Source organism: Cygnus olor, chromosome 2 (genome assembly GCF_009769625.2).
Source record: "Cygnus olor isolate bCygOlo1 chromosome 2, bCygOlo1.pri.v2, whole genome shotgun sequence".
In the NCBI taxonomy this organism is placed as follows: Eukaryota; Metazoa; Chordata; class Aves; order Anseriformes; family Anatidae; genus Cygnus; species Cygnus olor.
The window spans coordinates 146,144,851-146,216,939 of record NC_049170.1 but is presented as its reverse complement, the minus strand read 5'-3'; the positions used below and the strand labels follow the sequence as shown (position 1 = coordinate 146,216,939).

Genomic DNA, 72,089 nt, shown 5'->3' with positions numbered 1-72,089 from the left:
CACTTCTGTCTGGCTAAAGCATTCTCCTGGCAATGTGACTGAGAAGCCTTTTCCCCTGTTGGACTCCCATTGCTAACATTGACATTGTGGTGTGGATTTTGTCCGCTGGTAGGTCAGAGGAAGACCCCTAATTATTACATATGAGTCACTGAATCTAACCATTTCCAGTTTGTGCATAATTCTTTAGACATAATTTAAACTTGAGAGAAAACAGGAAGATTTCCAATTCCCATCTCAGTTCCATCAGATACACAATTCCCCAAATGTATTAGGCCTCTGAGAAAAAGATTAGCTTAAAACACAGATTAATAGTTTCTGGAGACATAAAGCCTCTTTTTTCAAGATGATTTCATCAGTAGCTCGTTCCAATACTTAAGTCTTTTTCCCAAGCAGACCCAGCTGCACCAATCCATTTCCAAGATAGACCCTACCCACAAACACGTGATGAACTAAAAAATGGAAGTGTTTTTTGCTAGTGATTTGAATTTTCACTTACTATTGCTCATGAAACTTAAAGTGAACTCCAGAGAGTTACTTAAATAAATCTAAAAACACAGAAGTTGTAGACATAAATAAAAGTAAGAGCTAACTACACAGCAATACCAAACACAGCTGTTTATGGACCTGAAATAGCCTGCACTATAGCAAGAAGCACTCCTTGAACTAAGCTTTATTCACATATGCATCCATTTCTGAGATGGTACATGAGGCCAGGAGAAGAGACAGAAGACCTATGGGAGAGGTACTTTGCCCCAGAGTGGCAACTGAAGAGCACGTAGGATACCCAAGTAAACCCTGTTTAGGCAACGTATGGACATCCTTCATCTTTTAGGTGGATGAACATGAGTTATTTTCCATGCTTCCTCACAATCCATGTTTCCACTGCTGAAGACAAATCCCATTAGTTTTTAATCTCTACATCACTTTTCACCCTCTGCCATTAACATAATTGAGAAAAGAAATGATAGAGGAGATATGATGCTTCGCCAAAAATTTCTCATCTTTGAGGTCTACTGTGAATGATTCATTCCTGTATCTCATTTGAGCCCTAGGACTCTGTCAGCATTCAAACATGCACAGCAGTTGAAAAATCAATAGTCTTCTACCCAGGAGTAAGTCTCTTCTCATATCCTGTGCTGATGTGTTCCGTAACCTCTGACAAGACCACTTTCCTCTTTGGCTCCTGCTCTGTCTACCAGCAAAATGTGTGCAATAGCAGCCTAAAGAGTGCAATATCAATTCCCAAAGGCAGGGGAGCTGACACTCCTCTCCACTGAGCACTTTCCTGCACTTCCTCCATCCTCTGGGGCGTCCAGCAGCAGCAGATGAGATGTACTCGCCTCCTTTGGCCATCCTACCCTTGCCCACCTTGGCCAACACTTTCTCTGGAGAGCCCCTTGAGCTCCCCAGGGCAGCACAAAGCAGCTGAGGAGCAGGTTGTGGCAGCTGTCTTCCTGTCTTGATTCCCTTTCCCTACGAAACCCCATCCAAGCCATATGAGCTGAGCAGGCATTAGCCAGCACAAAACCTGCTGTAGAGCCACCAGGGCCTATGCTCATATTATCACTACAATTTAGAGCCCCAATTTGTATATAAGTATATGGGTAACTTACTGGCTTCATAGTCATGGTATTTCTGAGAACTGTGACAATTGCATTAAAAAATGGGAACATTTACATGGATCCCTATGTAAGATCATAAATCAGGCTTCTACCAGACAGTACTGTTTCTTAATCTCTTAACAGTTAGCACCCGTACTGTTTGGGATGCAAGAGATCTAATTTGTCACCCTTATGGTTTCCAGCAGCAGCACGGTAAGAGCAGCCATTTAATTAAAAGTTTATATGCAAACATATCTCAACACCATTTCTGCACGTCAAAATGTTCTCCTCACCCTGTGGATTCCCTGCTGCTGGTCAGAGCAAAATGCTTGCCTTTGCAAAATTGCACATTTTGTCAAAACACCACAGGAAAACAGCAGTGATTTTCACAGTTTCATCCTGGGCTTCTGTGGAAGCAAATTTCCTCATTCCATGGATGATTCTGTCTGGGGTTGAGGCTTCTATATCTTCACATCATTAGTTTGCAATTGCTTAGAAACAAAGACTGTTTTCCTTCTGCATTCAGGCCTAGTACAACAGATATCTCAACATTAAAATACTGAAAAAATTATGAAAAATCTTGGAAATATTTTATTTTTGAACCATTTTACAGTATTATGGCATATAGTGAAAGAAAATATACAAAGCTATTATTGCACAAGCTATGCTAATTATCAAATAATGTGAGAAATAATACAAATAAATAAATGCCTCGTTTATATGCCGTGGGTATGTCCGTTGAGTTTCTTTTATATTTCTTCTTTTTTCTACTATTATTATTTTTTTCCCTCATACTAACTTCCATTTCTAGTTCTTCCCTTCCCCATGCAGCTCTCTAAGATGGACTATTGTCTCTTCTTACTGTGTGGCTACCTAAACCACATTCTCAGCAGGCAGCTGCTATAATTGCTGATGTAAATTCTTTCCATAAACTAAAAGAAGAAAAAAAAAAAAAAAAAAAAAAAAAAAAACAGTTTAGAATGATTTTATTAATAGCAGCGCATTGCAGTAGATGAGACTAATACCATCTATCCCTTGTATCATTCTGTTCAATGCAAATTCATTACTGTGTTGTTTTGCTTTAGCACAGATTAAGCCCATTGAGTATAGTTTTCTGCAAGCATGTTTAAGAAAACCTCAACATCTCCATAAAGCCCTCTGATTTTGTGCTGATGTGGGAACTGATGATACTAGCTCAGTGGGAATCTTTATTGTAAGAAGTACTTTTGAGAAGCTTTTTAGTTGCAGGGTAGGGTATTGTGTTTCACTGAGTTTCAAACATTAAATCATAGAATCACAGAATCATTAAGATTGGAAAAGACCTCCAAGATCATCTGGTCCAACCATCCCCCCACCACCAATGTCACCCACTAAACCATGTCTCTAAGCACCACGTCCAGCCTCTCCTTGAACACCCCCAGGGACGGTGACTCCACCACCTCCCTGGGCAACCCGTCCCAATGCCTGACTGCTCTTTCTGAGAAGAAATGTCTCCTCATTTCCAACCTGAACCTCCCATGGCACAACTTGAGGCCATTCCCTCTAGTCCTATCACTAGTTACCCGTGAGAAGAGGCTGACCCCCAGCTCCCCACACCTTTCTTAAATTGCTAACAACTAAGAGAAGAGGAAAGATACCTGTTTACAAAGCTTGTACACAGTTGAAAGAATGTCTTTGAAAATCAGTGTATATAATTCTAGACTCCATAAGGATGAAGAAGCAGACAACAGGGAGGAGAAAATTTGGGGGAATCCAGCAGGAGCCTTCCTTCCAGTGCTTGAGAGAAAGTAACTGAGAAGGTAGAGCCAGGCTTTACAGAGGTGCCAGGCAGGAATACAAGAGATGATGGTCATAAATTGAAATAGGGGAGGTTTTGACTGGTCATAAGGGAAAACCTTTTCATCGCAAGGACAGTCATCATTGGAAAATGTTACCCAGGAAGTTGTGGTATCTCCATCCTTGGAGGTCTTCAAGTATAAGTAGAGAAAGTCCAGAGCAACCTTGCCTGTATTCATTGCTGACTTTACTTCAAGCAGGAGACTGGGCTAGAGACTTCCTGAGGTCCTTTCCAGCCTCAGTGATTTAATGATTTGGGCTTGACAAAATGATGCCTAAAATAATCATTTATGGTGTGTTTTGACTTGCAGTTTTGCACTATGAAAATATAGGCATGGGATATACAGGCTACAATATCTACTGATGGGGGGGAACAGGGTTAATAAGAAAAAGAAAATTTGTTTATTCACTGCTGAAAAAAAAAAAAAAGTCAATGCCAAGCATTTTCATCAAAAACAGAACACTGAAATTCCAGCCCCTACTCCAGTGACTTTTTATAGAATCTGGAGTAAGCCCAATAGAAGAGAATAAGCAAAGAACTAATTTAAAATATTTTTGTGAAATATGGATGTTTTCCAGCCCCAGACTCCACCCCAAACTGCCTTCCTCTGTCACCAGGTACCTTCTGCCTCAGCAGTGTTGAAAGGTAAATGACAAAGGTGGAGATATTTGCCACTCGCTGGCCTGGCCTTCCGCCTCCATTCTTCTCAAGGCACTCAGCTGGGGTGCAGAGGCTAGAGTTCATGTTCTCCTGGTCTCTCCTGTCCCCTGTGAGCGCTTGTCTATTGAATAAAAGGTCACCACTTCTTTTCTTCTAGTGCTTTCTGCATATTTTGAATCTAGACCAAAGAATTATTTTTCTTTTTACTTTTTCCTGTGGAAATTAAATACATCTCTTCACTTCAGACTTTTTTAACAAATAATGTGTTGAAAGCAATTCCGCTCCTCATAAACACTTATCAGAGAGGATTGGATGGGCAGGTTCCTCAGCCAGCACAAACGTCTGGGCTCTGTTACTTATTATGGAACTGTACCCCAGCTGAAGGCCTCGGCTGAAACACAAATCTAGCAACTGGTCTGATGGTCCTCCTGCTCATGCCAAGACTGCCAACACCTGACCTCTCTGTAGTGATAAAGTTCACAGGCAAAAATCACATGCACAGCCCCCCATCACTGCTTAATGTACCCAGACGTCTGGAGTTGAACAGTGGGACATCTGTTTTCATCAAGCAACCTTTCATAGTGGATGTATTTGGCTGCCTTGTGTTGCATTCAGGTGTGGTGTTCCAAATACAGGCAGACGCTAATGTATTTATTTCAATGCACAATTATTTAACTGCAGGCAGCTGTGACATCCAAAAACTGGCATGCACAATTCCCTGGAGTGCCACATCTGCATTTATTGAAAGATTCCACATCGGTATACACAAGATGGTGTTTGCATATGTTTGGAGCTCTGCACCACCTGTACGTATACTGAGATATCAAAACAAAAAAAAAAAATAAAGGCATTAGATTTGTTGTATTTCTCACTCTTAAATGACTGAAAGGTAAACACATATGGACAAACGCAGTCCTTTTCCATTTCTTTAGAAAGAGAATGAAATAATACATTTACCCTTCTTGGCACATCAAAATCAGCAAAAAAAGAAGATATATGTTCAGGAGAATGTTTGCCTGTTCTTAGTTCCCAGCACACATTCAGAGCTCAGAGCTTCAACAGTTCTTGGTACAGCAAAAAACTCTCTTTAGTCTCTCTTGATAGTTGTTAAGGCCGCCCCATTACTCTTCCAAATTATGCTAAATTTTCCATTATCTTATTTTCCAATTAGTCTGTTGTTCACCTCTAACAACCTTGTTGCATAAGTTGTTTTTGCTTGAATAACAATGATGAACAAGATTGTCATTCTATTGGGAGATATTTCCTAAACAGCTTGTTTTATCATCCCTCTCAGTACTTTTTCCTAAACTGTCTATCTTTTATCATTGCCTTTGTCTTCATTTGCACTTGTTTGTGATCAAATGACTTCAGTATTTAGCAAGCTCCTCATCCTCTTAATTTCTGTATTTTATATTTGAACATAGGAAATCTCAAATGATCCTCTGAACAGCCCATTTGTCTTCCACAAGTGTTATTCTTGTTGCAGTGTGTAACTGCCTGCCGTTCTTGAATGAACAGCAATCCATTAATCCTCACAATGAAGCTCTGCATCTATATCTTTCTCCTCAAAAGTTCATGAAACCATGTTGTTTGCCCAATAGTCAGCGGTGACCTTCGAGCTTGCTACTTGATTGAAAGAAACAATGATTTTTCTGATCTTTCCAATGTTAATTTATTAGTACGGGAAAAAGAAAGAAAGAGAGAGAGAGAGAGAGAGAGAGAGAGAAAGAAAGAAAGAAAGAAAGAAAGAAAGAAAGAAAGAAAGAAAGGAAGAAAGGAAGAAAGGAAGAAAAAGAAAGAAAGAAAGAAAGAAAGAAAGAAAGAAAGAAAGAAAGAAAGAAAAAAGAAAGAAAGAAAGAAAGAAAGAAAGAAAGAAAGAAAGAAAGAAAGAAAGGAAGAAAGAAAGAAAGAAAGAAAGAAAGAAAGAAAGAAAGAAAGGAAGGAAGGAAGAAAAAGAGAAAGAAAGAAAGAAAGAAAGAAGAAGAAAGAAAGAAAGAAAGAAAGAAAGAAAGAAAGAAAGAAAGAAAGGAAGGAAGGAAGGAAGGAAGGAAGGAAGGAAGAAAGGAAGAAAGAAATTAAAATAAAATGAATTTGTTTATTTTAATGGGTTAAAAATACATGTTCACAGTTCATGAAATCTGTGGAGCCCACTAATCAATTTAAGGCTAAGAGCAAAGCAGTTGGACCTGTTATCAGATTAATGATATAAGGAACATCGACACCCAATTGACACCAGTTTGTTTTTAAGGAACGTTGACACCAATTAGCACCGGAACGTTGACACCAATTAATACAAAAACAAAACAAAGTGAAAAGACAGACTCAGACGATGTCCCCGACCGCCAAATGTGAATAGGTCGTTAATCCTAAAATACTCGTGTGGTATTTACAAAATATTTAGACAAAAGGCCAGATATTGTGTTCCCAGTCTGCTTTTATTATTCTTGGGAGGATGCACCATTATGTCAGCAATAAGGAAAAAGACATAGTTTGGGGATTTTGTCCATGGAAAGAGAAAAGCAGAGAGCTGTTACAAAAGGGCCACCACAGGCTGCAGCTGTTTAAGGACCCAGCTCCAGCAACACCAGCCAGGAATAAAAGCCACAAACAAATGTAGCTTTGCCAGTAAGAAAGTCAACGGGTTTTAACTTACACGAGCAAAATGCCCTCGAAAAGATTCTTTCCCTTGCGGTTGGATGTAACCACGATGCTATATGTAGTGATGTGATGTCATAATGTTAGTGTTCGTTTTTTTTTGTTTGTTTGGTTGGTTGGTTGGTGAAAGCGCTTTTTTTAGGAGTGGAATATACATAAAAGTTGATATAAAGATATGGAAGAGGCAGAGCTTTGGTGTGAGGTTTGATAAAGGGCTGCAGCCCAGAGGAGCACACGGCTGGTGCAGAGCCCAGTGCCGATGGAGGCCGTGCGTGCCCTCGAATAGCCTGTCTTAGAAAGTCCAGACAAACAGCTAGGTCATTCCAAGGCACTTGCTGAAATCTATTTAATAACCGAGGGCCTCAAGGTGTTGCCAACACTTGGTTCTTATTTATTCTGGTTTGCAACTTTTCTTCAGTCTTGCTGTAATTCCATTTTTTTCTGCTGGATCCCTATGGATTTGCAGGATGGTGCCAAACAGATAAATGTGAGACGAGAGCTGTAAGTACCGAACACTTTCTGCTGCTCTCTGGACCATGACACACACGGGTGCCTAGTTTCAGGATTGTTGCTGAATTTTCAGTAGTTCCTCTTCACTGTGCCACACTGTCCTTTATACCAATGGCCTGACGACACAGTGATGCTTCTTCTCCACATAACTCAAACCAGAAGATTTGCAGCATTTTGGAACTGCCATATCTCAAGATGCTGTCGCATCCTTCCTTCTAGCAATGAAGATCCTATTAACCAGAAAGTCAGTCAGCTTATCCACTTCTAGAACTAAATGGAAGGGGAAGAGTTCAAAACGGATGTAGCTGAAAGATGGCATTGTGCATTGGATATCATGTAAAAGTGGGTTTGTGTTTGGATTTATTCTTTTTAAACTGAGCACGGAGGGCAAAAAGCCATTATTGACACTATGCATCATACGTCACAGTATGAAAACATGTCTAGCAGACTGGCAGATGGAGCTGGAATTGCATTCTGTACTTCCATATGTTCCTGTTTAATGGAAGAAGCCCAGAGGTCCAGCCCCGTGGCACCAGTGCAGGCACATAAACCCTGTCACAGGCAGATTTGGCTTTGATGGGCTCCATCCCACCCAGAAGCAGCTGAAGTGCTCCACTGCAGAGTCCTCCCCCCAAGGGAGTGCTCCGTGGTTTAACTGCATACAGCTCTGCTCACAGATTGTCAGACTAAATGGGGTCAGTGCTACCTCCACCCCACAAAGACAACACAATGTACAACTCTCACAATGTACATAGAATCAGTGGTTTTATAATATGAAGATTTGACATCTCTGCTCCGATGCAGCAACTTAGATTTTCATGTAATTCAAAACCTCCTTCGAAGAAGAGAGAAAGAACCAAGCATATTCTTTGACTGAAGAACCTAAATATTTAGTTTTGTTCTTGTTCCTCAAGGTGTTGCCATAGCCCAAACTTACAGATATGTGCAATAATGAAGCTTTTAGATAGCTTTCCCTCTTTAGGGTAAGAGCCATTTACCTCAGCATTAGACAAGGACAAACACACTGTTTGGCACGAGGAGGACATCCCACCACCCCTGCCTGGCTGTCCATCACCACTCACCCTCCCAGAGGATACAGCCCCTCAGATCTGCTGGAATAGCTGCTTGCATAATCGATCCTTGCAGATTTAATCAAAACTCCAACTAAAATTCACGACTGCATTTTTCTGATCTAGTTCTGGTTAGAACCTAGAAGTGAGTGGGAGAGTTTTTGCATGCTGAATTTTGTATCAGCAGAACTGGAAGGGCAGTATCTTCCAAGGTAGGATGGTACCAGGCTGCTCTTGACCAGTGCAGGGCTTCAGGCTTAGAGGTCTGTGTTGGCCAGGACCAGAGAGGAACACAGCCCTTCCTCTGGGAGCAGGAACCTCGGCACAGCCAAGCTGCTTGTAGCATCCACCGGAGCATGGGACAGAGATCATCTCATTTCTGCTAGGCAAGCTAGCTGGAGAAGAAGATGTCAAAAAGCTGCATCACTTGGCCTCGGTTACCAAGTGTGGTGCTGAGCTGTGACAAGTAGATGCAGCCTTGGAGATCGCTTTATTGTCTTTTATGTAGAGTTATTCTGCAGATTGTTTCAGAGCCTACACATCTCCTGAAAGCCTTGTCTGTTTGTTACTTACTAGGCCTATAACATATTTACTTCTTGCAGATGATTAGCATGTCTCTTGAAAGTATTTTTCTAAAGCTGTCTCTAGCACATGCCTCAAAGCCTAATAAAGTTCTCTGTTTTTGTTAAGCACATGTTGCTGTCTGCTTAACTGTGAAAAACATGGCAGAAAAACAGAGAGGCTGCTGTGACTTTGCCAAAAGGTTTCATATAAGTATTAAAAAAACAGTGAGCCACCAAGACGTCATCATGTTCCTGGTCAGAAAGGAGAGAGAGTTGCATGTAAGGTGTTATTTAATATAGTGAATAAATTAATCCCCCCCCCCCCCCCCCCCCCCCCCCAGTATATTTCATCAAGTTAAAGAGGTTCAACACACTTATTGTCAATTACCTGTCCCCTCACATTAGGACTTTAAAAACTGAGCAAAACTAGCACTGAAAACATTGGGACGTACCAGCGCGAAGATGCCCATCTTCACTTTCCATGGACAGAAGGTTTTAGCAGCTGATCTTTACAACACAATTGAGATGATGTGAGCCCCACTATTTCTTTGGCCTGCTTTCATCCCAGGCCTGGATTTCTTTTGTGGATATCTTGTACTTGTGTAAGTCAGTTTTCTTTGTGTGGTGCTTGCTTTGTGAAGAAGCCCTGCTGTGTAGCTTTAGAGGATTTCAGCAGAGTGCACCAAACCAAGACGTCTATATGATACTTTTCAAACCTGAATTTAAAAAAAAAAAAAAAAAAAAAAAAAGAGATTTCTCAAGCAATAACCAATTTCTACAAGTTCTGGAAGTGCCAGTGATTTATTAGTGCACCTCCCAGATGATGGGTAAATTTGATATCTTAACGTGTGGTAAGATGTCCTGTTCAAATGAACAAGGGACTGCTAAGAGAAGTATAACTGGAATTTGACTGGGAAAATTGTAGTCAGTCATCCCTACTGAATATTTTCATGCAGAAGTTCTGAAGCTACTGCTGTTCAGCTCATCTCTGCCAAAGGACTTGACCTCACCATATCACACCAGAACTCTTCCAGAAATGCCCATGTGAAGCATAAAAAAACAAACAAACAAACAAAAAAAAAGTATTAACCACAGTACCCATTCTTTTTCATATCTGTCTCTGTTTTCTACTGATGCCAGTCCAACAGCCATGCACATCTCTGCCATGCTCTGATGGCACTGTCAGCCACTCTTTCTCTCTGTAAAAATGGCAACATAACATGAAAACACCAAATGGTGTTAGGAAAATGTCATCCAATGTATTTAAGTACTTTATCACCTTAACACATGGACAAAATTAAGCATTACCTTGGGTAAATAGAAGTCTTATGCTAACATGCCACCAGCTAAGGAAATGCCAATACAAGACCAGGGAGGCATAACTTCAGCACTGGTTCTACATAGAGGGTTTGGAAATGCGATATTTATTGCCAGCAGACCCCGCACTTCATACATGTACAAGTAAGCCCTGTGGAAACAGTCAGCCAGAGCTTTCAACATGTCAGAAGTGTGTGCACAGAATTCGATTTGCCTTTCCAAAAGTACAAGATGGATGTCAGCATCCAGCAGTGAGGACATTTGTGCCGTGGTAATATTTCAAGCAGGGTGTGAAGTGGTGACTAGAGAGATAAGCCAATTCCACAGGAGCAACTTTTTTGGTCACTGAAATAACAAGGTCTGGACTATTAATTGGGAAGAGTATAGCTGCCTTGGCTCCAACAAAGTTAAAAGGCTTACTTTGCCAAGGCTGCGAGTGAGGATTTCAAGGATTCTGGCCAGGTCTCTACTACAAAGTTTTACAAGCATATCTGGCGTGCTACAAGCATGGAAAAATCACACCTATCAATGCCAGGAACAACCCTGATCTGGGCACCACTGAGAATACTTCTGTTTGTTGAACTCGTGTTGTTGGGAGGTTTTGAGCTGGGCTGGAAGCAAGCCCCGCTAGGTGACTCTGCCGAGGGCTGTGGTGGGGACACTGCCAGCAGAGGCCAGGTGGACCTGGGACACCCAACCAGTGCTAAAGCCTCCTGCAGTGGGACGAGGGAGCCTTTGCTGCCAGAGGCTGCTCAAGGGCTTGTTCAGACTGAAACTAGCTTTCCTCCAGGGGCTGGTAAATTCTGGTTTGCCAGCCAGGACAGACTAGGTGGTTTAAAACCTTATCTCAGGCTGCAGAGGACTCCTGCTGTTAGGTATTAATAGTGTTTAGAAACAGGAGGGCATGTCAGCAGCCACAGCCTCTGCAAGGCAGAACTGCCTGCACTGAAAAATCTGCAATTATCTAGTTATTAAACTCTGATGGCTCGAGCACTTGTTAATGACTTCTCTACTACTTTGATACTGCATGTGTAAGACTGATCATCCTGAAACCATGGCATTATCGCTCATGTGGAGGGCAAGACTAGCAATGAAAACAACAACAAAAAAATGAATTCTATGAATTCATATTCATTTTGCAGGCCAGTTAGATTGCTTTCAAAAAATGCATGAGTCCCTTTAAAGTTAATGGTAGCAAAAATCACTGATCATTAAATGCAACTATTTACAGTGTGTACAAAGCTGATGATCAGACTCCCTGCTTGCTTAGAACACACATTTTTTTTATTTTGCAATGGAAAATCTTATTTACATAGCATCCTTTATGCTATGTAAATGTTTATGCTATGTGAATACGCTATTCAGGACTTAGAATTATTAAAGATATGTAAACACTACATTATTTAGCACAGCATGTATACAGCAGTTTCAAAAACATCCAATTAAGTATTTTTCTTATCTACAGAAAATATCATATTTGGGCAGCAAAGGGCAATACCACCTCACCCAAATGCTGTAATGCTGAATGTAACCAGCCACACTGCCATGAAACCATAGTCTACTGTGTTGACATCAACATATTACAAAGCCTATCCAAGGACTGAGACCTAGATGAATACACCATTTGAAACTGCCTAGTGAAATTCAGAAGTCTGCCATATTAAAATTCTTAACCAAGAATGGATCTTGCACTGGTGCCATCCTCCCTGAAGACACTGGATTTCAACCACACAGACTATAATAAGGGGTTTTCTTTATCCTAATAGTTTTGCCATCCAATCATCACCATTTTTAATGCTATGAAATCTGCATTTCTAAACAGCCTGTCGCTCTAAGTGTTCAACCATCTGGATTATAAAAGGTATTGAAAGCATTTTTTTAAAAGTTTCCCCTATATAAAGAAACACATTTTCCCTGCTCTCCTTTTTTTGATGCTGATTTTTGTATGAAGTAAGAATCAACAGTCATTTTATGGAAGAGACTCTTGTATGCCTTCAACCTTATATGAAGACAAAACCTTTTACAAAGACAAAAACTGCATTACACAGTTTAGCAATTACAGAGATCTGTGCAACACTTCTACTACTTTAATTGCAGAATACAGGAGATGCAATATTACTGCCACTGTGTAATAATCATCCAGCTTTCTTTGAAGTCAATGGTAGACTAGTGTTGCCATCAGTCAGAAACAAATTGGGCCTCAAATACTTACCCATTTCAGTAAATTGCTTGTTAGCTTCTCCCATCAAGGCTGCCATTGCCAGGCTGAAATAAAACTCACAGTCACTTAGAAAGAAAATGTAGAAGTGTTGAAGAATATGATTTTTTTTTCTTGTCTGCTTCCTCCAGCCACCCCACAGAGAGGAGAAGGAGAAAAGGCAAAACCAGCAGGCACACAGTTCACATTGGTGGGAGGTAATGAGTAAGAGCCCCAGAGCAGGGTCTGCTGTACCACAAATAGAGCATCGCCAATGCTAGCAATGGGTAACAGCACTTGCAGCCAGTTTGCAGAGCTCGGGACAGAGGCTTGTCAGGCTGCCTCACCATGCCTGGAGCTTTGCTTTTACTTCAGTTTCTTGGTTTTGCTTTGCTTTCTTCTGATAGGATGGCTATGGCTAATTTGTTTTAATTGTATGGCAGTTTTATACAGATAGTTGTAACAAGCCAGGTAGAATGAGATATTTATGGCTAACATAATGATGTAGTTCAGAGAAATACAGGCCTGGTATGACAGCAGAGATCCTGAGAAGTAGGGAAACAGGGTGCTGTGATGTGGAGACAGGTAGGGGATGAGAAGGGTTGGTGCACAGGCTGATGCTGGAGGCTCAGCAGCTATAAACAACTCACCCACAGACAGTTAAGTTAAATAAATGCAGACCTGGATCTGAACAAAAACAGCTTTAGGAGCAATGATAAGAACAAAGAGAATGCATCAAACATACATAAAATACATCACTTTTGGAGTAAATTTGGTTGCATTATGGACTAAGAGAATTTAATTAAACTAAAGAAGAGCAAGATGTAGATGTGTTAGCAAACACCAAAATTACACCTATGCAGATCCTAGAACGAGGAAGAAGAAACCATTAGAGCCATGCTCCTCCCAACAGGGACTTGTGTTGCCATACCTCCTCCCTGCCAGCCTGAAGCCCAAAGGGAAGGGTGGGAATAACAAAAGGAAAAGGGATAGAAATTTGGAAAGATGCTTGTAAAAAAAATAATATGTTTTTGTTAACGTAACTTAGACTTCTTCTGCATAAAAGTATTCATTTCTTTATCTTATTTCTTTTTCTGCAATGAGTAGATGTGATCTTGGATCTGACTGGTAGGATTTCAGTCACACTAACAAGAAATTGTTGGCTTTACATGTGTTTCCCTTTTGCCCATAACAATGCTTTAAGCATACCATCCTCCACCTTCCATCTTACCCCAAAGCCCGAGTAGAAACAGGGTTCACTGAGAGATCAAGGACAGGCTGGGATGAATGTCCTCCAAACACATTCACAGCTTTCTCTAGCCACGGGAAGTGTAGCTGGGTGTCCTGCTCCACACACTGGGAAATGCCCTGTTTCAGGAATGGTTATTCCCAATAAGATGAAGGCACGTTATCAGGGATAACACACAATGGAAGTACTGGATCACGAGGTGCAGTTTTTCTTGTACCTCTACAAAAATCCAGAGATCTGCAAGAGGAGCCCAGGAGTTTGGGAGCACGAAAATATCCCAAGAGTCAAACTGCCTGCCCATCCTTATTGTCCCCTCTGAGAAAATCACTGAGCAGAGAATACAGAGTTTATAATAGATTTTATTCCTGGAGAATGCCATATGGTCTGTCCTTGGCACATTTACCAAAATGATTATAAAATTTGTCTATTCCACAAACCTCTTTAAAAGTCCTGAATGTAATAAGAGGGTTAATAAGTGAGTTTCTCCTCTGCCTGTAGATATTAGTTTTTATGGCTAAAAGTTAAATTTTACAGTTACATACATTTTATATGCACTGATTTTATTACCTACACTTCTCTGTGTTTATGAATCATCCTCAGGTCCTTTAGCTGCTTGAATCTAGGAATGAAAGTTAAAATGCTGCATGCTACTAATTTATTTATTTGTTTATTTAAAAAGGCAACTTACAAAGCATTAAATCCAAGGCACAGTTAAAAATTCTCATTTTTCAGGAAAGAACATTTAAATGAATTAATACCTGAAGGGACAGGTGTTCTGGTGAAATGGGTAGAGAAATTTAAATGCAACATTAAGAACTAAAAATTGTACAAAATTAAATATTTGAAGAATAACTTGAGAATTAAAAAAATACTGTTTCCTATACATACATATTTGGTAGATACTTTCCTTTAAAAAAGGCAACCTCTTCTCACCAAAAGACAAGTTAAACTTTAATACAAACATCATTTTCCCCTACAACCTCTCTAAAACATTTCTGTAATTTTCAAACAGTGCCATGTATTCTGCTACCAAATTGGATCAAGAAGCTTGTGCAGCTTATCCATAATGTTGTTGTCAGAACCACTTCTGGAATATATATTTCATCTTCAGGATCTATGCCTTGAAACACAGTTTATTATTCTGGGCTCATGGCAACGTTCAGTGCTTTGGATTCAAAAGCTGCTGACAGATCATTTTCATTTCTCAGTCTCTGCATTTCTGTGTTTAAATTCAGGAGGGTTCTGGCAAGATGATGACTCTGGGAGTGCACCTCCAGCTAAAGACACAATGAAAAAGATTTTTATTAGCAGAAGACAACCATCAGCCTAAATTACTACATGAGTCTTTTAGGACAGATAGATAAATTTGAGTGGGAACATAAAGGTAATTGCCATAGAACTCATCAGAAAAAAAGGCACTTCTCATACAGTTTTCAAGTGATATAGCCTCCTTATGAGCTACAGGGCAGCCAAAACAATCCTTCACTGAAGAGGAAACTACTGGATATGTATTTATTAGCTACTCAAAGAATTTGAAAAGGCAGCAAAAATAATTAGGATCAAAAAGTGAGCAATACACAAGCTGAAATATATCATCAAATGCAAGTGTATGAATTAATCCAGCCTTAATCTTGTAAAGTGTTGATCTCTCTGAACCAAGCCCACCAAATCACTTCAGCACACTTTCTAACTATGAACACGTCCCACAAGACTGTTGGTGTATGCCTTGAGGCAGCTGTGGGAGTGTGGTGTTGAATAAAGACACAGCACCTAGCATCTTGCTGGACTGCACCCTGTACATTCATTTTATATGCCCTGCAGTGTAAGATTTAATGGCATATGCTTTCCAAATACACAGCATCTACAGGCACAGTGAGAGGCATAAACATGCAGATCCAGAAGACTGCTTCTCTACTTACAAAATGGCGATTCTAATTTAAATGTTTGTATGACCACCATTTAGAAAGAGAATTTAAGTTTAAATGATATTGTTTTTGTTAAAATCACCTCCAGCCATCCCTACAAAACCTAAATCCTTTTAAAATGAATTATTCAACCTCTGTGAAACTTTTTTCCCTAAACACGTATTTCTCATATCATTGTCTATTTTCTTTAATGTTTTCTTATTAGCAATAGCTATTATATTTTGCCTATTATGCAAAGCTGTTAAAAGATAATTAAATGTCACCAAAAATGCTGGACATTTCCTAGGGATTATTACACGCCTTTAATTTCCTAGCAAATTCAGGTTGGTTTAGGTGTAGGCAGGGATTCAGTATCCCACTCCTATATAAAGCTTGGCAAGTATTTATCTTGTGTTCTTTCCCTGTGTGAGACTTTCTCCTATTTCTGTTGCAAAGATGAAAGTTGCTGACTACTGAGAGTCTCAAAGACTTTGGGGATGAGGTAAAAAAGTTAAGAAGCATAACACATGAATAAGTTCCAGCATTCCTAGATGTTTCCTATAAATGCAAAATAAAACCATATTGGTTATAGTCAACACCAACTTGATTATAGTCAATACCAATTTCCATTTTAACCCTATTAAATGAAGAAATGGACCATGATAGGTAATCCTAATAATTTAAGCTGTCTGATGTTTTCACACGAATTCCTTGTTTTCGGTAGCTTACATTTTGCCAAATAAAACCATTTAGACTACATTTTCCTTCTTTACCCTAGATAGTTATGTTTTTGTTTTGATTTTTAGGTTTTCTTACAGCCAGTTCAACTGTTTCTGAGAATTATGGGGGAAAAGGTTATTAGCTTTGCAGGAGCTTGAGATAATATTTTAGATGCTTTTTTTAGCACGCTCCTTCTGTTTACATATAGAAGCGAAGAAATACAACTTTGTACTGTGCCCATTTAAAAAATGCACTTTGGGTAAATGACAAGACTCTAAATTTATATGTATTATCCACAAAATGTATGTGTCTGTTTCATCTTATCTATAAAATATACATGTAATTTGTACACACAGTGGCTTCAGCCTTCCCTACATCCCTAAGTCCCCCCACCCTCCCCGGCTTATCAATATCAAGCATAGCATGCGTACTGTCAGGAAGAGTTAAAGCTCTGAGTGGTTTTTCACTGCAGAAATCACCCTTTGTCCAGGGAAAATAAAAGTTAAACTGGAAGTCAACCTTAGCTCTAAGTGAATCTGCACCTTTGATTCTTGGCTGTTCCAGTGCAAAAATGAACTTACCTGAGCCTCCCAACCGTGATACTCCTCCTTCGGTGTTCACCTGCTGGTTTGGGGCCAGCCCACACTACTACTGTGCAGTCTATAATTTCTGCCAATGCAGAATTGCTGAAGAAAACCCTAACATTCCTCTGTTGGAAAGAGTTTCCCTGAACAGCTCAGTAACAGAAATTATTCCACAATGATAAATTGCTAAATTAACATGCCAAATGCACTACATGCCTATCTATAAAAGTCAGGATAAGATTCATTTCAAGAAGCAAGATGTGAACTCACAGTTCATGACTGACATTACTGCCCTATGGTTAGCACACACTGATCTCAGCACCTGCCAGGACTGAAAACCAATGCAGTGACAGAAACTTGAACAAACTAACACAGACTGAGGGTGAAATTCCATGAGATGGCTGAACCTGTCTGACATCTCCTTGTCATCAAGAGAGAGATCTCTCACTTTCCTGTCCTCCAAGGCTAATACAGTTAAAATACAAAAAACTTGTTGCTATTATTTTACGGAATCATAGAATCACAGAGTGGTTTGGATGAGAAGGGACCTTAAAGATCACCCAGTTCCAACCCCCCTGCCATGGGCAGGGATACCTCCCACCAGACCAGGTTACCCAAAGCCCCATCCAGCCTGGCCTTGAACACCTCCAGGGATGGGGCATCCACAGCTTCTCTGGGCAACCTGGTGCACTGCCTCACCACCCCCAGAGTGAAGAATTTCTTCCAAATATCTAATCTAAACCTTCCCTCTTTTAGTTTAATGTCATTACCCCTTGTCCTATCACTACACTCCCTGACAGAGTCCCTCCCCAGATTTCCTGTAGGCCCCCTTCTGGTACTGGAAGGCCGCTGTAAGGTCTCCCTGGAGCCTTCTCTTCTCCAGGATGAACAACCTCACCTGTCTCAACCTTTCTTCATAGGAGAAGTGCTCCAGCCCCTTGATCATCCTTGTGGTCCTCCTCACAGAATCACTATTCTGCCCACTGTTTCAACAAAAGAGCTTTTTTAAAGTGGTAGGGAAATCCATACATTTGGGAGAAAACAGACACCAATAAGACATACTGTTCAGTAAAGAAGCACCTTCCTGCTCACACAAAAACTCCTAAATTGTGATTAGATTTAGCACATTGTCTTAATTTGAACAGTTATTTCATCCCACTGCATTAAGGTATTCCCTCCCACTTCCCTTATCTCATGCCGTTTATACGACCATAGCTCAGGTTAGGTGCATGGTCTAAGCTTGAGCTAGGCCAGTTCCCAAGATGTTTGGTCTGAATGGTTGAAATCTGTAAAGAAGATCTGTAAATCTGGCTAGCACAGGAGCTCCTTCACCAGTTGCTTCCATTCTAATCCAACCCCTCTTCTGTGCCTAGGTAGTAGCTTTTCACTCTACCTGCTCTCTGCCCAGCTCACAAGTACTAACATAAGCTCACCAATTAGCATAAATGAGTAAGCTGATTGTCAAAATGACTGGATTTAGTGTCGGTGGCTTGCTGTAGTCTCCCATTTTTCTCTCTGTATCTACTGACTAGGGTTGAGATTTCCTTAGTAGCTACCTGGAAATCAAAACATCACCTGACAATTATTTTTGCTAGTAGGAGGCTGTGCATAGACAAAATTTAAATTATAGATTGAACTAACTACACAGTCACTCAGGGTGCCATAGCTCAAGAAATCCAGTGACTCCCTTACATTAAATAAAACAGCCTGCATAGACTTCATGTGGTTTCAGAGCATACTTCAATGCTGCTTGCTGCAGTGACAGACAGACACCTGAAATATTTTTAAATAAAAAACATGGGTAAGAGAAGCCATATAGCTACATTACAGCAGAGCTCCACATGGATTAATTTTACTCAAGATTGCTGATGCAAAATGCAACACTACTGCAGCCATTTTGCTTCCTGCACCCAGCCCTATCCCTTTACAGCTTGCCCTGGACAGCTTTTGTACCACACCAGAATATGGCTCTAGAAACATCTGGAAAAAAGCATTTCCAGAGCAGAGTCCCTCCAGTCCCATCTTGCCTCTGCATAATACACGTGATAGATTCAAGAGAAATATTAATGGATTTGAGCCCTGGGTCTTTGGGGACAAGGATGGGGCTGCTTGGTGATTTGGGACGGACCTTACACAACCCTCCTCCCCCTGCTGAAATCAGCCCCAACATTGTCCAGTCCTTCAAAGAGCAAATTGGGATGGTTCACCAATCCAGAACCAAAAATATGTGCTTCTGAACTTTTGGTGGATTTTTTTTTTGTTTTGTATTTGTTATTTTTGTTGTATCTGTTTGTTTGCATTAATTTTGGTTTTGTTTTTTTAAATCACAGAAAGCTACTGGGATTGCAATGGGTCCTGTCAATCAGCACACCATGCAGCATCTATATTAACCATCCAACTATGTCACATTGAGAGTATGAAACTTCCAAAGAAGCCGAGAAAGTATTCAGTAGGTTTTGTTAAACATTTTGTATGTTAAGGGACTGAAAGGTCAGCAAGTGGAAATTGCATTGCATCTTCTTTGCATCTTCCTTGCTTGATGACTAGGTCAAAAATGTTACAAATTCAGACACAAGTAAGAATATAACTAATGATGGGCAGGGATGGGTAAACAGAGGATTTGCTATATTGTTCATTTTAGTCCCTATACAGTCCACTGTCCCCATGCAATGGATTCAGAGAATATTTAGTGTATTGCTAGAGAATGGAATAACTGCTTTTCAGTTTCTTCTGCATATTTTTTGTTCTTTAGGACTATTTTATCTGCAAAGCTAGCATAAAATTCCTAGTAAAATACCTTTTTGATCAGTTCTTGGCCATCTACAGTGCAAAAATGCATGGAGAAATGCTAGTTTGCCCTTCAATTGGCAATATTAGGCAACTGCACATCAGTTGCATTTCAATCTTATCGACCCCTAAGGGATTTTGTCTTATCTTTGAACAATGTAGGGATGTATAGTAGCTCAGTACACCTGGTAAGATTGGCTGGATAATTAGTGCTGAAAAATCCGTAGTTCACATTTCCTATTTCATGGGGTAGAGGTATGCTTTTGTGGAAAAAGAATTCATCAAAGGGAAGGAGAAAGGCCAAATCCATACCTTCTGTGGAGAGGCTGTGCCTTGCCTCGGCAGAACTGAGCCAGAAGTTTTTAGCAATGAAGCTTCTGTTATGTTGAGTTTAAGAATAGTTGTCATTTCAGCAAAAATAAATGAAAAAGAATAAAGATTTTTTAATGGTTAGGGCAGGCAACTGGTCATGAGGCATTTCTGGGCTTTTTGCCCAGATCTGTCATTGACTTCTTGATTATTTAACTGTCTTGTGGGTCTGTCTGTTTTACTTTTTAAGGAACAAAAAAAGCAATAATCAGAACATTAAGAAAACCAGGAGGTTTGATTCAGTGCAGCATGATCTGCAGGGTCATGTTCCAGGCCGGGTTAGGAGACCTTCAGTGCATGTTGGTCTTTCTCTATATCCATTTTGCTATTTGTCTTTATTATGCACTGGCTACAATTCTGTGGTCCCCAGGGCAGATGCTCTATCTGATTCTGTGTATACCATGTAAGCAAAAGTGCAGGATAGAGGTGTCTGTGCTCGCTATAAATGATACCTCATTAACCATTCATACAGGCCTAGTCACCTGGCTTCTCTGAGAGACACCAGGGTCTGTGCTGACCTCATGAAGATGCTTCTGATGGTTGAGATAGCCCCAGCTGTGGACTACACAGCTAGCCCCATGCTGGACTACACAGCATGGACTTATGCATGAAGACTGAAGTTACTAGAAAATAGCAAGGGGAAAAGCCAGCACTCCCAAAATTGATAAGTTCTGGAGACTTGTGGTCTTGTTGAATCTGGTATAACTGATAAACTCCAAACACCGAGAGTCTGCTGCATGTGGCCAAGACCATCAGCATGCATTAGCATTAACACACAGTTTTACAATTCTAACCATAGCCAAGAAGGTGGTGGCTGCTATATGCCAACCCAGACCACAGACTGAGGGATTTTATATACACCAGGTGAAGGAAGGGTCTTCCAAACACCTTCCTAGAAACCCGTGGTGCATCAGCAAGGCCCTCAACTTCTGAATAATGGCCAGGGCTGGTTTCCCAACTGTGTAAAATGAACCACAGCCTCACTGAGGTCACTCAGGACATCTAGGTACTGCTGGAAATACAAACACAATAGAGATAATAACAGCGCATTAAATTACCAAGATCCTTAGATGGACGGTGCTGTTCCACCCCTTTCATTCTACGAGTAAAACAGATATAAGTGGATAGTCATATAAGATTATGGAGTATTCTTACCCGATGATCAATTTTTGCAGAACGTAACTCACTTTAAATGCGTTTTAATTTCTGGAAACAGAACACCTCAGGAACAGACCTCTGGAAGCAGACCACAGAATATTCTCTCATTAATGGTGTTAATCTACTCGTGAACGGACAATTAAATGTTGGCCTTTCTTTTCTCCAGCCCCGTTGCTAAGAGCTATATACAGTAACAAACTGTCCACATAAATTTTCACATTTTTCGTAGCTAAAACCCCAACAGGAAGGAAAAAGAAATCTGCTGACATTGATAAAGAATTTGAAAAAGCTCCTATGGTTTTTGCCATTCCAGACGGCCAGTTTATAGTCTGGGAACATTATCATGGCTTCATTTCCACAACAAAGAAGCCCCATTCTTCTCTTAAAGGTCCGACTGTTCATCCTGTACTTGGCGTTTTGCATCAGAAATGCACTTATGCTGTCAGCCTTTCTATTAGCACTCACTTATCTCGGGTGCCAAAGAAAAGTCTAAGCTAAGGACAAGTGTCTAACGGGTTACTATAGTTTCCTTTGTGCTCCGAAAATTTGCAGACTTCAGGCGTTTAAAACTGTAATTAACATTTGTGCGTATTATAAATTTAAAAATTGGGTGAACTTTTCACACTTGCATGTTAACAATTTCCATTGTCTGCTCTCCAGTAAATTTCAATCACTATTTTTTTTTTTACTGTAAGTGTTTTTGCTAGGCTGTAATCCTGCTGGGTTGTACTAGGCACAGAACAGGAAACAGCTGTTTAAAGTTTCAGTGTAAATCCAGCAAAATAGAAGGTATTTTCCCAGCAAAGGTGAGAGAAAAGTATTTCATTTATTGCAGGGGTGGGAGGCCTTTTGCTAATATTGCACTACTGAGTTCTGTTTTTCTTTCACTGTGATTGTATATAGTAATTTAGCCAAAAGTCCATTTACGATATGCCATCTTGCTGTGTATATCACAGTCTCGTATGCATATTCAATAAGATTCTGGAAACATCTAAAGGTACAGCAAAATTGCTGCAAACAAGGGTGGACAAAACATGCAACTAGAGATCTCACATACTGGTGTTCTTCCACTTTAGTTCCCCTACTAAATTCCAGAACAGATTAATAGTTATTGGAAATTATCATCTGTTGGTTACTTGATGTCCTACAAGAAGTGAGTCTGATGTCATCTGTGTCATCTGGTTTAATGTGTACTTGTGTCTAGTCCACAAAACTTATCACCACAAATGAGTCTGGTTGGCCAATATCAACAAATCCAGGAACTGTTGCATTATCCTCTGGTGGCAGTATTTGCAATTCAAGAGTGGTAAAACAATACCAGGTAGTCTGCAAGGCGCATATTCTGGGGTAATAACCTGAATGTTATGCTCTGAGGCTGCCAGCAGGATGTTTACCAAAGATGCTCGTTCACAGCCCTTAAAAATGCAGCAGAGACTTTGTCTGCAGGAGGATATTGCACCAACCTGAGCAATTAGAATTAGAAAGTGATAGAATTAAGTCACTACCACGGAATTTTGTTGACGCGTCTCTTTAAAGACTGGTGCCCAAGAGAAACAAAATGCTGCAACAAAGAATTTGAGAGTAAACACCTCAGCATTTTAATAACTGCAAAAGCCATTTTTGTTTGAGTGCCAACATTATTGCTGTAAGATAAAATGAAGGACAGTCCTATAAAACAGTACATAAAAAGACAAAGACAACACTTGCCACACTGCTTATTTCAGGGCTAAAATGCTGGCTATGTGTTCCCGTTGCACTATTTTAATGTTCCCAGCTGGCTTCTGCAGGGGAGTGCTTACTTTTTCTCATAACAGAATGAGACTGTTCCTTCATCTAACTTGATCCATATAGGAAACAGAGAAAAGCTCTGCCCCTTTTACCTTTTTGCTCTCCATCTTATTGGGCTCGTGAAATAAAAGGGTACTACCAATCACAGATTACTAGCACTGATATGAAATTTCTGGAGGACAACGTCAATAAATCAGTATTGAATGAAAGGGCCGTAAGTTCAGTTCAGAAGCCTCACCCCATTGCGTATATCTGTAGTTTCTCCAGTATGCATGTACTGGTGTTAGGTCTGAGCATCACAACAGCAATAAAGTCATCAATCAGCTTGCTAATGTTAGAAATAGGATGAAAAAAACAGAACCAATAATATTTCCTCCTACCAAAATAGCAAGAAGCCTGGAGAGAAAAGAATATAAAGTGAGGACCCTGGGATGAAAAAAATAGGGGGCTGGAGGTAATTCAAAGAGGTTCTCAGAGCGGCAGGTTACCCAAGGCGTTCAAAAGTATTATGTAGTAAGACTCAGGAAGCGGGTGAAATGAGTAAGATTGGAGGGAGACATGGTTAAAAAACAGAGCATGAAGATGAGCTTAGCTAATTTGTTTTAGAAAATAGCAAAAGGATGCTTGGAAATGAGGACAAAGGTGGACAAGTATCGAAGCAATGAAGATAAATTGCCATGGATAGACTTGCTAATGTCATACGGAATAAAATTATTTGATTTAATAAGTGTGTAGATGGAGAAGCAAGGGGAGAATGAGAAATCAGAGTTGACCTTAAGGCTGCAAGACAAGGAGAACAGTACAATTCTGAATAAACAAAAATGGGAGAAAAGACCATACCAGGGACAGCTAAGAAAGTCCCATCTGAAGAGAGTTTGAAATAGCAAGGTAGCATCAAAGAAGGTATTTCAGTGGAAAAAAATCACAATAGGAGGAATAATGTTGTAAGAAACAGAAACTGTTTGGGAGGATGAGTTAGTCAAAATAGATACTATAAAGAGGAAAGGAGGAGGACTGAGGATGAAATCCTGAAGGGTGCCAACAGATAGTGGAGAGGCAGTGGGAGGATCTGCCAGAAGAGGTGCTGAAGAAAGCAGTGTTTGATGTAAAAGTAGAAAGCCAGGAATGCAAGCTCACCAAATGATAAGGTGGAGCAGAAGATGTGAAGTGCCAGTGGTCCTGAAGGCAGCATGTAGGGGGATCTGAATTGAAAGAAGCCCTCTGGCTTGTCTAGGAAAGAACGTTAGTGAAGGGGGCCTCATGGATACCAACAATAGATAATAGGAAAATAAATGCTAGCAGGGAACAAGTGTTCAAATGTTTATCTGGGTGTTGGAAAAGCTCAGGGAGGAATGTATAACCATGTTTTCAGGCTGACTGAAAGAATCCAGACAACTGAGGTGGAGCAGCAGAGAAACAGCTGAGGAATAAGAGAAACAAGGGGCAGCAGGACTGTGTGAGCAGTGAGTACAGAGAGAGGACACCAAAGAAATCTTACCTACAAGGCACAGAAACCAATGAGAGATTGGATTTAACTGGGAGACACACAAAGGAGGTACAAAAATCATAATAACTTTAATTGTCTTTAAGGCAATTTTGCTATTTAATAATAGCAAAGGATTGCACACATTGAAATTGTCCCCTGCAACTGCAAGATTCAGAAGTCTCGATAGATGCAGTGCTATATATTAAACTGATGCTAAACTTGACCTTGTTTCCCGAAGGAGAGACAGGAGATTAACTTATATGGAAGCTTTCCAGCCACTAAAAGTGCAATAGAAGTAGGCAAAATATCATAAAATCTGTCTCGGTTACAGGGCTATCTAGCCATTAGCATTGAAGTGAATATATTTTGGAGAATCATTAGGCTTGATTAATAGATTTACAGTCCCTGTAAACTACAGAATAAAACTCTATGGGGACCCCTATTTTCAGTCTTTCTTCTGAGGAGACTATGATCACTACTGTGGCCACATTAGCCTTGAGGCTGAAGTATCCAGGTAGGATGCTTTTGATTTCTTTCAGTTATTAAAAGATCAACTTAACCTGGCATGATCCAGGAGGAGAACTTGCACCTAGATGATTAGTTTAGGAAGTCAGCAGCTCGTGAAGAAAACACTGATCTTTCATAGTTTTCCAGTCATTAAATAACCATGGTAAAAGAGGCCAACAGTTTCCAAGCTACTTGTGGCTTACCAAAGAGTTTATGTTGCTCAGAAGGGCTGGTAGGAGACAGGCTCTATTTGCACCGTGGCACCAAATGTTTATGCCCTGCTTCCAAGGTGAGGGGCGACAATGATGCAGTATGCTGTGCTGGTACTCTGGGGCTACACTAGTACTGTCATGAAGGTCACGTTCCCTTATAAATTCAATAAACTTGCCTCAGATATCAAAATATCTGCCACTGGTGCCAACACTGTAAGCAGCTGCTGTATGTCACATCCTCTTGGGATGCATGGATGCACAGTAGTGCTAACAATTTTGCATTAGTTGAATATAGAAGAAGTTGTTGACCTATAGCAAACCATTGACAAAGCTTGTCAGAGTGGTTCCTGTCTTAACCTGAAATATAAAAGTGACTTTATGTATCCAACACTGAAAATGCTTGGGCACTCTCCCCATAACCAACAACAACAAAAAAAATCCTTATATATGACATCCAGTTTCCTGCAACTGAACAAGATAAAAAATATGTAAAAAGAGCTTTCTAAATATATTGTTCTCTTCCTTGTGTAGAAAAGTATCAAATAATAAATGATAATGAGAATAAAATGACCACCCACCTTAGCATAATGAAGCTCATTTAGTAGGGCAATGACTTACTTTGTTTACAGAACAACTTGCAGGTTGATCTTCTTAAAGATACTAAACAAGTAACACATTTTCAAAAGGAGTTTCACCATACAAATTACTCAAACCAAAAGACAGAATTTTAACCACTTTAAAAAATACTTTTTTCCTGTTTGTTTTTCAACACAAAATCAGCCACACAGTAGTCAGCATTCTATAAAAAAAATGTCATGGTAGGAGGATGCTTTCAGATTTTTTTCTCGAAGATTATACATTCTTTATGGCTTAAATACAGAGACAGCCTAGCCTCTTTAGGAAGCTGGGTTGATAAAAATTTTAGAGAATCTATGGAAATCTATATATAGATAGATCTGATGACTAATAATGTGATTTCCTCATAACTCAGATCCATTTATATCTTATAAAAGGCAAGAACTTTGCTGAAACTTCAGGCCAGAAAGGGACAGAGAATCCTTTTCCAGAAAATGTTTGTTTTATTTCATTTATACTAGTCTGTCCTAGGGAGAAATACAGCGATGTAATTTCCCAACTTTTGTCTTTCGTTTCGTGTGGATGTTGACAGAAATTCTAACTTGCTTATGAGATCTGCACTCTGAGAAGAGTGAAGTGTAAGAGGATGCTAAAATCCGACTGATGAGTTTTGGCACAAAATACGTGAAAATCAAAAGCATGTACCTCTGTGAAAGATGAAAAGACATGGCATCGTTAGATGCAACAGAAATTTACAGAAAAGACCATGCATCACATACAGCAACTCATGCAACTTCACTTTTTCCCATGACTCAGAAACCAGTCATGTGAGCTGGAAAATATCCCAGGCACCAGAAATCCAGGACATACCCACACTGATGTTAATGACTGGAATGCATTAGTAATGGTTGGGTGTTTGGCAGAAAATCAGTTCTGATCCAATTACAAGTCCTTCTGAATTAATTCTTGCATGGCAAATGCAGCATGTTTGGCCAAGTCAACAGTGTGTGGTGGTGGTTCTTCAGCTGCTCAGAACCAGAAGGCTGAAATATTTCCTTACTCAAAATATTACCAGGACACCTGTGCTGAAGGTACATGGTACTTGCATTTTTGAAACTTTCATTGCATTTGTTCTATGAATCATCATGGTTTTTATTCTTCAACTTTGTTATTCTGACACCTTTAACTAGCAGTGAAATGACAAAACTATGTACACGATCACTTTATAAAAGAGAAGAAATAAACCCAGATCAAACAAATGGAATTCACAGCTTTGGGATTTACATTTCATTTATTTTAAAAGTGCTAGATTTCCATTTATGTCTAAGTGCATACTTTCGAAAAATCTACTAGGATATGCTTATTCTTAACAACGTAACTTTGTGGGGTGTACAAATACAATTCTCTGCCTTCGGGCCCCAGAAATCTACTGATAGGAGAGGGAAAAAGGAAAAGGGAAAGGGAAAAGGGGGAAAAAAAAGGGTAAAGGGAAAGAGGGGAGGAGCTCCCAGCCTTGCAACCCCTCCACTTCCACCACTGCTGCGCAGGTAGCCCAGGAGCCCAGAGCCAGAGGCACTACAACACCCGTAACAGCCCTGGGGACAGGAGGAAGGATAGGCAGAGCAGTGTAAAGCTGGGCAAAAGAGCAAGAGTGTGGATATTGTACAGGTATTGTCATCATATGATTTTGATACCTTTGATTATTGGATAAATTTAGAATCACTTGCCCTGCAGTACATCGTTTTGTTGCCCGTCACCACTGTAAAGCCTGTGTCAGCTTAGATATGCTAACAGAGGCCTCTAGCGGGAGGACAGCAAATGCCAAAAAATTGCTTTCTTCCAGTATAGTTAAAATGACATGGCACAAAGCCGTCTCCATCAGTTGTGCCTACAGTGACAGTTCAGTGTATGAGTGGTGTGGCTTTTCTTTGCCCCATCCCTAGCTGATACTTGATACCACATACGGAAAACCTGTGCAGTAGCCAACCTTGAGACCCTGAGGTTCGTGAATCTGAGGTTCTTCACAGAGGATGGATGCACTTGGCAGTGCAGAGCTACAACCAAGGTCATTCATTCACAGAACCACAGAATGGCTGAGGTTGGAAGGGACCTCTGGAGGCCATCTGGTCCAACCCCTGCTCAAGCAGGGCCACCCACATCCAGGTGGCTTTTAAATATCTCCAAGGAGGAAGAGATTTATTCCTGAGATGAGAGAGGAGAGAACTAGATGTGTGCAATTTGTGCGCCATGGATGCGTGCCCAGGATACTATGACAGGAGATGGGTGAGGTTTGCTGAGCTTTCAGCAGCAGGGCAGAGCAGGATGTGAAGATACCGGGTGGATAAAAACAGTCTCACTGGGATGCTCTACAGCTAACCACTGACAAAATAATTTTTTAAAATATCCTTGTCCTAGTGTGTAAGTATTTGAAGCATAAGCTCCGACATTAATCTCTAAAATTATCATAATCTTCAGCATTAAATAGTTGCTGTTTTATTTCAGCTCTACAGGGATTCCTCAGAACTCCTTTCATCAGAAATGTCCTGGCACTAGGCAGGCACTAGACAGGTACATAGAGCATATATTGGGCCTGCTTCTTTACTCCACTGTATCAGTTATTCCTGTGCAAAATTGACAGAAAAGAGAAACAAGCCTCCAACCTCTGTATCTGAATTGCCAGGCCTTAGTTTTAGTACAGAAGAAAATAAATCACTGTATCTGTTACTTAATTCTTATCTCCAGAGGCAAAGCCATTTTGGACAGGTGCCCCAGGGAGCAGAAAAGGCAGTGTATTTTCAGCTTTTGTGATATTTGTTGCTTCTTGGATCAGAAGATTACACAGTAATCTCAACAATAAAATGAACTCCAAACAATAGTATTCCTCTGATGATGTAGCTGTCCAAGATCCAGGGAAGAAAAACCTCCTCAGTGAAGACTTTGAAAAGAAATAGGAGGTGATAGAGGGGTTAATTTGGATGTAATTTTATTCTTAAAAGGATATGCAGGTATAGCCTTGGATATGAACTTGTTTAAGTAACGGTCTTTCCCAAGGCTAAGCCCAGTGAAAAACAAGTAGATACTTAGTGAAAAACATTATTTCTCTTCATTCTTGTTCATACTGCAAGATAACAGCCTATTTTATACACACACAACTATAAGGGCCACTCTCTCCCTCTGAACAAACATATGCTGATACTTGAATGGTTGTGGTTAAACTGATGAGAGAGCTGGAAGTACAAACTGTTGGCATAAAGAGGGTTTCCGAGCTGGGTATGTGTTTCTCACAGCTGTTATGTTTTCCATTGAAGGCATGAAATTTACCCTTTGAAAATACACTTCCTTTTTGAAATTGTTGTTGGCTTTGAGAAAAAATAACATGTTTAAAGCTTTCTTTGTGCATGGTAAGGAAACACAAACAGGATACAAACACATTTAAAAAATTCTCTGCAGGTCACCTTTAAAAGCCTGCAATTTTCTGTAGGAGGACCGTGCTGCATTTTCTTCTATTAGATCCCCCTGTCTCATGTCTTCTCAGCACTCTGTCATCTGCTATATGTGAGAAGGTATCTCAGCAATATAACATCACATGGGGGGCAACATTTTTCCACGAAGTGACACACTATCGCAGTACAAACAATTTTAGGAATTGCCTGAGCTGGAGTCAGATATTACTTTAGTTTTGACAATCATAGAATCACAGTATGGTTTGGGTTGGAAGGAACCTTAAAGATCACTCAGTTCCAGCCCCCTGCCATGGGCAGGGACACCTCCCACCAGCCCAGGCTGCCCAAAGCCCCATCCAGCCTGGCCTCCAGGGATGGGGCATCCACAGCTTCTCTGGGCAGCCTGTGCCAGTACCACTCAGGCGGTGACCTTCTGAGTGAATTTCCTCCTAACATCTAATCTAAATCTCCTTTCTTTTAGTTTAAAACCATTATTCCTTGTCCTATCCCTACAACACCTGACAAAGAGTCCCTCCCCAGCTTTCCTGCAGGCCCCCTTTAGGTACTGGAATTCCACTATAATGAGACAGGGAACAAGATAAAGGATGTTGATTCTGTAGGTCTTGGCTAGCACAATTGTATGTTAACGACCCAAAGATAAGGGAATAAACGACTATATGCATAGATAATGGAGTCAGCCAGAACTGGCTTGACTGCTGAAGTCTGCCAAAGACAGGAAAGGTCAGAAGTTTAGCAGCAAGGAAGACTTTTGGCCTTCATCAAAAGACCACCAGAGTATGCCTGACGACCACCCAAGGACTCCAATACTCATGTGAATAGGGGCGGGAACCTACGTTAATGATTTTTCGGAGACCTGAGGAATATGCAAGAGACTTATGGGAAATGAAATGAATATGTATTTATCCCACTAATATAAGCACACTGCCAGTAACCCTTCTGTGCAAGCAAGGTGGAGTTATCCCCCTTGCGCCCAGCATGTGTGCACAGCGTCCAATAAACATACCTGCTTTATAACCATCCCGAGGTTATAGTCTGATTTCCACAAATCGTAGGGTCTCCCTGGAGCCTTCTTTTCTCCAGGCTGAACAACCTGTCTTCAGCCTCCCTTGGCTTGTCTTCATAGGAGAGGTGCTCCAGCCCTTTGATCATCTTTGACCTTGACCCTCCTCTGGACTTGCTCCAACAGATCCATGTCCTTCTTGTGCTGGGGGCCCCAGAGCTGAACGCAGGCCTCCAGGTGGGGTCTCAAGAGAGATCTGCCCTTAGCGAAGCCTTGTTAGCCATCACCAATCACCTTATTTTCCTTATTTTCCATGATGATCTTAAGTGGTGTGTTACACTGTCTTAGGAGGATAAGGGAAAAAAAAAAAAAAAAAAAGGAAAAACTTAAGATGCTTAAGACCTAAAAATGCCACAGGGAACAGACTGTAGAGATATATATTTGCATACAGGTGTGCTTTAAAAATATGTTGGTAAATAGCTACAAAAATATACCAAAGTATGACAGTTCCTTTTTGTACTTAAATGTCTTCTCTGGTAGAAGTTCAAAGCAAGATCTAGCTGCAGAAAACAAAATGGATAGGAGAGTTCTTTCTTGCTTTTCTGCATAGGACAATCTTCCTCAGCTCCAACATTTTGGCTGTCTTGTCATGCAGATTTCTTCCTAAAATGCAAGTCTGCAGCCAGAGCTATCAATGGTAATGTCTCAGTAAACATTCCAAAGGGACATTTACCTGTTCATCAAGGGTGCTTTTACCTTTACATTTGTCATCTAAATGTTGGCTATCTAGTTTAAACCAGTTGTCCAGGGAACCTCTCCAATCAGTGGAGGGAGTCATGCATCTTCAAAGGGCAAAGATACACATCTTAAGATGCGTGTTTAGCACAAATAACATGAACTGCTGTGTAGATGTGCCCTGTCAGCCAGGCGAAGACAGCTTGCTTAGACGATCTCAACTTTCACATGACTGCAGTTCAGTGAGATAAAGCCCACAAATGCATTGTGGCTTCCTGCAGAATGTAACGCCCAGATTCACTCCTTTGTCTGCAAAGTACCTACAGGGAAGAGTCACTTGCCGGGGGGGACCTTCTACAGGGACTGTGGCAGGCACATCCAGGGAGTGAGCCATACCCCAGGGCTGGGATGCAACAAAGGCTGTCCAGACCACCTACAATCTGCTGAGACACTACAGCTGGAGCCAAGAGTGAGCCTTTTCCATTCCAGGCAACCTGGACAAGCAGTTAGCATTATATGGGATGCACCCTAGCTTAAACCCCCATGAACTGTGCATTTCCACGTGTGCTGTACAGCACTAACTGCAATGTCATCATTGCTGCAAGATAAACAATACCCGATAACAACCTCACACGGCAAATCCATGATTGTCTGAAATAGTAGCTCCTGGAGAGTTTTTGTAGAAGAGCAAACCAGATGTTGGCTTTATGGGTGTGATAAACTGTTTTTAAAATCATAGTACAATAGGATTTCAGCTGTTAGCACAGACTCTGTTAGGTCATCCACATATGTCCGTGGAGAGAATTTGTCCTTAATGACTACACTTATTTTTAAGTGACAGCTTAAAAACATTAGATCAGAATGAAGAGCCAATTGCTCTCTTACTATGTTTATTAATTTCAGTGCAGAGACATTTTAGTGTTTTTTATTTATTTATTTATTTATTTATTTTCAGAAGCCTGTGCACCATATTGCCCAAGATTTCCATTGGCAGTACTGTGGTGTAGGGAGATAAGCACTGAGCAGTTTGTGTGTCAAACAAAAGCAGCTGGAGTGTTTCTGGTCCAAAGCTTGTCCTGGAAAGCATCAGAGTATCCAAGCCGAGTATCTGACCGGCAAACCAAGGGTTTGATTAACCCTGTAACTTTAAGTCATTTTTCCTGTCCACCCTACAACCTCTGCTCACCTGTAATGCCACTCTCGGGAGTAAGCAAGCTCAGCTGAATGAAGAAATACCCTTCCTTCACCAGTCTCCTCTAGTCCAAGTCCCAGGACTAGTACAAGTCCTGCTCTGAAGTGCAGCTCCTTGGTTATTTCTGCTATTTCTAATTTAGCTGCTGGTATCTCAGTCCTGTTAGATCATGGCACAGAAAGGTCAATCGATACTGTTGCTAAACTTGACTGGCCTCCACTGCGCAAGGACCCAAGGCCAGATTAGCTCAGTGCCTCAGCTTCACTCTGTACAAATCTCCTAAATCAAAATCAGATCCCCTCCTTCCCCTTCTCCCCCTCCTTCCCCTTCTTCCTCTCCTTCACTCAAGTCTGCATCTCCTTACCAGGCTGTCCATAAAGTCATGCAGGAGGTGCTCACTGCGCAGCACCTCCTGTTCATTTATTCCCTTTCATCCCTAAGGTAAAAACAGGATTCTACTAAAACCTAAGGAAAGCATAGGCATAAAGAGAAATTATGACTAAGAAGCAATGTAATTCATATAAATGAATCATACCGAAATCTAGTTTTCTCTCAGACAGAACAGAGATTTCTATGCTTCTAAATAATATTCTTACAACGTTTACATGCGATTGGATATAGATTGAATCCTAGGCTCTCCTCTGGGTCACTGTGGACTTTTTCCAGTCACCAGTGATTTTCACATGCTTGCCTACACTGATTTTTTTCAGTGCTAAGGTAACAATATGAAGGTAAACTTATTTTGAAGGAACATTAAAACCACATTTATAACAGCATGTGATGTTCAGCTGCTGGGAGGTGAAGATCTTATATACGTGAAGTTTACTGGAAATCTCAGAGCTAAGCGTTTTCTGCCTATTAGTTATGACAACTCTGGGAATATTTAGATTTTGAATCATAACTTAGGTGGGTTCAGTGACATGAATTTTATCCTGAAAGGAATATTATCGTGCTACTGGCAAAGAGTACTGGCTGGTTTCTGCACAAGAAAAACTTCATTTTAATAAAAAGTATACAATAATGTGCTGACTAGGCAAACTTCTCTGTTGTGCTGAAAGATTGTATAAGATTTATGCAAAACCTTATTTTGAGAATGCATAAAGACCTAGAATAGGATGTGAGGGGGTGTGTATACATATATGGCTTTCATCCTTAAAACACTATACTGATAAAGGCAAGAAAAAACTGGGACTGTTGTGCCCCCGTTAGACTGTTAAATGTTCACACTAATACATATAGTTACCAACTGAAAAAACATCTCTTGTTGTTGAGATTGTTATATATTGGAGTTAGAGATAAGGAGGAATTGTCAGAATGAAACTAGAACATATAGGTAGGTAGGTAGGTAATTATAAACTAGTATGGCTTCCACATTTTAACCAAAGGCAATTCATCTATTTCTTGGAATAGAGGGAGCCACAGTATGGTAAAAATAGTTATTTACTCCATGTTGAGCAGTTTAGGTGAATTAGGAGCTTTAGTTTCCATTGGCGTGAAGCAGAACTAACAGCCTGGCATAGCACAAGCATGGTCCTACTGATCTGTCTTTGGCTTTCTCTGTGAAATGCTGCCCACAGCAGAACAAGCTGTTAGCCTGAATTTGAAAGGAAATGAGGCTTATTCAATTAAGGTATCTGTCAATCCTTTCTTAATAACTTTTGAACCAGATGGCCAGTCAAAAAAAAAAAAAAAAAAAAAAAAGAAAAGTCGAGGGGACAGAAGTCTCAGCAGTCTGAAATTCCTAAAAGCTTTCAGAAAAGAAGCAAATACAAAAAGAAGGGAGAAGTAAATATTGTGTACCCATAGGAGAGGGCAAGTACCCATTTCGTTTGGCCTGCCAGGCAGCCTGGCAGCAGAGGCATGCTCAGCCAGTTAGCATCCCAGCAGCTCAGGGCCAGCCAGAGTGCATTCCTTCTTGCCTTGCCCACAGGAGGAAGTTGAGGACAAAAAAGGCTTAAGGGACATGAGGGGGAATATTTCCAGGAAATATGAAATGATAGGGACTGTGGGAGAGGCCAGTGCTCTTGCAGGTGAGGGTGGAGGGAATATGTAGTAATACAAACACAATTTGATAGGAAATGACATTAATTAGTTCTGCTGCTAGTGTGGCTTCCTGCTTATTAAACATAATTATCCCAGTATCACGCATAAGACTTTTCACTGAACTGACATTTGGCAAGAAGTTCACAAAAGATTGGGATATGTAAATACATATACGCATGCATACACACACGTATGCATTTAGCTCTGATTAACCCTACTTTATCTGAACCTTAGGTATATAAAAACATTTCTGGTGGCAATAAGAACGGTACTTTAAGCAAAGGGAAGAATAAAAATAAGAAGTAAAAATTATATTTTTCTTTTCTCTTTTTCTTTCCTACGTGTCAGAAGAAACTTTGGCTTGCAGTATTTACATTTGAAATACTACTTGTAGCTTTCTCTATATATTGCTGTGCCCATAAAAGGCTTCCAGCAAATTTAAGCTGATTCTAAAATGCCTGCAATATTATCAGAGCCAAGAATTCCTTTATCTTTTGCATCACCTCAATGGAAGGTGAGCCTGAAAAATGTTCAGTAATGTAACAGATGAGTTTGCAGACCTACAAAGAAGGGAAAGCAGTACAGCAATGCCAATTTATTTTACTGCATCCTTTATCATTGAGCATACATACCTGAATTTCTCCTACTGCTTTCACATTGGTGCTATTTCTATTAGACAAAGCAATGTATATTCTATATCAAAATGTCTTACTGTTTTATCACAGAATAAAACACTGACCAGTAATAGATGTCAACAGAAGATGCTGGAAGCCAAGCAGTAAGCAATTATGGGATAAACAATTTGGAGATAACATAACCTGCATATAGGAGAAAATTGCCCCTCATTTTCATAACACAGATTTTGTATGTTGTACAATGACATGTAGGGTTTGTATCACTGGAGAAAATTCTGTCTGAGTGTGGGAACATTATCTATATAAGTATCAAGTTTCTAATGTACCTTACTTAGCCCTTGACCTGAGCCTGTTCATGAGTGCCGTGGGTCCTGTACAACCTGCTCTAGGTGACCCTGCTTGAGCAGGTTGGACTAGATGATCTCCAGAGGTCCCTTCCTACCTTAACCATTCTGTGATTCTGTGGGGCAGTCTTGCATTAGATGCTACCTGTTTTCTTTTACTAATTTTATAAATATTGCCTTCTAATTATATCGTGGGTTCCACCGCAATCTTTCACTAGTGGCCACACCTCGCAGCCTGTTACAAACTAGGCAGCAGGCTATGATCCCAACGCCTCATTATTCTTACCTATTTTTTGACCTTCCCTAAGGTTAAAAGGCCTAGTCACCTAACTTAGACTAAACATATGACTTCTGTACAACTTAAACAAGATAAATTCCACTGGAAAGTTCAAATCCCAATGATGTAAATAAGACTGTTTCCATTGATCTTTCTGGGCAGTGGCTAGAGGCATTAAATATTTTAGTGTTTCCTGGCACCCCGGGTCTCTGGTAGGCTAATGGTTTGTATTTTCCTCTTTTATCACTTGCCTTACAGTATGCCTTGCCTAACTCCCACTCCAACCCAGCCCCTCCTTTCTTTTGATCTCAGTTTGATTGCTTTGCTCCTTTGCTGACTGGGTTCTCACAGCTTATGGGGAGCTGTGATTGAGCAAGCAGTACAGCAGTAGGCACATCACACTGTAATTTAGGAACAAATGTAATCATCCCCACCACAGTGTGAAAGTTTAGAAAAGGTCTAAGACAAATTACCATAGCATTATTATTTTTTGTACTGAAAAGATAACAACATAGCCTAAATGCATTTTAGCTATCTATATTTGAAATAGAAATGCTCTTCTTGAATAGAGTTTATCTGTAAACGTTTAGGAAATAAAATAACAGGTTTTAGGAACGTAGAATAGGAAACAATCTGCCAGTCCTGTTTTAACATCCCCTTCCCAAAGGACCTGAGCTTTATATTAAAAACAGAAGGTAAAATAAACATAAATAGGTTTCATAAATATGTTTCCTGTTCTCCTGACTGTCTTCGTACTTCCACCTTCCAGTACTGCAGTTCAGGTCCGTGTCTCTAGGAATAGAAAACTGAGAAGATGATACTTATACCAATAAAATAATAATAATAATAATAATAAAGTAGCACCAGGGCATGAGGGCATGGTCTTGTGCACAAGTACAGGATCATCCACGCTATCAGAACACTAGCCTATTCCCTGGCACAACGTTAGCCCTTGCCATCCAGCATTCCTCCAGACAAAACACAGTTTGGGGGACAGCACAAGTCATGGTAATTCCCAGTAGATGCTCTGAGATGAAACCTGGGCTTCTTTTTTGGGGAGTGATGTGATGGAAGGAATGCAATTGAAGCTTATGAGCCCATTTATTAATATAGATATATGTTAGCCACAGCTTTCCAGACATTAATGAGACTTCATTTACATGCTGTCAGTGCCTCCATTGGAAATACTTGGATAGAGTTAATGATTGCATTTGCTGTTTTCAGGGACACAATACATGGATTACATCACATCAGAGCCCTTGGAAGCTGCCTTTGTTTACAACGCAACTTAATTACAGCTGAACTAGTTTCTGATCATTCATTTGAAAGTAATTTTCCATGACTATTTTTTCAATAATGTCACATCACAAAACAAAACAACTCTAATACAGTACCATTTCTGATTGGTTTTGCTTGGTGCATGTTCTTGTCAGATACCAGGCTCAGAAATATCTAAATTTTACCATTTGTTCTCCAATGTACACCAGAATGACAAACTAATACTTAAGTGAATTGCATCTATGTCTAAACTGAAACCTAAGAGGAGATCTCTGTCAAACTTCTACCACTCCCTTCAGGCAACATTCTTTTTTTATCCACCATGTCAGCAAGGGTAGTATAACTTTTTTTTTTTTCTTCTTTTTAACACCCCTTCTAATTCAATTATAGTCACTAAAATCTAGTGATCTCTTCTATTCTATACTCCCTTTAATATTTTTTTCCTGAAGAAATGATTTCCAGTTACTTATTATTACATATTTTATATTTTACAAAAATTAATCCTATTCACTATGTTCCTGTTTTTACTGAAACATCCAGTTTCATGTTTGTGCTGGTTGCTCTCATTTATTTTCTTCCTTGTGTGTGGCCATCAGGTGAACACAAAGTGATGGATGAGGTACAAGACCAACTCAGGAAGCCTCCTGAGCACACCAGCACAGGGCTGGTCAAAGGTTTACTGACAGCACAGCTCAGGCAGCACAAGGTGGGTCCCCAGGTGGTGTCCCAGGGGGTGCCAGGTGAGGCTGGTCAGGCCACTTAAGGCTTATGGGTGCACTAAGAGTCCTAACACCCACAGGATCTTTTAGATGGATTTGTTAAAAGCGTTGCAATGTTATTTCCTATGCATCCAGTTGATTTTTTAAAACCTCCAAGGGCACAAATTCACAATCACTTGGACAATCTGCTCAAGGGCTTAACCACATCCATGGTAAAGCTTTCTCTTGTCATTTCACTGTGCTGACCCTGTCTTTCCTGAAGTCACTTTCAGAAAGTGGAATATCTTAGATCCCAACTGAGCCTTCTCTTCTCTAGTCTAAAGAAGTCTGGTTCCCTTTACCTATCCTTCTACACCATATGCTCAAACTCTCTCACCAGATGTTTTACTAGTCCTCAGCAGTCTGTTGACATCTCTCTTATACAGGGCAGATCCCAGCCTTTATGATGTGCTTGAGATATGACCTCATCTGTGTTGAATAAAGGGTAAATGGAGAAGATAAATGGAGGCTAAATGAGTAGAGGCTAAATGGAGAGAGATCCATTACCTGAGCATCTCCCACCTTGCCATAGTCATCCTTGGTCTCTTTCAGGTCATTCCATTTGTTCCCAGGAGAATGACAACCAGAGGAGACTCTTCTGGTTCATCAGTCTACCAATGTACATCAAACTATAGCATGGTCAATCTTCAAAACTGCTGCAACAGCCAATATGTCTATAGCTTGCCTATGACCTTGGTATATAAAAATCTCTAGCATCATCCACTTATAGGCTCCCAGTCACCCTCAGCTTATTTTATATGTAGCTGTAATGTAACTTATAACATTTATTTATCATCTATTAATTCCACATGAAGTATTTATAAATGTACCCTTCATATAAAGTATGATTCTTTCATCTACAGAAATTTATTGTTTAGGGGGTTGCATTATACGAAAAGGATCTTTATTATTAGCAGAATGAAATTATGGTATCCTATAAGAATCATTCTTGTTTATAAAGACAGAGAAACTACGTAGACATGCCCAATAGTACGAGAAATAGGATAGTATAGCTATTGTACTGTATTGGCAATATGCAATTTTTCATGGCTGAATAGTGCCTGGCTTCATTCTTTAATTAATAGCTATTTTGATCTACCACATTGCTCTAACTTATACCATAATTCTCTGTAAATCACTTAGTCTACTTAAGTGTTTTAATTAATTGTTCTACTTTATCGGAGAAACAAATACAGCCATACCTACATACAACCATAAAATATCTAGGAGATTTTTTTCAAATGATAGTTCCATACATTTGTACTGAAAAATATGACCACTTTGAACTGTAAATTAACACAAATAGGAAATGTGAAATGTAAGAACTCACAAATGGAAAGTCCATAGCTAAAGAAAAAGGTCATTCAGTGAGAAGACTGCATTTTTGTTTCAGAAAGTAAAAGATTTCAAGACCTGATACTCACCTGATATGAAATAGTGTATCTCTACTAACTTTCAGTACTTGACGTATTGATAGGCTGATTCATGCCACTGGGCAATCTTGCCCAACATCCATTAATGTCACATAGTTCAACTCAGAATCTCTATTCCACATTTTTTCTTAAGACTTCAGCCTTGCCTACCAGAAGGTTACCTTGCAATAAGAATATTCATTATAGTCATGTCACTCTAACAGGGATGCTTCATCCATGCTCAGTGAGCTTTCAAACTCCCCTTTCAAACACAATGCATTGCGGAACAGAATCTACGAAGACCTGAAGGATAACTAACAGAAACCAGGTAGGTGGGAAGTCAAGTCAATGTCATTTCGGGAATGGAATCAATTTTTTAAAGGGGCAGGATTTGTTTGCAAACATTACTTATAACTTTATAAAAGTAAAACCCTGATATAACTTTCCATACTCTTTCAAAAGATTCTTCCACGTTTCCATGATTCTTTGCTAATTGTCACCACCGAATAACTGCACCTTTGCAGGACAGACACAGCCATTGACTGGTTTTCAGGACAGCAGCTATATCTTGCTACTGTACTGCCAGAGACAGAGAGTGCAAAACTTTTTCCAGACTTGTGGAACATGCTGCTAGATACAGACACATTAGCTACAATTAGCTTTGTAGCTGTAATCTAACCAGAAGGAAAATGGGTACTTTCCTGGTGATCTGTGCAGAGCCCGCCTCAGTGGCAGTACAGCGTAAGAGCTTCTTTGCATCTGCTGAAACTTGGGGCTATTTTCCTCTGAAAGTTCAGCACTCCACATTGCTTCTGGTAAGTTATAACGAGGCACAGAGCTCACTCTTATAAATCTTGTGATGAAGACAGGTGGTATTATTTAATAGATAACACATATTTTAGGGCACACCGTTCTGCAGGAAATTATTAATAGTTTGGCCACATCTTGGTGTACATCACCCGAAAAATCATTTTATAGTCATTGCCTGCACCACGGCTACCAGTCTGAGCAAATGGTGGAAAGCAGGAAAGCATAATTTGGAAAGCCTACAGGTATATATTTTCCAAAGCTTCTGATTTGTTTTCTTGGACAACTTTAACTCAAAAGACTTAAAAAATCCTAAATAGTTTTAACTACATACATTATCTAACATGGGGCAGCTGCTGGACTCTTCTCACAGAGGCCATCCCTGCAGCCCCCACTACCAAAACCTTGCCACGTAAACCCAATACACATGAATATCATCATGCTGATAGAGTCTGATGTGTGCTCTCATTACTACAAAGTTTACATTAATGTAAACTGTTCTCGACCAAAATGCTATAAAGCATCAGCACTTAAGATATGTGTAAATTTGGTGTATTTGATTGGAAAGCTATTTAAAAATCAATATTTATTTTGTATTGCTAATGCTTCCCCTGCAGCACTGTCCCTGTACTCTTTTCCGTGGTCCATCCACTACCAGTCAAGATCCTCGGTTTCACCATTCTGATCAATTTTAAAGTTAAAAATGACCACAAATTACAACTTGCAGGTTAGGAGGAGAAAGGCAGAGGTGTGTGGGAAGATAGGAGAGGAGAAAGACTGAAACTGAGCAGCCACTTCAAACCTTCAGGACCAAGAGACCATTACTGGTGTTAATTGCTTAAAATTAAAATACATTAATCTCCAGTACATAAGAGAAACTGCATCTGATAAGCTGCTGCTTAAAGGAAGACCCTTTCCAGAAAATTAAATTACAATTGGCTAAATGCATAATTAAGTCTACTGGAAACAAAATGCATTAGGAAGACAAAGGGAGGATACTTTCAAAGTTTCCCATTAAAAAAAAAATAAAAAATAATAAAAAAAAAAAACTTAAATCTTTTTAAAATGTTCAGCAGAAGTGGGCTGATATCTACATTTGAGTGAAAAGGATGGTGCAAGAATGCTGAGTCTATAGAAAATTTGAAAGTCTTATACCATTTCTCCTGAGCTGGAAAAAAAAGCCATTTTAATTCTAAGAAAAATAAATAAATAAATAAAATAAGGAGACACTGAAAACTTCAATAGAGACAAGTTTATTTGTATTGATTATTTGGTGCATGATTTTCTGTGTCAGATCTTAGCATCATTCTACCTATCCAGTATTAGCAAACACCAAGAGCAGGATTTCCATCGTCATATTGTCGTTCAAAAATCTAGACTTTTTTTGTCCTCAGTTATATCTCTTTTTTTGTGTTCCCCAAAAGAAATAAAGTGGTAGGAAACACCTTTGACTTGTCATGTGAAGAATTCCCAATAAATATAAAACCTCTCTGCCTGGAGGTACTAGTGAAGGATTGTGACCTGGTTAACCTGGATATGGAGAAGGCTGAGGTACTCAATGACTTTCTTGCCTCGCTTTTAACCATCAAGTACAAGTGCTCTAGCCACACTGCCCAAGTTCCAGAAGGAAAAAGCAGGGACCAAGAGAATGAAGAACAGCCCACTGTAGGAGAAGATCAGATTTGAGACCAGCTAACGAACCTGATGGTGCACAAGTCCATGGGACCTGATGAGATGCATCCTCAGACCCTGAGGGAACTGGCAGATGAAGTTGCTAAGCCAGAAGTTGCAGCAGTACAGGGAAGTTCCCACTGAGTGGAGGAGAAGAAACATAACCCCCATTTTTAAAAAGGGAAAAAAGGAAGAGCCAGGGAACTACAGTCTCACCTCTATGCCTGGCAAGATCATTGATTCCTCCTGGAAATGATGCCAAGGCACACGGAAAATAAGGAGGTGACTGGTGATGGCCAACATGGCTTCACTAAGCAGATCATGCCTGACAAATCCGGTGGCCTTCTGTGATGGGGAACTACTACTACTACTACGATGGGATGCAACTTTTACAGCATTGGTGGGTACGGGAAGAGCAACTGACATCATCTACCTGGACTTGTGCAAAGTGTTTGACACTGTCCTGCATGACATCCTTGTCTCTAAACTGGAGAGACATGGATTTGATGGATGGACCACTTGTGAGTAAGGAATAGGCTGGATGGTTGCACTCAAAGAGTGGTGGTAAATGGCTCATTGTCCAAGTGGAGATCAGTAATGACAGTTGGTCCTCAGGGGTCATTATTGGGACTGGCACTGTTTAACATCTTTGTCAGTGACATGGACAGTGAGATTAAATACATCCTCAGCAAGTTTGCTGACGACACCAAGCTGTGTGGTGCAGTCTACACATTGGAGAGAAGAGATGCCAACCAGAGGGACCTTGGCAGGCTTGAGAGATGGGCCTGTGCAAACCTCATGAAGTTCAACAAGGCCAAGTGTTCTGCACCTTGTCCAGGGCAATCCCAAGCCCAAACACAGGCTGGGCAGAGAATGGACTGTGAGCAGCCCTGAGGAGAAGGACCTGGGGGTGTTGGTTGATGAGAAGCTCAACATGAGCTGGCAATGTGCACTTGCAGCTCAGAAAGCCAACCATATCCTGAGCTGCATCAAAAGTAGCACGGCCAGCAGGGCGAGGGAGGTGATTCTCCCCCTCTACTCTGACCCCACCTGGAGCACTGTGTTCAGCTCTGGGGACCCCAGCGCAAGAAGGACATGGACCTGTTGGATTGAGTCCAAAGGAGAGCCCTGAAGAAACCAAAGGGCTGGAGCCCCTCTCCTATGAAGACAGGCTGAGGGAGTTGGGGTTGTACAGCCTGGAGAAGAGAAGGCTCCAGGGAGACCTTACAGCGGCCTTCTAGTACCTAAAAGGGGCCTACAGGAAAGCTGGGGAGGGACTCTTTGTCAGGGACTGTAGGGATAGGACAAGGAACAATAACTTTAAACTAACAGACGGTAGGTTTACATTAGATATTTGGAAGAAATTCTTTACTCTGGGGGTGGTGAGGCAGTGTTGCAGGCTGCCCAGAGAAGCTGTGGATGCCCCATCCCTGGAGGTGCTCAGGGCCAGGCTGGATGGGGCTTTGGGCAACCTGTTCTGGTGGGAGGTGTCCCTGCCCATGGCAGGGGGGTTGGAATTAGATGATCTTTAAGGTTCGTTCCAACCTAAACTGTTCTATAACTTTATGTTAAGTATGACTGTGACTGTCACGATTTTCTTATTTGATGGGTCAAAAAAGCAGTTTATCTGGCAAACATGTTACTAGTAATTTGTAGTGATTCAGCAAAATGGCTTAGATTGGAAGGAACTGGAGTATGGGTGTGTGACTTATGATCTGGATCTCAAATTCCAGTGTTTACCAGGGAAAAATGATTACTTCAGTTATTCAAAATGAATTACAGCATGTTGTCCTCTCTATGAAGAAAAAGTTATTTATATATGAACTAAGCTGTTATGCACTTTAAAATTATGGGTGTGCAGCCCGATAGATACACTTGGCTGAAGCTAGAAATGAAACAGGCTTTTTGCCTCAGTTTCTATCTAAATGTCACTGCATAATGTGGTTTGCTATATGCCAGCAAGAGTGTACATAACAGTCACAAGTTTGCTTTTTAAAGTACCATCTGGAATGCATGTGGCTGAGCAGAGCCAGAGGAAAAAATCAGCAAAGTACTCAGTGCAGCATACAAATCAAACAGCATGCTTCTTTTCTTTGTGCTAGTTTTTTAGGAAAAAAAAAAAAAAAAGTTGGGGGGCAGGAAGATGAGTTACATGGTCTGTTTGAGGTCAGGACATTCAGGCACTTTCCAATCTGGGTGAAAAGAAAACTGTGAACAAACATTTGTAATGGAGAAAAATTGCTTTTCCAAAGAATTGATCTTCCTGAGAACTCAAGTGCAAAAATTACACTTGAAAAATAATGTACTTCATCATAAACATTTGAATCAGTCATGCAATAATTCAATATCTAATCAATTATGAAGAGAACTTATGTTCTTTAAAACTGATAGGTCAGTAGATGGAACTCAGGGGACATGAGTTCCAATGCACTGTATTTTAGTCTTTCTTGTTTAATGTACTATATTATTTTCATTTTTAGCAGAATACCTGAAAAATATGCACAAGTTTATAATAATTGACTTGCTCGTGAAGTCCATTCATCTCCACAATAAAAATGAAACATTTTTATGTTGGGCAATTAACCTTAGCTGTGGACCATGCAAAGAGACTGTCTTGATTTTCATTTTGATGGAAGGAAGCATTCTTGATAGTTGAAGCAGAAAAGTACCTACTAAAACAACTTGGAAAAAATAAGCCATATTAAATTAGACTGACACCATTTTATAATACATTTCAGAATAAACTAGAGGACAAGATTATAGACTGATCTTCACAGTAGTCACATACCGCTATGAGAAACAGATGTGATAACAATTCAAATACTTCAGATTTAAATTGAGCCAAATTTAGACTATAAACTCTTTGGGATTTGCATATACTTGCTTCTTTGAAGTATGCATTTTTAAAGCCTGATCATAACTAAGTATGGAAAGACTGGAAACTTGGAAACTAAACTTTGGAAGAACTGCAATATCTGTCTACAGAGAGTCACCTGGAAAGGACTGGACCTATGCACTACATTTATGCTTTTAATTAGGTGGTAGGTACTGCCAAAAACTTAACATAGAGTCATAGAATCATAGAATATCCCGAGTTGGATGGGACCCACAAGGACCATCGAGTTGAACTCATGTGTCCCCAAAGGACCATCCCAAAAATCAGACCCTGTGTCTGAGAGCATTGTCCAAACGCTTCTTGAACTCCGGCAGGCGCAGTGACATGACCAATGCCCTGGGGAGCCTCTCCCAGTGCCCGACCACCCTCTGGGTGAAGAACCTTTTCCTAACACCCAGCCTGACCCTCCCCTGTCCCAGCTCCATGCCGTTCCCTCGGGTCCTGTCGCTGTCCCCAGAGAGCAGAGCTCAGCGCCTGCCCCTCCGCTCCCCTCGTGAGGGAGCTGCAGGCCACCATGAGGCCTCCCCTCAGCCTCCTCTGCTCTGGGCTGAAAAAACACAGGGACCTCAGCTGTTCCTCATACATCTTCCCCTCCAGACCCTTCACCATCTTTGTAGCCCTCAAACATGTAACATCAAACATCCTAGATTTGTTTTTTAACAAAAGATGTCTTTCACATACAGAATTGCTTGCTTAAGCAGTTTAGAGTGTGAGACAAATAAATAAATAACTAAATAAAATCTGAGACATTTTTTAGTACTTTATGAAAAAAATTGGGCAATTGTTAAGGAAATGGTAATGAAGATTTAAAAATAAAAAATAAAATTCTTTCCCACAGGTAATTTCTGTTATAAGTCAAATGCAATTTTGACGTTTTCTGCTGGCCAGCCAAGCAGCATGCAGTGGCCAATACTAGCTAGAAAAGTAATTTTGGCCAAAAACCACTAACACGCAGTATCTGCTGAGACAGAGAAAGAAGTATTTCTTATTAAAATGCATGCAACTCTGAAATAAGTAGTCATCATTACATAAGCAAAAGCAAGGATATGCTATAGACTTTTCAGTAATAATGTAAGTTGGAGTACAAGGAGTTTACATTTCCAACTCACACAGTTGTGCTTGAAGAAGCCCCGTTATTAATATAGTTGAACAAGAAAAAAATATGGCTTTGCTGGTATGGCTTTTTTTTTTTTTTTTTTTTTGGCCAGTGAGTGATTGCTTTCCTATAGCAGCAATTTGCATTTTTTCTAGTCCACACTTTTGGTGGATGCTTGATTTGATGCAATCCAGTATATCAGTAATGTTACACTGATTTACGAATTTCTAATCTGTGGTCCAGTGGACTATAACCTAGACACTAGCTGGTTCATTAAGTCATTTCATACAGAGGTAAAAGGAGCAAATAAATAGCGGTGGTACACCAGATGTTTTCTTGCAGAAAAACAAACAAACAAACAACAAAAAACTTGAAACATTACAATACGTAGCAAACTCCATGTGGAGCATATGGAGAATCAATGTGTGTTTTGAATAAAGTTTCTAATGAGGCATTATTAAATGAATATTGAAATCCACATAATTGTGTTTGAGGAAAAAGGATCAAGACACTTGAACGTGCATATTATTACACATTATTTGTTGATGTTATCATTTATTAAAATACATTATCTGATATGATAGATTCACAAATAGCAGTAACACTTTTAAACCCTTGGTAGGAGGATTTTCTAGGTATTCTAATATTTCAGTTGTGTGTGTGTGTGTGTGTGTGTGAACCGATGCCATGTTTACATAGACACACACACAAAACAAATTATTTCTTAAAGGCTATTTTAATAACCTTAATGTATTTTGGTTTCCTTTGGGTTAAAACCTGATTCTTGTTGATCCAGAGTGTTATTTTATGAACTTTTAGCTTTAGATTTGCTTGTGTCTTGGAGTGAAGACCAGAAAAAAAAAATCCCCAAAAGAGCCTCCTTGCTTTCCCTTCCGTATTTACTAGTCATCCACTCCCGTTTAAGCCTAGTTGTGTCCACAATTCTCTCTCTGTTATACCACTGGTGGTCAAATTCAAAACAAGAAAACTGTTTCAAGTCCTACTGAAGTCAAATTACTCCAAACAAAGAAAAATGCATGATGCTGCATGCAGGTGTTCCTGAAGTACTCAACAAAGCACAAAAATAACACCTGCAGTGTTCCAGATGGCACAAGTACACAGCAGAGCTCAGAAAGAACACCTCAAGCGCATTGACCTCCTTAAGGAAGGGGGCTGTAAAAAGGGCCATTTATTTTAAAGGAGAGTCCTTTTTTACAGGTTAACTAGAAATTTAATGTTATGTTCAGGAGTATAGTTATAGTCAGGCATTGGAACGGGTTGCGCAGGGAGGTGGTGGAGTCACCGTCCCTGTGGGTGTTCAAGGAGAGGTTGGACGTGCTGCTTAGGGACATGGTTTAGTGGGTGACATTGGTGGTAGGGGATGGTTAGACCAGGTGATCATGGAGGGCTTTTCCAAGTTTACTGATTGTATGATTGTGTGATTCTACGGCTTAGCGTCCGTAACAGGCTGCGGGGCTGCGGCAGGGCAGAGAGGCCGAGCCCCCCGACATCCCCACCAGAGCGGGGCCAGGCCCTCCGAACCAGGCCCTGCAACCCAACCGTTGCCATGGCAACCGCAACCCTCCACACTTCCGCCTCCCGCCCCTCCCCGGGGGCGGATCCCTGCGAACTGCGCATGCGCCGCCCCTCCCCTCACTACGCCCCTTTCCCCGGAGGGAGCCGGCGGGGCGCTGCGCATGCGCGGCTCTCCCGTTCCCACCGCCCTCCTTGCCTCCCTCCCTCGGCCGCCGGCGGGCGGTTGCGTGCCGCGCATGCGCGGTGGCGGGCGGCGGCGGGGGGCAGTTTAACCGTAAACATCCTGCCGATTTGAACGGGCGCTTTGGGCGGCAGGAAGGGCCGCGGCCGCCATCTTGGTCGGGTGAGGGAGCGCCTCGCGGGGGACGGGACGAGAGGAGGAGGAGGAGGGAGCGGAGCGGGTTCGCAGCCCGGCCTCGCCAGCCTGCCCCCGACCCCGGTAAGGAGCAGCCCCTGAGGGAGCCGCGGCGGCTCCTCGGCCGCTGGGCGGCTTCGCTTAAGGGGTCGGGCCCAGGCGCTCCGCCTCTGCGGCCTGCCCGGCGCCGAGCACCGGGGGGCTCCCCGCTGCCAGGCCGGGGCACTCCGACAGAAACCGTGGTTTGGTCCCGCTAACGGAGCGGCCCCTGCCTCCGCGTTGTAAAGGGGCGTCCGCGGGGTTGTTGCGGGCTCGGGGGGACGTGGGGAGGAGCAGAGTTTTGTCTCCCGGCCCTTTATTTGCGGGTGTAATGTAAGCTTTCGCTTGGGTAATGGCAGAGCGTTGAGCGTGCTCGTGGTTCTCCTTAATGGCGTGTGAGCTGGCTGCTGGGCGCTGGGGTTGTTGGCCGGCAAAAGGCCCCTTTAAAAACGTTTACTTTTCGGGAAAAGGGAGGTCTTTCTTCGGTATCTCTGGCCGGTCTCGCGTAAACCTTGCTGTCCTTCTCGTGATTTCTGTCTGATTATGAATGAAAGGCTTCTGCTAAGTGTACAGCAAGGTGTTGGGTTTGTATCGGTAACAAAGGAATTTGGGGTCACTGTGGTTCATTGGCATGGCACAGCTGAAGTGAAAATGGCTTTCGCTTAAGTTTAGAACCGTGGAAAAAAATGCTGTAAGTTTATGCAAGTTACCATTTAGGCCCCCATTGTGTGAATGTTTATATTAAGCATACTGTTTCATTGACCTATTCTTCCATAAAACGAGTTACGCGAAAAGTGTGGAAACATCAAAGCTTTCCTAGGGTTAGGCTTGAGTTTTATTTTGCGAATGTTCTCTTGTAAATATTTGACATTCTGTGAAACTTGGCAACACTGACCACACCGATCTAAAATCTTAACTACAGAGAAGGCGTTTGGGGGAGGAATAAAAGGGAGGAGCAAAAAGTTAGTGAGACCTACGATAAATTTAAATCGCCACACAAATTAGTGTTTTCTTACCATCGGGGATGTTGATAGTGTACTTACTGGGGTTTCCCACAGAAATGAGAGTAGTTGTTCAGTTAACTGTGTAACATCTTGCCTCAAAGTTGAAGAAAGTATTTTTACATTCAGCTTTTTGGGTGAACAGCACAGAGGAGTAACTGTTGGGGAAAAAAAAAGTCTGATAGATGCAGTTCTAGCCTCTTAACTTTTGTACCCTTAAGGAGTGTACTAATAAATGGTTTGTGCAAGTGCATCTCAGTTTCGACTTGGAACTGCAATTGCACAAAACTGTTTGGGATGGTTGAGATGGGATCGAAGAATAGTAAGATTATTTTTTTTACTGGATGAATGGACGTGCTGAATCTGGCTGCTAGGGCAGGATACTTGCTGAGGTTTAGATATTGAGCTAGAGTTGGGGGGGATGGCAAGGGGAGAGAAGCCCTACTTACTCATAAGGTTTAAACATCTCAAACTGTAGGAGCATTCTGAAAGATCTGCATTTTGGATTAGTGGGGTGCTGGTTCCAGCAGTGCGATGATGTGGATGTGCAGTGTATTGTAACTGGAGAACAGGGAATGCAGTTCCTGTAAATGAGAGGTGTGTTTTGAGCAGTTACAGACCTGGTAGTGCAACCTCGGCCATAGGATGTTAGAATAAGAGTTAATGGGAGAAAAAAAATCTGTAGGCAAATAAAAACCTCTGTGTATGCATTTATCAGTCAAGTTGGACTAGTTCAATTTCATCTTTTCAATAACTGATTTTGTAGACATAAGAAATTGAGGTGACTTGTCACTGAAGTTCAGTAAAGCTGAAGGTGACACAAAGAAATCTATTAAATTATAGAAAAATGCAGATTAACAAGGATATTACAAAGGCGGTTGAAGAAAGGAGAGGAAATAATACCGAAAACAGGCATTGAGCTGTAAGGAGTTACTAGTGGAGTTTGTAAAGGCTGATCCTGTGATTGATTTTTTTTTTTTTTCAGTGGCATCAGGCGTTAAGCGTGCTAATGAAAGTTGGTCGTGTAGTGAGACAGCGCTGGTAGGTGTACCTGCACTGAGGAAGTTTTAGACAGGGCTGGCTGCGTGGTGACAGGCTACGAGGTGAAAATAAAGAACCCAATGTGCAGGGTCAGGGGACCTGGGAATTAGTAAGTGCTACAGTTCATGACACTTTTATTGATTTGGGAACAGGTAAATAAAAACAGGTGAAGAACTTGGCATCTGGAAGGCTTTGGATCGCTGGCGTGATGTGTGAGGGAGACACAAATGTCACGGGGTGAGTCAAGTAGCGCCCTGCTAGTGAAGGTGAGGAAGAGTGGATGTCACACAGTGTTGCGAGGCTTCATGGGGAGCGTGCTGTCCTGTGGGACTTCCAAGGTCCAGCTCTGACAGCTGCAGGTGCACAAGGTCAGCTTACTCTTCCCCAGGACTTGTTTAGCTTAGCAAAACAGAAACTGTGTATGTGTGGGAACAACAGAGAAAGTGAGAAACTGAAGTGGAAGGATAGCATAAGGACAAAAGAATTAAAATGACTGGCTGATTTTAAACTTCAATATGGGAAGTATCTGCTGATCAGTGGATGAGCGTCGTTCTGGAATAACTTTATAACAGGAATAGGTGACAGTAGATAAAGACTTGACCTAAGAACTGGTGTGTGTATGCATAACGTGGCCTAGTAGGGTAGCAGATGTGGATTTAATGGGCTAGAATGGAGGAATTATCATCTGAAATTCTTTTTAAAAGGTAGTTGCTTTAAATGAACCATGGTGAGATTAAAACGTGCCACAGCTGAATATTGTTTCTGTTGTCTGCAGTGTTGTTGTCAACTGTTGTTTCATAAAGCTTTCTGAGTGTGTTGACAGACGGTACTCAGGCCACGAGAGGGTTCTTTTCAGAGTGTATATACTTGTCCTTCTAACATGCAGAAGGATTTTAAGACTTCATATTTTTGAACTGATGGTTAAGATGAAGTTTCATGGGTAGCGTCTGCCCAGCTTTCTTATTGCTTCTTTGGGAGGCTCAATTACCAGATCCCCAGGTAGGAAAATGAAATACTATCAGTATTGTATTCGTGTCACTCTGCATGTTTGGTTACTTTGTGTATAAAATTAGTAATTTTTAATACTTCTGCAGGAAGAAAAATAGTAAAAAAAAAAAATAAAACCATGCAATTCTTGGGCACATAGTTAGGCAGAGGAACCTGAGGACAATAACAGCACATTGAAGCAAATTCAAAGTTAATTAAAATCAAGCTAAAACTCTTAAAAGCACAATTGGGCAGGGTCAGGATTTGGTATCAGTTGGTCTTGTGTGAGTGCATACGATTTTTTGCCTCACATGTTTTTCTGTTGCTTTTGAAGCTCTTAGAACAAGTTTTAAGGTCCTGGTTCATAACCAATCTCAAAAATTAGCAATTCGATTTTACTGTATAAGCCTGTTAAGAGCCATCAGCTACCCATTTGCTTTTGAGGGTTCTTATGGAGTTGCTTTTGCAGCCAAGGACATATGTTCCTTGTGCCTGCATGAGCACTCTGCCACTCCAAAACACTCTTTAGTTCCTTTAACGTTCATCCCAGTCTTGAATTATGCCAGAAAATGTATTTCTCCTTTTATGCCTCTGCAACAGCATGCTCCCTGTGAATAAAAGATCAGGCAAAAACCCTGGAAGAAGGAAAGGGATTATCTGAAAAGAAAGCAAAAGAAAAATATCAAGAAAATGAGAGCAACCATCGGGGTCTGCTTTAAGCAGTTGTGCCGATGCTCTAAACAGCAGCAGCAGAACTTCTTGATGCAGCTAAGAATGTAAAGACGTGTTTCGTGCACTGGCTGTAGCCCAGGTATTACTGTACAGCACGTTTGCTGGAATTTGGAAGTGGCAGAGACTCCTGTTGTGATGTGGGAAGCTGGTGCTTCGATGAACAGAAGCACTATCTATTAACAGTAGTTCAGATTAAAACACTTTAAATGATCTCTAGTCTGATGGTCGTCCCTTGGCAAGACTTCATTAATGGCTGAAGAGAAAGGGACAACCTCTGTCAGAAGTCACTTACCTTTGGTTCTCCTTTGCTACAAAAGTTTCTAAATACCATCCACATGCAATGTGCTCTTCTCACCAGGCTTGCAGACAGGACTACAAGCAGATGACCATTTACTGTTTCTGTGGTGTAACAGTTGTCAGGCTCTATTCTTTGATTTAATTGCTAATGGAGCAGATGTTTTGAAACCCATTGGCATGTGTGAGCTCCCTTTACAGGGAGTATTTTGGCTTGGATTGGCACTTCTTTGGAAGACAAGTTATTAGTGATGCTTGCTCTTTTTTTTTCAAGTCAAAACAAAAAAACCCACCTCAATTCTGTGACATAATCGGCCTTGCTGTGATTCTGACATCTCAATTTTGGGAGGAACCTTGCTTCCTCTTAGATATCTCAGCCATTTGTTTTATGTTTGCATTATCCCTTTAAATCCTGGAAAGCAGTGGTGAGTTATTCACTCTGAGTTGTCCGGGTAGTATGTTCTGCATTTAACAGGAAATCTTCACTATATTTTCAGGCTTACAGTTAACAATATATTTGAAATCGTGTGAAGCCCTTGCTACATATTTTAATGATTGTAAACATTAGCGAATAATCATGCCAAACTCCATGAATCAATGCACATTCTTTAGAAATTGTTGGAAGGTTTTAACAGAGTAATGTAAGTGGTTTTGTTCACCACGTGTTTGTCTTCCCCTGCTCATACTCCTCACTTTTCTGGGTAATTTACAGGCCTGCTGCCACCAGAGCCATGGAAGGTTGTGGTAGCAACTCCAGATACCAAAATGCTGTGCTGCAGAGTTAGGTGTCTGCATGTACACGAATACTGTGAGGCTTTTGAAAATGTGTGCGGGACTGAATTGTCCGGTGGCCTTTGGGGCAGCGTGATGCTTTTCAAAAACCCCTGGGGAAAAATACTTCTATTCCTCAAGATTTTGAAATTTTTTTGTGCTTCCTAGGAAAACTTGCTCATTTCCAGCATTGTACGGTGCTGTTCTTAGCTCCACGCGTTTTCAGCACCATAAAAATGTTATTTCAATTTTAAATTTGCAGCTCCGTTATGACTTAGACCTGTCTACTGAAGTCCTAGCAGTAGCGTTAATGCTTGTTGTCTACGGTGTTAGTTCAAACTGAACGTGGCCTTGGTTTTCTTTAAATCTTGTGTGGTGTGTCCGTTCTTGGTTATGGCCAGAACTATTGGTCAGCCTGTTGGTTAGACCAACAGGTTTAATAATTGTTTGGGCAACAGAACAGATTCTGTATTTAATGCAGCAGAAATTCAAAGCTTTCATTTTGTGTGTTGAACAGTACCTCTGAGTGGGTACAAGCATGGAGCATGGTAACACCACAAAGATTATTTTTCCCTATGCTTTGTTATCCATCAATATCCATTTATTACTTAACAACAACAAATCGTTGGCATTTACTTTCAGGGATTTTTCCTTCGTTATCCATGTATCTAGAGATTGGCTTCGCTTCCACTGAGCCAACGATGCCTGTGCTTTTTGTGAAGCTTACCCTATAAATACCAGCCACTAGCTGCTTTGAAACCTATTTACCATTACAAGTTAATTGTAATGGTTTAGAAACTGGCTTCCTGAGAATCTTTCTCTGGCTATCATGTTTACCAAGGCTTTGTGTTTCCCTGTGATCCCTATTTGCTTGCAAATTGCGTTGGCATGCATTTGGGAAACATGTTTTTTATGGTTAGGAATTAACGTTCCTCGCCTTGGTTCTGCCTAGATTAAATGACCCTGCTCACTGCAGTGGTGTGCTTCTGGCAGTGTTTCTGTGGGCACAGAGGAGGCAAAAACTGCAATGCACTTGTTGCATCTCTCCTGCTCTATTTCATTTCTTTATTATTTCTTTTTTTTTAGGTTATGGATATTGCTGGAGAAAAAACTGCATGTGGGGAATCTTCTACCTCTTTAAAGCAGACTTATCTCCGGCTTGTAGTTGAACTGAATCACATGCTTACGTCATGTGTGGCATTGGCTTTTTTAGCTTGTAAGACGTCATGGTGTCCTGCTTCCCTGGGGCTTTCAGCGTTGGCATCGTTACCAGCAGTAAGAGGGTAGTCAGGTAGCTACTAGCCAAAGGAAGTCTGGCTTTGTAGTGGAGGAGGAAGAAGGAAGTGAAATCTTCAGGAAGTTTGGGATAACGCAGGCAGTTTTCTTGTAATTTTAATCAACTCTTGAATAAAATATATGAAGTGTTACTAAGAGGATTCTGCGACAGAGAGCAGTTTGCTCCGAAATGAGGGGAGTTCTACTTTCTCTTTAAGAAAACATGGAGCAATCTGAAAAGTTTACAGCTATATATTTTAAAATGCTTAATGGTTTACTGAAACAGTGCTGAATATTTAATGGTATAGTATAGTGGTAGCTACTGGAAAAGCTAGAGCAGAAAGAAACGGACGAGGTAGAAGACGGCTGTGGGAGGGAAAACCAAGGTGTGTATGTTTACGTTATGACAGCTTGGTATCATCTTCATCAACTTTGCGTAATGTACTTAAGGGGTTTTTGCCTTGTGGGATGGTAAACGTTTAAAAGTTATGTAAATGGTCTTAACCTGTGAAAGGAGCATTGGTTGATCACTGATCTTCCTGCTTCATATTTTGCAGTAAACGTGTGTATAACATGACCACCACCTCTAAGTGTTGGCTTCTTTAAATACAGACAGTTTGTAAATGATTGCAAAGCAAATGTGAGGGGTGTGTTTACAAGGATGTTACCCATCAAGAATTCTCTAAATATGTATGTATGTGTTTGCCTTTCTATTTACAGATTTGCACTTTGTTATAGACATCTGGGACCATGTTCTATGCCCACTTTGTCCTCAGCAAGCGTGGGCCACTGGCCAAAATATGGCTGGCCGCCCACTGGGATAAGAAGCTAACCAAAGCCCATGTTTTTGAATGTAACCTGGAGAGCAGCGTGGAGAGTATCATTTCACCAAAGGTATCTATTTTACACTGATGTAATGTTATCTTGTACTGAAAAGAAATTGTGTATGCCTCGGTAGTTACTATTTGGGTCACTTGGTGTTGCTGTTTTAAAGGGTGAAAAGGTCTGTTCAGGCTGTTTGATTCACGAAAGTATTTTGTTGTCAATTTTCTAATAACGGATTATTGTGCAATTTATTATAAAAAATGTTTTGCTTTCCTTAAATGGAGGACTAGTATCTTGATGTATCATTCATCATTTAAAAGCAAATGTTTGGAAGAGAAAAAGCCTGGGCTTTCCTACAAAGTAACTTCTAAAGGCCTTATGATGATGTGCTTTCAGAGGTGGTGTTGTTACTGGAAGCTGTAGAAATAATACTTGAAATTTTCTTGTTTATGCTTGTGACTCAAGTACAAAGCAGGTTTCTTCCTAGCCACAGCAAAAAGAACTGAAGAATCACGGTAGCTAGTAACGTTACTGGTGGTGTGAAGATGGTTTTCCATGCAGTAAAAATACCACAGTGTAGTGTAAAAGCCTTGTTTTTGAAGCTTCTAGTTTCTTGCTTGGTTTTATAGAAAGCAAACAGATAGGGACAAAACTGAAAGAATGTAAAACTTCTGTATGGTTATTGTGAAACAAAGGGAAGGTTTGAAGAACTTGGTGGTCTTAAGTGTTTTTTTTTCCTCCGCTACTTATAAAACTGGAATTTACTATTCAAGAGCTAGTGGACTGATTTGGTTGTAAGCTTTGTCACTTAGCAGATGTTTGAATATCTTATAAGAAAAGCCACTATGTTAAAAAGAAATAAGACTTATTTTTATCTTTGTTTTGGTTGAAACCAATACAATGTTTCAATAGTGTTGCTATGGATTTTAGAAGAACTGCTGTTTGTAAGCAAAGTATTTATAATACAATCACAGACATGCTTACTGTTCCAGAACAGGGTGATTTCATTCAGTGTCAGCTCTGGAAGGATTTAGAGAGAAGATAATGTTCATGGACTCGCTAGTGAGCTGCAGGGTTCTTGAAGAGAAAGGAGGAACTGCTAGGCACTCCTTCATGTTTAACTCTCTGTAAGACTTTCATCAGTTAGCTGAAATATGAGATATTATGTGCCATTTTGAATTCTCAAAGCTTGAGGTTAGACCCTCTGGTTTAATCTTTCTAGGAGCTAATGTATTCCGTATATGCTTCAATGTAAGTCTCATGGTCTTTTGGACTAAAATATTTGAGTCCTTCCCTGGAAATTGTTTTTATTGGTTTTCTGTTCCGGTAGTTCATGAAGTACTCAATTTCATAGCAAAGCAGTGAGGTTAAAGAGGAGGGGAATTGAAGCTTATTTTAATGTGACAGTGCTTGTTTATGAATACCCTGCATCTTCAGCTGTTCTTCTATGCTTTTCTTAACTGAGGGACGGATGATGGAGAGGTAGTGAGATACTGGTTTTAACCAGACTTTTTGCTTAACCAAATCATAATTTCTGGCTGTCCATTTTTCTATTTTTATATGCAATTAAAATAACAAAGGTGTCAGGAAAGGTTGTGGTAAAATGGATTTTGTCTTGTCATCTCTTTCCTAGTAGACATAGCAGTGTTCGTAAATTCCTTGAGTGAAATTCCTATTAATTTACTAATGTTTTTCCATCTCATCCGTGAGTAATATGTAGAGGATCATCTAGAACTGCAGAGCTTGCATTCTTTGTTTAGAGTTTTCTACTGTTTTTTATACTTGTTTTGGATATTTGATGTTACTGAAACACTCATGTGAAGGTGACTGAAACTAAACTTGATGGGAGGAAAAAAGTAAGGCTACATCTAACTCACTGGTTGTATACTGTGCTTTTAGGTGAAGATGGCACTTCGAACCTCAGGACATCTCTTACTAGGCGTTGTTAGGATCTACCACAGGAAAGCAAAATACCTTCTTGCAGACTGTAATGAGGCCTTCATTAAGATTAAGATGGCTTTTCGTCCAGGTACCTGTCTTAAGTTCTATGACAACATGTATGAAGCAGATACAGAATTCTACTGTCTTGTCTTAATAGAAGAACTGCATAAATTTATATAGGGTAATTACAGGAGAAGCTATTTTCTTTAGTGTGAACTTCAGGCTGGCTATGTGACTGAGTTGTGTGCTGAAAAATCTCGATTGAATTCTGAACCGAAGCTTTTCATATTGGGGCTGATTCAGTAAAATGATCTCAAATACAATTTTGGCTGTTGGTATATGGTGTTAAATGGGAATATACTGCATGGCTTTTACCTTCTGTCACAAGTCTGAAAAATACCAGTTGTATTTGCATGTACTGAACAGAAGGGAGCTTTTTTTCTGTCGGGAGAAAGATTGCCTTGCTGTGAGGTACAAAAGGAAATGGAAATAGGCTGTTTGTTTTTTTTTTTTGATGCTTTTGCATTTTAGTTTGTTTTTTTTTTGAAGAAGTGTGAACTGCAAAGGAACAAAGGTATTTTCACTTTTGTAGGTGCAACACATAGCTTTCCCCCCTATTGTTGCGTATTCTTTTAATTTTTTCCAATAAAGACTGAGGGGGCAGCCATATTAATACTGAAAATGATAGTCCGTCCAACAATGAATTTCTTGGGTTATATACACAGTTGATAGTTTTTGTTTAATTCCATCCTTATCCCGGGAAATATTTTCTGCAGATGGAGCGTAGCTGTTGCTTTGACACTGCTGGATACTCACAGCTGCTTAATCACCTTTTTAGTTTTGTGCGAGTGTAATAGATTTTAGAGCTGAACTTCAGGAAGCCTCTTCTAAAAGGCAGCTTTTGAAAGCCAATGCACCAATAAATTTGAGAGTAATTAATGGGTATAATGTTTTTATCTTCATTTCCAGATCTGGGTATAGTGTTTTTATCTTCATTTCCTGATCTTCACATTGTGATCAAGGTTTTAAACTTTCTAGCTTTCAGCTTTTTAAACTGTCTAGCTTTCAGTGGTAGATTTCTGAAAGCTGCCAATTTTTGGTGATGTTGTCAAAAGTTTATGTATTTTCAGAAGGTAATTTTTTTCCCAGTTTTCCTGCTCCCACCAGAGTGCTCATAGAAGGTGAAGGACCTTAAAATGAGACTTAGAAAAAACGGCATGCTGACCTGAAGCAAGCTGAGGCACTTGTAAACTGAGAACAGAGACAAGATTTGTGGCTTGGGCATTGTCTTATGTCTGCTCTGAGGATCGTTTACATGTTTTGTTTTAAGCAGCTAGCAGGTAAAAATATTGGATAGCCTTGAAAGGAGGACTAAGCTTCTTTATTCCTAGCCAAGGACCAAGATGAGTAAAATGTAGGCTCGTGCTTGTTCCTGGTCTCTCTGGGCAGTGGTTCTTTGATTATCCATTGCAGAGGAAAATACGGCAGGCAGTGCTTCTGAAGTATCAGTACCTCAGAACGGCCTGTGTTGTGTGGGTCAGAAGGCAGAACATAAAGCTCAGATCTCCTGCAAGTTACAGCAGGAACTGAACCTGCATTTCCCATCTACTTTCGAGTGTCCTGACCTCTAAGCTTTTGAATAAAGCAGGCACCTGGCACTGTTTTTGTGTGATAGCTAACCTGATAGTCATACTCTGAGGATACCCATTGAATAACAGATTAAGCATCTCAGGAGGATTTAAATGTATATACATATATACACACATGTGGTTTAGATAATTGAGGTATTTTAAATGCTGAAATGGAAGAGTTGTGCATGTAGCCCAAGTACAGTCAGTACTGTGCTGGGACTTGAGGGGTTGGTTGAACTGGCTAAGTGAGCAGAAGCTGTGTAGTGATTGTGTTGCCACTGCTTTACCCAAACCAAAATATAGGACTAACTAGCTCATCTGGAGCATCTTGATAAAATTATTTCCTAGCAGGTACCTGCACTGGTAGATGCCTGTACAGTGATGTGATGACATAAAATGCCTGTAGTAGCCACATGGCTCAGCATTGTGCCACACAAACATTATTTAGTGAGTGAAGGCTTGCGGTTCTTGCAGGGTTATACAATGCAGTACAGTGGCTTAAGAGGTAGGTATTTTGCATTTAGGCTGAATTCCCGAAACTGACAATATCTAAGGTTTCTTCGTAGATACCTAGCATCGGGTCAACACAACAGTTTAAAGACCATAAAAAGTTTATGCAGGTAGAATAATGCTGAAGGCAAAGCTTCAGTGAAAGCACAGGGAAAAATGCCATCCTTGTAAGGAATGGGAACTCATTTCTGAGTGTTCTTCTCTGCAGGGGTTGTCGATTTGCCTGAGGAAAACAGAGAGGCTGCTTACAATGCTATTACCTTACCCGAGGAATTTCATGATTTTGATCAACCACTTCCTGACCTGGAGTAAGCTGATGATTTATTTTTGCTTTTTTTTAATGCAAATGCTGTTTGGTTTTACATGAGAAGGATCTGGTTTTAAAGAGCAGTGTCATTGCTAAGTTCTTTAAAGAGAAAAGGGCAGCAGGTACCTTTTGAGGCTTTTAAATACACCAAGCAAGCATGCAGTCATCTTTGTATGGACTTTAAGCTCATAGTGGCCTGTGATTTTAACCAAAGTTAAAACTGTTATGATAAAAACTTTTGGAAAAACTCAGGTTTCTTCATTTTGTATTTTTCTTCTGTACCTGACACTACGTTTACTTCCTCAAATTAGACAAGATTAATTTTACAGAAATGTCCTAGCTGAGCTTGTGTAGCGGTACTTTTCTTATAACTTCCTAATACTAAGTTGCCTGTAAACATGCTGACGATATGCAACTTTAATTGTTCTTAACTTTTAAAAAGTTGATGCTACCATTTTGTGGATTATTCATAAGGAAATTTTGTGGGATCCAGTTCGCTTTAATCAGCGCTCTGTTTAGTTTATACACAGTTTGGATTATGTACTAAATTTCAACTGCAAAAAAATCATGCTCTTTTAAGAAATGTACTTTAACACACTGCTAAGAAATTAACTTGGGTACTAGTTATGCTTTTTGATAAATTGTACTAATAGTTTTTGCAGTTGAAGGGGGGAGAGACTGTTCTTACTTACTAAATTGGACTTTAAGTTAGCGACCCAGCATAACACAGAGTGGTTATTGATATGTTTTCCAGAAGCTAACACAATTTGAATTTTAGATTTTAACCTTTAATAGTCTTAGTGTTACAAGTAGTGCTTACTATTCTGTGTTCACTGTCAACTTTTTCATTAACTGACTTAAATACATAGTGTACTATTTAGGAATTAATGTCACATTTATCTAAGGCTTTATCTGTTACTTTTCCTTATGGAGATTTTAATAATTGCCTTCTGTTTGTTTAAGTGATATTGATGTGGCCCAGCAGTTCAGTTTAAACCAGAGCAGAGTGGAAGAAATTACCATGAGAGAAGAAGTAGGCAACATCAGTATCCTCCAGGATAATGACTTCGGTAAAATCTTGTGTTATGTTGTTACTAAGCTAATTTTGATAACTCTGAAGCTGTAATCTTGCGCTTGTGGAATGGAATTTCCATTATTAAGAACAAAAAACAAATTAGATCAAACATGATGTGTTTCCATACATTTAATTTTCATGTTGTTGAGTTTTTCCAGGAAGTCTGTCTTCTAATATTCAGCAAGCTTCTAGCTGCCCATACAAAGCCGAAGGACATTCAGTCAGGTGAATTAGTGAAATACTGTATCAGTATTACTTCTTAAAATGTGGTATGAATAAGTCAGCAGGCACTTTAGTTTTAGGCATATTTTCAGTCAGTAACTGTTACGAGGTTTCTAAAGTTGGAGCAGTTAGAAATGACTGGTTTACTGCTGCTTCCAGTATCTGTGCAAGGACAGTGTTCTAAGAACTGAATCAAAGCCTGAAAGCAGTTGTTTGAATATCCAAAGATAAACAATTTCCAAAGTGTAATAATATCTATAATTTAGAAATCTTACTGGAAATGTAATCTAGGTATTGATTAGGTTGTTGATTTGTTATTGGTCCAGTCCCTGCACATGCAGCCCAACCTTGAGGCATAAGATGTAACTGTTTTGGAGTATGTGGTTACAGGATCTTGTTAAAATCAATTTCAAATAGGTTATAATAAAAAATGATTTAAGGAGCAGAGATGGTTATTTTTTGTAATTGAACAGTATATTTGCTGTAGTATTCCTGGGCGTTATTTCTTCTGTTTTGTCATTAACTCTGCAATCAATAACTATGAAAAGATTTGTTTCGATAGAGATTTTTGTACTTCATGAAAAATTGCAAGATTAAAACAATGAAAAAGTTTTGGTCTTGCAATTGGGTCTTTCTTGATTGATAAGCTAGGTCTCTCACATACTGGTTCGTTGGCGTTTATAGCGATGAAATCATATTCTTGCAGGTGACTTCGGGATGGATGATCGTGAGATGATGAGAGAAGGTAGTGCATTTGAGGATGACATGCTAGTGAGCACCAGTGCTTCCAATCTCCTGCTGGAACCTGAGCAGAGCACCAGTCACCTTAACGAGAAAGCTAATCACCTGGAATACGAAGACCAATACAAAGACGATAATTTTGGGGAAGGAAATGATGGTGGAATATTGGGTATGTTTGAGAAATTAACTTTTTTCCTGTCCTACGTTGTGCCTCAATGATTAGTTCTTGGGGAGGAGATGGGGAGGCTGTTTCCTTTGTAGCTGAGGTACCTCTCTAGGTTGTGCATTCAGGAGTGGAATTCTGGTTTTTGCATGCTACAGCAGCATTGATGATGTGTACCATATTAAGTGCTGCTTATTTTTAAATGAAGTAAAACTAAAACATCCAGAGCTTTTCCTTTGTGTACATAACGTTCTTTAGAGAAAAATCAATGTGCAATTCTGCAGCTTGTTTGACCCCTCACAGGGTTTCATTAATACATTGCGACTTTTATTGAATGCTTTCTTGAAGTACTAAGAAACCTAGCAAGATGCAAACGTGGCAAATGTTATTGTAATAAAGGTTGTGTGTATGCTCAGAACTTGAGCTGAAATGCACCTTGGAAAAATACTCCTAATGGCTTTCATGTCAGCATTGAAAGTATAGGTTTCATTAACTTTTGCACTGTCTTTATCCGTCTTGTCATAAATTTCTGTACTTTATAAACTTGCTTGTACTGATTTCATGAATTTGTAGATGCAAAACTGTTTCCGTACGTTCTTTTCAGATGATAAACTTCTCAGTAATAATGATGGTGGTATTTTTGATGACCCACCTGCACTCTCAGAAGGTGGAGTAATGATGCCAGAGCAACCTCCCCATGATGATATGGATGATGATGATAACGTTTCAAGTGAGTGCGATCTAGGACTAGATCTAGAATTACTTGTTTTTAACTAATTTGATTAAGAATCTAATTACTTTGGAGCATGTTGAACTGAAAAGTATGAAATGTGGTGGTCTACTTTAAGGCGTGGAGGAGGGGATGGGAAGGGTAGCAGAGTTTTTGTTCTGATGTTACGGTGCATGATACTTGTTCTTATTGGCAGTGGGTGGACCAGATAGTCCAGATTCAGTAGACCCAGTAGAGCCATTACCAACTATGACTGATCAGACAACGCTCGTTCCCAATGAAGAGGAAGCTTTTGCTCTGGAACCTATTGACATTACTGGTGAGTAAACTGGGAATATTCTACTTGGGTCAAAAGAGACTACCTTAGATTGATGGATGGAGATGAATGTGTAGTGCTTCTACTGAGTGCTTCTCAGCTGAGGGAAACCAGGGACTTGAGTGCTGAATTCCTTTTATTCTAATGTGGTCTTCCAGTGCTTTCCAAACAGGTAGCTTGTACCAATAGTCTTCGACAGTACTGGTTTGTAGCTTTTGCAGCTAAAATGGATAGCAGCATGATTCTGTAGCTTTTAAGCAATGTGTGAGTTATAAAATGAATTGGAGTAGACCTCCTCATGTCTTCAATTCTAATGCAGTGCCTGTAGCGCAGCAGCGTTCTCAGTATGGTATTTTTGGTGGCCAAGCGTGCCTGTTTACACTGAATGTTGCCTATAGAATGAGTTACTTTTCTAGTGATTCATGACTTCAATGAATTGCTGAATCCAGCAGGTAAGTCTTTGTATTGAAGTTGTAGTAAATAAAGATGAGCAATTTCACTAATGCAAGGCACTGTATTTCAACTCATACTGTATTTGGCTCAATAAAAACAGATCCCTGCTTTATTCAAAAAGAAAAAGATCTAGAAAAAACGTAGTTTGTCCTGTATTTTCAGACTGAACTCCAGGCTCTGATTTACTGCTTGGCCAGTTAGAAAGCCCTAGCACTGCCCTCTGGTGGCAAGCTAGCAACAGAGGTCCTAGCTGATCAGCTGGGACCAGCAAAGACAGCGTTTGCCAGAGCTTCAGGGTCTGCTGCAGAGGGCCAGGCTGTAAACAATTTACAGTAAAGTCATTCTAGAGCAGGATGGGAGGCACAGGTAAGATAACCACCCATGTTAACATTACTGAAATTCAGATAGGGCTTAAGGGAAAAAACTTGATGTAGTACTTTGGCTTTTTGGCCAGAGGGCCCTTACGTCTCGGGTTTGCTCATGAAGAACATCAGCCTAACAAGGAAGCCACGAGGGAGGGAGGCATATGCAGCTGAGGATATTGATGATGTTTAGGGAGATTCAGTTGGGCTGAATCAGCGTACACAGAAGAATTTGTAGGCTGTGGGACAGCATTCACAGTTTTTAGCCTTTGATAGTGCTTAGAGGCTTTCATTCCTTCCAGTGTTAACATGGCCTCTTTCTTGAGGCTGCTTTATGCATGGGCAAGGAAGACCTGTAGAGACCCCATAAGATTCCTACTACAACGTGGTATCTGGTTGAGCTAACCTTCATTAATTTCTAAAAATCTCAACAGTCAAGGAAACCAAAGCAAAGAGGAAGAGAAAGCTGATTGTGGACAGTGTGAAAGAACTGGACAGCAAGACCATTCGAGCTCAATTAAGTGACTACTCTGATATTGTTACTACTTTGGACTTGGCACCTCCTACAAAGAAACTGATGATGTGGAAAGAAACTGGGGGAGTTGAAAAGCTTTTCTCTCTGCCTGCACAGCCTTTGTGGAATAACAGGCTACTGAAGGTAATGTTTTTGTACAGGTTTATTTCTAAACGGACTGCATTCAGATTTGTGCCTCAGATAGTAAACATCAGTATATGAATAGCAATATAGTGTTAGGAGTACTCATAATCAAAATAATAATTAAATACAACACTAAACACCAGTACTTAAATATTGATCAGTTACAGAAACAAATGAAAACTTGATCTTTTTTTTAATGTTGCTCTTGGAGAGGAGCTTAAAAATGGGAAGGGAAGATGACCTATGATTACTTGATCTGAATTAAGAGGACAATGAGCTACAATAGCGAATAATGTAACCTTTCCCCTATAGCTCTTTACTCGTTGTCTGACACCCCTGGTACCAGAAGACCTAAGAAAGAGGAGGAAAGGTGGCGAAGCTGACAACCTTGATGAGTTCCTTAAAGACTTTGAAAACCCAGAGGTTCCCAGAGAGGAGCAGCAACAGCAGCAGCAACAACAGCAGCGAGAAGTCATTGGTTTGTTTCTTGTCCAGGATGCTCTGCTTTCCCTCAGAGCTTTTGTTTTCCATTGTGCTTTATATTAAGTCACCAAAGATAATGAAGCAAAGGACTTTGTTTGCTTAGCTTTCTATACAGTCTCTGACTTAAAATAGCTTTTTGTCTAGAAATAGAAGACCAGAGATTTGTTTTGATCCAGTGGATTAAGTGGGTATTGTATTGGTATGTGTGCACATCTGTACCGATTCCATTTAAGTCACTGCAGAAACTATGCGAACTGTTAGGGTGCTTCATTCTAAATAACAGATTGGACTTTGAACTGTAATTTCAAACTGTACTGACATATCTAAAACTGGTTTTGTTATGGAATATAGATGAACCTATTCTGGAAGAACCAAGTCGCTTGCAAGAATCAATGATGGAAGGCAGCAGAACCAACCTAGATGAATCTGTTATGCCCCCCCCACCACCTCAGACTGGTGTTAAACGCAAACTGCAGCAAGTGGAACCAGAACCAGTGTTACCTGTGAGTAATATTTTTCTTCTGTACTTTAGAAGTGGGAGGTATCTTTGAGCAGGAAGTGATGTGGATTTGAGGTAGTCTTTTTGTAGTGCTGGAATAGTAGAATCTCTTTACATGGCTAGTCTTTATGGTGTTTTTCTTAAATGATTAAGCTTTTCCTTGAAGTCAAGTAGAATAGGGATGTGTCATTGTTTCATCCAAAAGAAGTCGTCAAGGAGTAAATTATATGAAGATCTTTTGTTGTGGCAAGTGTATGTGAACAGCTTTCACTATCAGAAAGGATAGTGCAAACTGCACAAACTCTTCCTCTTTGAAAGACAGTACCACTGGTCCATGGTTAAGGGTTCAAACAAAAACTTTGATCTTCAGGAAGGGCTTTTTTGCTGGGTAGACATGGAAACTGTTTCATATCTACCCCTTCTGTAAAAGCTGTGATACAGCCTGAAATGAAACCATATTTGTCAAGGGGGAGAGAAACAATGTTAAACGAAGGTGTGTTCTTTCTGAATGCTAATCTGGTGAGAAAGAACAGTCCTGGATTGTGCGGTCTTTCTCATATTTGTGCAATTTTTTTATCCAGCGCCTTGTGTTTCATGGGTAATGGGTTCCTGTTGAATTAAACTACTAAATGTTACGCTGCCTTACAAAAAGGGAGAGGCACTGGATGAAATTTGCATCAATTGCTTGTACTTTGTGCTGAAGTGAACAACGTGTTGGGAAATCTTGGATCATGCCAGCCAGAAGCATACCTCTAGAAATACCTGCAGTATGATGCTCAAATACAAATTATTTTGACCTAGTTTGGGGTATGCATATACCCCAGTTTCTGGTGCAGAAGTAACTTTACTGGCAAACATTTAACTGTGTGTAGCTTGGGGGGGGGGGGGGGGCGGAATACTGTATATTTTCCATTAGAATGGACTACATATACCTTTCTAAACGTTTTTTCTGAATTTTCCTGTTGATAAAAATATCTTCTAAGAATGATAATCTAGCACCAGAATCACTCATAATATATTCAGAAACTTTTCAAAGTGCCTACTTAAAAAAAAATATATATATCCTTCCTGCTTATATTGCAAAGGAAGATATTTTGATCCTCTGAATATGTCTTGTTCCAGTAAGTGTGTTCATGTAGCACTGCATCTGGTTACGTGGGGTTTTAAAGTTGCACGTGCTGATCCAAGAAATAAGATCGGTAGCTTGGGTGATTAACTAAAAAAAGTTGCTGGAAAGCCTTTTTCCTAGTAAAGCTGTAATACCACGATTTTGGTTTGAGTAGAACCTAAAGGATTAAAACTACAGGTATGGAGAACAAAACAAAAAAAGCTTCTATTTTTTCAAAGCTTCAGATAAACAGCTAAGATTCAGAGACTTGGATTTTGTGAAACTGTTTTGTAGCATCAGTATTCTATGGCAAAAGGATCATTAAGCTAATGGTCTCTGCTTACCTGTACTGTGTACTCTTAAAGCATCCACCATCACAACAGTTGGAAATACCACCTGTAGAAATGCCTCCAGAGGAGCCCCAAAACATCTGCCAGCTAATACCAGAGCTGGAACTTCTGCCAGAAAAAGAGAAGGAGAAGGAAAAGGAGAAGGAGGAAGAGGAAGAAGAGGAGGTAAGATCTGAGCTCTTTAAAAGCAAGCTATGCAGAACGGGTTTGTGTGTTCCCTGGCACTGTTTTGACTTTAATTTAGTAGATTCATAAGAACCAAATCTTTACTTCCTTACTTGGGAAGTGATACACTTTGGAAATAGAGATTTTAAAGTTGCTGCATGACCACTTTACAAATTATATATGCATTCACCTTAGAACTAGAGGGTGCTTCATTTCTCAGGTATGGTCTGATTAAACCACCCTTTATGGTTTTGATACCTTACACAAGAAGTTTTGAACTCTTATGATTTCATCTTAATTAACTAGTTCATCCCACCTTAACTAGATATTGGGAAAAAAAAAAAAGGAAAGTTGTTCTTAGCCACAATATTTAATATTTTGTGGATATCAAAACAAACTTTATTTACGTTTTTATTTACATCCAAAATGCATAAATAGTAAACTAGCTTTTTAAAAAGTGGTTTACTGTTGGAAAAAGAATATAGCTGGACTTCTGCAGTTTCCTTCTCTAATAGGTCACATATACAAAGAATTGTGAATGACTTTAGTCAAGATGGTTTTCATAGCAATGCAAAAAAAAATGCTGTTGTTTGCAGAGAAATGTTAATTTCAGTAGTACAATGAAGAAATAAATGCTGACTTAATTTTGAGGAACATAAAATTTGTCCAAGCAGTGTTTTCTGTTCAGTTTGAAGTTCTTAAGACTGGAAAACAAAATAGATATTGCTTGCATATGGTGATTTTTTAAAATTGCTGTTTTGAAACACAACTTTCATTTTTAAAGCCATATGCAACATATCTTCTATAAATAAGCACTCTTCTGTCTTAAGTGCTTCATTGGACATGGTCAGCAATAACAACTCAGCTCTCTTTTGCAGCTTTTAGCAACCTATTTTCCTTTTCACTGGTTCTATTTCCACAGTGAAATGAGAGCAGGTCTGTGTTTATTAATGTTTACAAAATAAAAGCATTGCTGATACTATGCTCAATACTAGTGGTCCTAGAGTAGACTGTTTTCAGCCATCATGACTGAACAACTTTGTTTTACTACTTGTCAGCATAACGTTTTGAGGTATAATCCTAGTGGCATGCAACCTTTACTAAGGTACATCAGCTTATGCGTGTTTTCCTCTGTACCGCATTTCCTGCCTCTCCTAGCTGTATCCTGTGAATCAAGTTGTCTAAACCTGGCTAAATCGTGTCTATCTAGATGAAAGAGCTGCAGTGATATTTAGAAATGCCTCTTTTATAACTCAGTAGATGAGATCTTCTGGTGTTTTAGTAAGCGTGTGAGTTTTGGCTGCTTGCAGGAAGAAGATGGCACAGGGGGTGATCAGGATCAAGAAGAACGGAGATGGAATAAGAGGACTCAACAAATGCTTCATGGGCTTCAGGTACGCATCATAATTTACTTTCTGTTAAGGTGGCTTTTGAGTGTGCCCACTGATGCTTTCAACTGGAGTTAAAAGTTTAAGTAAGAGTTTTATTGTCAGAAGATGTTATAGATTTAAAATATCTGTTTTGTCTTAGGGAAGAAAAAAATGGCTTGTAATTGAATAAATTATAATATAATTGCCACTCTTTTCCAAAGAATATTTGAAGCAAAACTTTTCACTTAAGTATTTTCCAGACATGCTTTGTGTGCAAGTAAGATTCCCAGAAATACAAACTCTAAAATAATGGGGTTTGATTGTCTTTTTGTAATGAAACCTTGGGACCACTGACTTTGTGTCCTATAAGACTAAGGAAACATCATTGAGGTCTGGGGATAAAACTATTTTACAGGATGTTTGCTCCTGGATAGGCTGGTTTGAAAACTTCTGTGCTATGATAAGCTGAATCTGCAACAACTGTGGGAATATGTCCTTGGCTGAAGTGCTGCATTACTTTTCAGCATGTGGCCTCAGACTGCCAGTGTTAGTCTGCACAGATAATCTTCTGTAGAATGGATTGTTGCTTGCTAAAACCAAAGGGCTTTTTTCTGATAATAAATTTGAAAACCTGTAGTATATCCTTAAACTTAAGTGCAAACTTGCCTCTACTTGCATATAGAGGTCTATCTCTGCTCTTCAGTCTGGTTTGCGGTTTCATCCCCATTCCCCCCGTTAATTGTTTTGGCAAACCTTGAGAAGGGTCAATCCAATCTCTCTCAGCTGGTTTTGTTTTCCAGATTTTTCCAAAGTTGTCTTTTTTTGTCTGAAATTAGGCTCTATCTCCTGGTAGAAACTTCTTGTTGCTATTGTATCTCTGAAGTTCCATTAGTTTGTTTTTTCAGGAGCTGCTGAGTTTTCAATAAAACAAGATTTAGGAATAATCTGTATTTTCTTAGAAATACATAATCAAGCAAAAGCTTTAAATTTTTGGAACACAAATGTGTTACATTGAAGACTAATGTGAATTAAGTCAGTTCTCTTGCATGTCTTCAAGAATTCTGCCAGTTTAAGGTTGTTTTAAACTGTTCATGTGGGTTAACCCCAGTAGGCACCACACACTCACTCCCTCCTTCCTCTCAGCGGGATGGGGGACAATATTGAAAAGTTAAAAGCAAGAAAACTCACGGGTTGATGTAAAAACAGTGTAATAAATGGAGCATAGCTGTGCATGCTGGCAAAGCAGAATAAGGAACTCATTCACTACTTCCCATAAGCAAGCAGATGTTTAGCCATTTTCCTGGAAAGTAACACTAACTCTGAAGACATGTCCTACGCCCCCTCCCATTCCTATTATCCCCCAGCTTTTAGTGCTGAGCACAACATCATATGGCATGGAATATCCCTTGGATCAGTTGGGGTCAGCTGTTTTGTCTGGGTTCCCTCCCAGCTTGTTCATTTCTCAGCCTACTCACTGGTGCGACAGCACGAGAAACAGAGATGGCCTTGGTGCCGTGCGAGCACTGCTCAGCAACAGCTAAAACGTTGGTGTGTTATCAGCAGGGTTTGGATCACAAATTCAAAACATGACACCAGATGAGCTGCTAAGAAGAAAATTAATTCTGCCCCAGCTAAAACCAGTGCAACTGTCACTTAAAACATACTTTTAAATTGTACAGATGTTTAGTTGGTAATGTTGCCTGATGTGTTCTTTTTCTGTTTCATTATGGATTTCTGAAAAGAGCTTCAGAATTCTAATTCTCTTTGGGCCATGTCTAGCTTTTTGTTTGATTCTTTCTTCCATGTGCCCAAAAAGGATCAGACTGGATAACAGAAACATTAAATCTGTAATGAGATTCAAAGTTAAGATCTGTTTAATATAAAGTAATTTGGTTTGGCCAGCCTAATATCTTTTCATCTCGTAGATATTCCAGAGCAGACGGTTCTGTTTTAAATTGAAGACGTCAGTAGTTGTTCTAGCCAGCAAACAGATGTATTTTCCTGATTTTTTTTTTAATATTCTGGCCAAGACTTTGAAAAAACATAAGCAACTTTTGGGTACTTAGTTTCAGACAAGCAAGATTTTTAGAAATAAACAGGCTTTCACCTTGGGAAAAGTGCCTCATTAAAGAACCTTAGCTCCTGATTTTTTTAAATAAATAATGATTATTTTTGGAGTTTCTGGAATATGTAACTATAAGTTGGACAGACCTCAGGATTGATTTTTTTCATACATCCCTGGGAAACCTACTTGGTTTCATTTAGATAAGACCCATGCAGAATTTTTATGTACATGTTATAATGTCCCCATCCAGCATTGAGTCCTTCCCAGTCTTTCACAGTGTCTCGGGGGTGACAAACAGAACCTTCCAGTTGATGTTCACGTGCGTATGTAATTTTTTAATTTGTGGTATTGATGTTTTTCAGAGAGCTCTTGCGAAGACTGGAGCAGAATCTATCAGTTTGCTTGAGCTGTGCAGGAATACAAATAGAAAACAAGCAGCTGCAAAATTCTACAGTTTCCTGGTACTTAAAAAACAGCAAGCTATAGAGCTGACACAGGAGGAGCCTTACAGCGACATCATCGCGACACCTGGTCCCAGATTTCACATTATTTGAATGGTTAGATACAGCAGACCTAGTGTTCGTTTCACTAGCGCGTACGTGTATTGCCCCATCTGTAGGGCCCACAAGACCATTGCAGAAAAATTTAGATTTTATTGTCTGTATAAAGTCCTTGGTTTTCTTTCTGGGTTACTTTGGTTTTTGTATTTTAAATCTACCACTTAAAATTTTAGTGAAACTGCTGGGGTGGGTGTCTTGAGTTCCAGCTGCAGGAACCAGACAGCTCAAGGACCCAGGTGAAGATTGTTCTACCAGCGCAGAGCAGATGTGTGCAATATTGGTGCATGTAATGTTGAGTATCAATGAAAATGTCTTACTATAATTTGACTAGTTGATTCAATAGTGATATTTTTAACCTATACAAGTAAACCTGAATGGCCAATCTATTGTCTGATTAAAAACTTTGCCAAACTTGTCCAAAATGTTCAGTCTGCTTCTCATAGTAGTGTTTTTTCCCCTTCCCTAGATCTTCGTGCATACCGTGGGTCTCTTACAGCTGCCAATACGAAAGGTAGTGCCTGATATGTCAGCTTGCTTTGTCACTGCATTTTTGCAGTCAGATTTTTGTAGCCCTTGATGCTAAGGGGAAACGGGTGTCTGTGGAAAGCACTTCCTGTGAGTGATACTATTACATACATGAAAGGACAGAACATGTGTTAAGCATTTTAGATGAAACATTCCTTTTCACTTATCACCTCATTACGGTCCACTACTGATAATGGCTAATTACTGTTAATAAGTATCGAATGAAAACTCTACTCATTTCATTTAAACCTTTTAAGATATCAAAATGCTTTAGGTTTGTTAGACCTGTATATAAACTCCAGACTTTTTAAAACAGACTTCTAGATTGTAAATTATCTGATTTTTATTAAGCAGGCGTATGAAGATAAGAATAAAAGAAGTTGAACAGATTGCCTTTGTAAAGATGCTAAATTCAGATACCACCTGTACTGAAAGGGCAACAAACTTGAATATACAGTACAAACGGGCACAGTTCCACTTAATTGTGTAGCGTATTAATGACTCTTTGGATATATTTATGGTTTTAGTATAAATTTTTCCAATAATGCACACTCCTGTGTTCAAAACATTTTATCAGTTTTGCAAGAAGAAGTCCCATTTGATTTTACCTATCAAGAATGAAGCTTTACTGTTAGACCAGGTAGTACCAGAAATTATGTGAATATGTTGATTATGGAAACCTGTCTTAACTTTTTTTAGGGCAAAGTTATTCACACTGAAGGTTCTGGTTTTAATGTTGGCACTTTTGTGATATAATTTTGGGACTGAAATTTCAGTGTATACTCAAGTGTAAAATTATGTGAATGTTTAAAAAAAAATCTGAGACAACATGATGACCATGTTTTAATAATCCTTGAAAAAGTTAATTGTATAAAGTTGCTGCAGCTTTATTTTCAACATGATGTGCCTGTAAAACCATGATTTTCCCCTTTGTAAAAAGAGACATTGTAGATAACTTGAATGTTTAATTATAGAAAAGGTCATTAGTTTCTTGTTACACATTTTTAGTCTGTTTTTGTTGCTTTTCAAGGTTAATATTCTTGAAAATAGTTGATGCTGTTATGTATAACTTTTCTAATAAAAGTTGTGTTATAAGCTGTTATGTATTAGCTCTGTATCTTCTTTGAACACCTTTCATTTATGTAATAGGGACCTCGTATTTACAGGTTGCTTATTTGAGTATTAGAAGTGAAAGTGTAATGACTTAGCTGTTTGAGAGATTTAAAGCTTGACTGTGTAAATAGATTCCTTGCCATTAGGAAGGAAGATTTACTTTAGTGGCCGTACTGTGGTTTTGTTGAAGCATTCTATGCTAGGAATGTCTGTGGGGAAAATTAGAGGAGACTGTCTATAAAGTGATTCATCTCCATGCCAGTCCCTTCTGAATGCCGGAACATATCCAGCTTTAATTCTTTTAGCTCTGCTGTTTTCTTGCGTCTAGAATTGCCTCTTTGGATATGTCAGTGTTTTCTGCTCCTCGTAGATCCAAACACTTGGGTCCAAGCGTGTAGAAGCAGTGGGTATCCTATGGAGTCACTTAGGTTACCTGCAGAGCTTATACAGAGCCCAGTGTAATGAATTCTGTTTGACACATGCTGTCTTTGGAAATTGAAGAACCAGCCTGGATCCAATAAGAGAACT

The 72,089-nt window shown here is 40.0% G+C and overlaps 1 protein-coding gene across 3 annotated transcripts; it reads left to right on the top strand.

The window, feature by feature from the left end:
• Nucleotides 1–47,021: 47,021 nt before the first annotated feature.
• On the top strand, nucleotides 47,022–71,550 carry RAD21 (RAD21 cohesin complex component). Of its 3 annotated transcripts, none has more exons than XM_040546931.1 (14): nucleotides 47,022–47,333; nucleotides 54,110–54,283; nucleotides 56,114–56,243; nucleotides 58,505–58,604; nucleotides 59,567–59,673; nucleotides 60,607–60,810; nucleotides 61,409–61,534; nucleotides 61,731–61,853; nucleotides 63,100–63,323; nucleotides 63,636–63,801; nucleotides 64,158–64,309; nucleotides 65,779–65,928; nucleotides 67,239–67,322; nucleotides 69,726–71,550. In XM_040546931.1, the coding sequence occupies exons 2-14, from the start codon at nucleotides 54,140–54,142 to the stop codon at nucleotides 69,915–69,917; spliced, it is 1,902 nt and encodes a 633-aa protein (XP_040402865.1). In that variant the 5' UTR covers nucleotides 47,022–47,333; nucleotides 54,110–54,139; the 3' UTR covers nucleotides 69,918–71,550. The 3 variants fall into 3 exon arrangements, with proteins under 3 accessions (XP_040402865.1, XP_040402866.1, XP_040402864.1); XM_040546932.1 differs by having other exon boundaries at nucleotides 47,054–47,237; XM_040546930.1 differs by lacking the exon at nucleotides 47,022–47,333 and adding an exon at nucleotides 53,206–53,775.
• The last annotated feature ends 539 nt before the right edge of the window (nucleotides 71,551–72,089 follow it).

Bases quoted from the DNA above. Each gene is read 5' to 3' on its own strand.
- RAD21 (XM_040546931.1), top strand. From the start codon at position 54,140: ATGTTCTATGCCCACTTTGTCCTCAGCAAGCGTGGGCCACTGGCCAAA. The intron at 54,284-56,113 runs GTATCTATTTTA...CTGTGCTTTTAG, and splicing joins AGAGTATCATTTCACCAAAG to GTGAAGATGGCACTTCGAAC. The intron at 60,811-61,408 runs GTATGTTTGAGA...CGTTCTTTTCAG, and splicing joins AAATGATGGTGGAATATTGG to ATGATAAACTTCTCAGTAAT.